Genomic DNA, 72,089 nt, shown 5'->3' on the forward strand with positions numbered 1-72,089 from the left:
AAATTTTTAGCTCTGCACAAATACTTGTGAAAATCCTTACAATTCATTGCTTTGAAGTTGTATTGAACAAGTACTGAACAAGTATTCTTAACGGTCTCAAGTGAGAGGCGGTTACGCTCGTTTCTCCACTGTGTATTGATTAAGGAAAAAATACGCTCGCAATTTGGGTTTGACCAGGGGATAGATAACAAATACTGAACTATTATCAAGATTTCGGAATACGACTCAGCGTTCTTATTAGCTTTGAAAAATTGACACAGCTGTTCTGATATTTCTCGGCCCTCTTTTTTCGATTTCAAGAACGCATTCAAATTTGCCAACTGATCGATCACTTGTTGTCGTCAATATGAACATTTTTTGATTCTAAAAACTGTATCGTCTCAACAACTTGTTCATATTTCACTTTTGATTCGGGTTCAGATGAAAACTGCAACCAACGAAATGTTTCGAATTATAATTTATATGATTACTAGCTGACCCCGCAGCCGTTGTCCTGCGTGAAATTATGTGTTTTGAAATGAAAAGAAACTTTAATTTATCATCTAATTTTTGTTTTTCAATATAACACAGCTTGATAAACAACGTTTTTTGGTTTCTGTTCCGGTGTACAGAAAAGATGGTTTTCCAACTCGTGAGCACGCCATGTATATCTGACCGTGTGAAAAACAAAGCATTTCCAAATTTATGCCACACACTATGCGACTATCTTTATGTCCTGTTGATTGTCATCTCAAATGCAATTTTCACTGGAAACGGAATACGTTTGAACTGAAATGGCAAATCGTTAGAACTCAAAGGAAGTTCTAAAATCAAGCATTCTGCCCCCTTGTTTTCGATAGGTGCTTCACAATCAGTCGGGTTCCATTACACAGTTTCGGCGTATGAAGATTGCGAAACATAATAACGACAGATCCAACTATGAGACACAAATGATGCTGTGGCATACCAAGCCTCTCCAAATAATTTAGAAATTCCACTGGATAATTCACGGCGTCGTCTTCATTGCCAAGACGATCGATTGATTTGTATGAGCGCAAGTTTCAAGAATTTGACTTTGAATCTTCCAGTTTAAGTCAACAACAACGGTATTTTTGGGAGCTAACATTGCGCATGCACTTAAGGAATCGTAGTTACGATAATTTGGCCACTGTCCTAACATTCGTGATGAGTTCATCTTTCGTGAGTTAATAAACGGCAGATGGAATTGATATCAAACCACCGGAAGTATCAACCGAAATTGACCCATTTCCAATTCTTAGCGAAAACGATGTAAAATGTCTTCGGCAAAGTAATTTTTGTTCGTATCCCATAATTGACGCGGATTTGAAGGCTGATATGTCGGAATGATCATCGCGAAAAGTGTGCGAACTTCATTTGCATTTGAAGAAGCTACCGAATCGTCCATTGTTTGATTCCAGTGATTATCATGTAGAAGCAGTCGTCGTTTTTCGGGTAGATTGTGTAAATTCATGCTAATGCATTAGTTGAGAACACACCTGGATGTCCATCTACTGTTTGGCCTTGCTTTCTGCGTAACTATTTCTTCGACGATGCAAACGGATCACTGACTAAAGTTGAGAAAAAACTCGTCAATGTTAATTTTGTTGCTGGCGGTATTTCCACCGGCTGTACTGTATTCTCTGTGTTGAAATACAATCTGTGGCCATTCTCCAAACTAACTTCAATACTCAACATTGATATGAGTTTTGAATGTGAATTAGGCAATAGTGGTGAATATAGTACGTTCCATGTGTTGTCAACTTCGATATTTACTCTTCTAAATTGAATGTTGAATGTTCTGTCATTGTTGTCTGGTGAGCAACACCGATAGAGTGGATATCCATCATTTCCAGTTTGTGTTTCCGAAAGAAACGTGCATTTATTGTCAGACATACAAACCGAAGTGTCCGCAAGGTCTATGAACCATATTGATTTTCATCACTTCGTTTAATACTGAATCTTTCTCTGCATCAGAAATTTTCGCAGAAATGATTTTTATCAATTTGATCTGGTGTAACCACAATCCACCATCTAAAGAAGAATGTGTACGTGCGGCAATCATCTTTTTTGCAACTCAACAGAGTATATCCAGAATCTAACAGCACAATATATACCATACGTTGCTTCAAGATAAAGTCCATCAAATATCGTACCTGTTGTTTGAAAAGTCGTGCTGTGACATCGTGACGATCGCTAGCTGATTAACCGCGATCCATAATTCCGCACGTATGTTATCGCATCCTGGGAGTACTCGTTCATGTGTCTTGGGCTGCCATACGTTGATGTCAAAAAGAACGGCGACCGATATTAGGGCGACCTCTTCGTGGTATCGTAACACATTTCAATCTGTAATTGATTACTTTGTGTGAAACATATGTACATAACGTTTTCACTGAATAATTTTCAATATTTTGTTCTGAAAGCCGGAATAAAGAAACAAACTACAAATTTGAACGATTCAAACAATTGAAAAACAAAGCAAAAAAATTGAAAAAAATGTTTGTATGAAAAAAACTTACTTTCTGGAATTGTCCAATTTTCGGACTTTTCCTCACGAAAAGCATACGCATTTTTTTCTTTTCTTCCCCGATTCACAGCCAATAACCTCCGCCGTTCACAAGCATTAGCGTTACTAACAAACAAACATTTATTCGTTTGTAAGGGAAAAAGAATAGGGCTGTTTTTAGGGGGTTTCCGGCAATTATTCGATTTTTTCTTGCCGTAAAAACCATCTTTGAACCTCAATGAACATTTAGAAAAAAGAATTGGCCAAATTGGTAACATAAATAAAAGCATTTGTCTCTGATTTTGAGTTACGTTGTGAGAGAGCAATCAGCTGACTCGTTTCTACGGGAAAAATCCAAAATCTACGGGAAAGAGGAAGGGACCCTGCAAGACGGGTAGCTATTAGCAAACGTGTCAGCGGCTTGTTATTGTTCACTTTTGCATTCGTTAAAATATTTGTTACTTTTGTTCAGAGAGTGGGAAAAAAATAACACATAGCTATTTGATGTTCAATGGTTATCTCGCTCTAACCAATGGCAAATATCGCATGCTGCCTTGTTCTAACAGAATACATGCATTTGTTAGCAAATCTCTTCACAGTATGTTACGGGTAACAAATTCTTTTGTTAGCGCTTAGCTTACCTGTGTGTTATGGATAACAAAAAGTATTTGTTACCCGAATATCTGTTAGTGTTATTATTTTCGTTATCAGTTTGTTACCTATAACATATAAGCATGTTAGCAAGAACAAGCAGTAACAAGATTATCTGTTACCCATTTGTTACTTCTAGGAAATTCAATTATTTTAAATAAAATTCAGTTTTTTTTATTATTTTGCTTTATTTAATAATAAAATCAAAATCAGATATTTAGTTAAATTAATAATATGCCTATTATTATTGCATAAAACTAGAAACTTCAACTTAGAACTAATATATACAACTTAAAACTAATTTATATATATAACTTAAAAGTAATATTTACAACATAAAACTAATATGTACAACTTAGAACTAATATTTACAACTTAAAACTAATACGTGCCCTTCCGATGACATAGGCAGTTTCGAAGCGAGCTCCACGTAATGTTCGTCCTCCAAGTTACGGGTGATGCGGATAATCGAATGATGCATCTTTGTCGCTATGACGCGGCATTCGCGCAATAATTTGCTTTGTGCCTGCACCTCGGCCTTTTCTGACATCTAGAAAATTAAATTATAAAAATTAGCTTCTGTTTTAATTTGGTAATGTAATACTGCGTTACTTACTCTGTCTGTTAGGGACTTTTTAATGGCAGTGAGTCGGGTCTCAATGGCATCCAGCTTCTGGATTATATGTAAAAAAAAATATAAATGTATTTTTATAAAGCAAATACTAATACATACATTTATATAATAATACATTATACCTGCATGGCCGCCAGAAGATGGTGACGGTACCACAATTTGTGATGGTTCTACTCGAGGAGCGCAAACGAGGTTGTAAGATATTTTTTTAAACACTTTATCTGTAAAAAAATATTATTAAAAAATTAAAAATATTTATGTTTAATACAACCTCTATGCGGGCTCAACGGTTGTGAGCATTCAACTTCGGAATCCATTTCTTCCACGAGGTCATCGAAATTCATTCTATGAAAAATCATAAAAAAGGTGATGATTAATGATATTTTAATTTTAATTTAATTTTTAAAATCATGCTTCGGAGCAGAAATGCGTATATGCATATTCGAACTATGTTCACTTTTATTCATTATGAAACACTAATGTTGTTTTCATTTTAAACAAATTTAGATATTCTGCATACGAACAGATATCTTAAACGAACAAGTGAACATTTTTAGTTATAGAGGAGGTTCTTCAGTTCAAGAGTATATACAGCTATGGACAGAGAAATAGCGCATCTTTCGTAAGCATTATATTAATTGTTATCCCATAAAAAATTAAGAGATAGTCGTACATATTCTTATGCCATTCTTGTGGTGTTATTCTCTGTTTTTACAACTCCACTAAAAAATTCCGTTATCCCTTGTGTTTATTTGTTTTCGCTTTATTTTACTCAATCTGCATACTATTCTGTTGGACACCAAAATAGCGCAGTTTTGTTTTCACCGTCAACTAAGACAGTTACTGTTTAATGCTTTCAATAAATTATTTTTAATTGCATTTAAAAATATAATTTCTTTCGTTAAAATCGTTATTGTGGAAGAAAATGGGTAGAGGACCTCACTGCTCACTTGAAAAAAAAAAATTATTTTGGACCTTTATCGAAAAGGAAAAAAACAAACCAAAATTGCAGAAATTCTAGCTTGTTCTAGAAAGATGGTGTATAACGTCATCAAATGTATTAGTGCAGACCCAAATATCCTAATTAGGAAGAAAATGCGAAAGATGCCCCCACGAAAAACAACAGCCCCACTCAATATTTAATGGACTGAATACTTTTGTTTGCACGGAATTGTGATTTTTTTATGTTTTCTTGTTAATATTAAAATGAAATAAAAGACCCATGCAAAAATAACGTTTTCACTATGCTTACACATAAAAATATTAGCTTTTTATATCATTCTTGGAAAGCGCGCTGTTTCTCTGTCCATAGCTGTATACTTATACTCGCGGGAATATTCGAGATATTTGCGTTTACCACTATTCGAAGAACGTATTTTTCGATTTAAAATTAATTTTACACTTATATTTCGCATTTTTATGTCCACTAACACTTCACTAATTCGTGTGGTTTTTTTTTTAATATTAACTTATTGTTCAATTATATTTATTTAAGATCAATGAAAGGATTACACTATTGATCTGCAGAACCTCCTCTGTCCGACTATACCTATTTTATTCCCGAAATCCTGGGTATTCTAAATTCTACACAATTATAATTGTAACCGGACAATTCGTTTCAATTTAGATTTTAAATTTTTACATTTACATACATATATGTAGATATAACGCACAAATTACATATTTCACAAAAATTCACTATCCATAACAACTATTTGAATTAAATATGCACTATTTAACTTTAATAATTTAAAACTTACTCTCTTATTTGTTTGTTATACGTAATAGATTTGAATTTTCCAAATGGTCCAAATGATTTCTGTAATATTAAAATTTTTAATTATACACACAACATTCAATTCACAATGCTTACGTTTTTCTCCTTCTTAATCTTTTTCCTTTTCTCTATAATATACTTATAAAAGAAATTAATAATATACATATGAGAAATTAATTATAAAATATCAAATTATCAAATAACAAACTTACCTCTTTAAAACCCAAAATAAACTGCGCTTTTCGTTTTCTTCTTCTTGAAAAATTGGGTATTCGTCTATCCTATTCTAGCAAATTAACATTACAATATGTTTGGAATGTCGATAGTTTTTCTCTATCTTACTTACGTAATCTCCCATTCAATTGAAAATTCCAGAATATGTAACAGTGTTAGTGAACAGCTGAACATGTTTCAATGTGTTTGTGCAATCTGTTACCTCCGTCTTGCAGGGGAGTAGCGTTTTTCGCTGATCACTTAAATTGCGCTCCCATAAGACAGGTTATTAAACGTAAAAAGTTGTCCATTCGGAATCAATTTATGAAATATAATAGTTGTGAACACACCGGTAATTAGTAAATTATATAAGTAAATTTCGCAAATTCGAGTCGATATGATGGCGATATCATATGGTGTCCGTTCCAAAACTCAACCTCATGCATTCGCTCGAAAAAAATAATAATAAAAAAAAATCGAATTCAGGAGGAAACCAAAGAATCAGTGCGTTTTTCACGAAAATCAGGGAATCAGTGCCGAAGGTCAAAATCAGGGAATATGGTAACCCTAGTTATACTGGATGACCACTATTTATATACATATACCTAAGTATATACTAGCAGATCCGCCCACGCGTTGCTGTGCCTATAGTATATATTTAAATATATTGTAACGGTTTTCTCGATAAATCGTTTACCTTGTAACTCACTCTTGCGATCGATCCCTGGATTGTTAAATCAGAGTCACAATTTAATGCTTATACACTTATCTTTATTTCTTATTCAAACAACTTAACGCTTATTGCTCGTTATTCGAGTATAGAACTTTTTACTTCAAGCTCTTTACTAAGCAATACTCTAATTAGAGCTGTGTCTGCTGCACAAGTCAGCAGCCTCTATATAGTATATGAACTCATTAGTTGTTTGTCCCATATTGTCCATCTATTTCTGCCCAAATAACTACTGGTTTTCTGTTATTATCCCTCGTCTAACTTTGTATTTGTTATCATATCCGAACATAAATGAAACTTCTATATTTGCATAAGTAATAATCCCGTTCTCCATGTCAATTTTTATTATTTTCTGGAAAGGCTTCTCCAATTATGATTTCATCGACGATATCTGTTACTATAAAATTCTGTATCACAGCTGCCTTTCTAATTACGATCTTACGTTACTTCACTTCCAGTTGCAGTACGCAACTTTGGCTGGCTACACTTTTTTTGCAGTTGAGGCATTTGACCACATCATAATTTTTCTTACGCGCTTCTGTAGATTATTCCAGAACATTCTACTTCTTTTTTTCAAATTTTTTAAGTAATTGGTACATATAAATCTAATATTTTATTTCTACTTGATGATCTTTAAATATTCGATTATTAAGCAGGAGCAGTTTCCTGTGTTAAAGCAATCGAAACGGTTTTCGCAAACGTCAATTTTGAACACGCACCGAAGCGTGTAGTGTTACCTCGTCTCCCATTAACGAAGGTCTGAATTTTCATGTCCTCGATAAACTCCACGAATTTATGTGCATAAGCTAAGTGAGTTAACCTCTCAATATCTGTAGAAAACTCCGGCAGAGACTCATATGCTATCTGGCGGCGAGATTTGGAACTCAGTTTCCCTTTGGAATATTTTGTAATATCTCGCTGTCTTTTCGAATTGAAGCTTAAAAATATGGAGCGAACATGTGGACATTTTATTTTGGCAGAGGCTGTTGACGTATTTAACCGAATTAATTGTTGCTCGCAGAGACGATCTTTCAATTCATCCACTTCAGTTTTCTTTTTATCCCGCTCTTCTGAAATCTGTAAGGTCACCTCTGTTATTTGTGAGGTAACATGCGATAGACGTGCAGCTTGCGCTGCGAACTGCAGCTTTAATTGCGTTGGCAGCCGTTCATCCAACTAAGTCAATATTTTTGATGACACATCTACCGTTTGCGTGATCACCTGCGTCGAAATTTGGGTTGATATACACGACATTGTAGGTAAAATATATCCATAGTGTTTGAAAAGCATTGGGATTCCTTTTCTTCTATCTTCGTTGTCTCTTCCTCTAATTCCAATTGAAAGACGTATTCTTCGACATTAATGTTTTTAATGTCCAAATCCTCTCACAACCGTGACTCACTCCTGAGTTAGATCACTGGATTGTTAAATGAAAGGGGTCGGCTTTAGTATACCGTCACAGGATTTCGGGAAGAAAATGGGTATGGTCGGATAGAGGAGATTCTCCAGATCAAAAATATATATAGTTTTCGAGATATTCGCGTTGAAAGTTGAATATTACCAATATTTTAATTACATATTTTCTCGATATAAAATTAATTTTGCACTTATATTTCTCACTTTTATATTCACAAGCATATCACTAATTCGTTTGTACACATTTATTTTATATAATATAGTGCAAAAATAGTTTTTTTATTATACATTTAACTTATTGTTGAATTCTGACTATTTACAAACTATCAAATAATCAGTGGAGGATGGGGTCATGTGTAGAAGTTCACGCAAGTGAGGAAAGTTCTCTGATCGCCATTCACTTGGGAGTGGCCAGAAACGATTCTTTTACATATGACTCAAGCAGCTCACGACTTTTGGTCTTTGACCAAGTATCCTCTGGGTAGCCTAAGAACATCCGTTCGAAGGTGAGCTAAAGTGAGAAGGCGAAACACCCCTGCATAGGGTTGTGCGCTGGGTTTGGGACCCGCCACGTAAAAAGCTCACCCCAATGAAAAACCAACAGCAGCCTCGGATGAGAGACCCCCCTTTTGATGACGACCATGGCAAACGAAAGAAGGACTACGAATTAAGGGCATGCACCTGGAATGTCCGGTCCCTTAATTGGGAAGGTGCCGCTGCCCAGCTGGTTGATGTCCTCGTAAAAACAAAGGCTGACATCACCGCCGTCCAAGAAATGCGATGGACGGGACAAGGACAGAGACGAGTAGGTCCTTGTGACATTTACTACAGTGGCCATATAAAGGAGCGCAAGTTTGGTGTGGGATTCGTGGTGGGAGAGAGACTCCGTCGCCGAGTACTATCATTCACTCCGGTGAATGAACGTCTAGCCACAATCCGCATCAAAGCGAGGTTCTTCAACATATCGCTGATCTGCGCCCACGCTCCGACGGATGAGAAGGACGATGTGACCAAAGATGCCTTTTATGAGTGCTTGGAACGCACTTATGAGAGATGCCCCCGCCACGATGTCAAAATCGTGCTTGGCGACTTCAACGCCAGGGTGGGCAAAGAAGGTATCTTTGGCACTACGGTCGGTAAATTCAGCCTCCACGAGGAAACATCCCCAAATGGGTTGAGGCTGATCGACTTCGCCGGGGCCCGAAATATGGTTATCTGTAGTACTAGATTCCAGCACAAAAAAATTCATCAAGCTACCTGGCTGTCTCCGGATCGAAAAACTACCAACCAGATCGATCATGTTGTGATAGACGGAAGACACGTCTCCAGTGTTTTAGATGTGCGTGCGCTCCGAGGCCCTAACATCGACTCGGACCACTATCTTGTTGCAGCCAAGATTCGCACCCGCCTCTGTGCAGCAAAAAACGCACGCCAACAAACACAAGGAAGGTTCGACGTCGAAAAGCTGCAATCACAACAGACTGCCGAACGATTTTCTACTCGGCTTGCACTCCTGCTCTCTGAGAGCACTCATCAACAACTCGGTATAAGGGAACTGTGGGACGGCATTTCAAACTCCTTACGTACAGCTGCATCCGAAACCCTTGGTTTTCGGAAAGTGCAAAAGAACAACTGGTACGACGAGGAGTGCCGCGCCGCAGCGGAGAGAAAACGGGCTGCCTACCTCGCAACGTTACGATCGACCACAACACGTGCGGGATGGGATAGATACCGAGAATTGAAGAAGGAAGCGAGACGCATCTGCAGACAGAAAAAGAAAGAGGCCGAAATGCGTGAGGATGAAGAGCTTGATAAGCTGGCCTACAGGGGTAATGCTCGAAAATTCTACGAAAAAATGCGGCGGCTTACAGAAGGTTTCAAGACCGGAGCATACTCTTGTAGAACCCCCAAAGGTGATCTAGTCACTGATGCCCAGAGCATAGTTAAATTATGGAGGGAACACTTCTCCAGCCTGCTGAATGGCAGTGAACGCACAACACCAGGAGAAGGAGAACCCGATTCCCCAATCGATGACGATGGAGCAGACGTTCCATTACCCGACCATGAAGAAGTTCGAATAGCAATTGCCCGCCTCAAGAACAACAAAGCGGCAGGGGCCGACGGACTACCGGCCGAGCTATTCAAACACGGCGGCGAAGAACTAATAGGGAGCATGCATCAGCTTCTTTGTAAAATATGGTCGGACGAGAGCATGCCCAACGATTGGAATTTAAGTGTGCTATGCCCAATCCATAAAAAAGGAGACCCCACAATCTGCGCCAACTACCGTGGGATTAGCCTCCTCAACATCGCATACAAGGTTCTATCGAGCGTATTGTGTGAAAGATTAAAGCCCACCGTCAACAAACTGATTGGACCTTATCAGTGTGGCTTCAGACCTGGAAAATCAACAACCGACCAGATATTCACCATGCGCCAAATCTTGGAAAAGACCCGTGAAAGGAGAATCGACACACACCACCTCTTCGTCGATTTCAAAGCTGCTTTCGACAGCACGAAAAGGAGCTGCCTTTATGCCGCGATGTCTGAATTTGGTATCCCCGCAAAACTAATACGGCTGTGTAAACTGACGTTGAACAACACGAAAAGCTCCGTCAGGATCGGGAAGGACCTCTCCGAGCCGTTCGATACCAAACGAGGTTTCAGACAAGGCGACTCCCTATCGTGCGACTTCTTCAACCTGCTCCTGGAGAAAATAGTTCGAGCTGCAGAACTAAACAGAGAAGGTACCATCTTCTATAAGAGTGTACAGCTGCTGGCGTATGCCGACGATATTGATATCATCGGCCTCAACACCCGCGCCGTTAGTTCTGCTTTCTCTAGGCTGGACAAGGAAGCACAGAAAATGGGTCTGGTAGTGAACGAGGGAAAAACGAAATATCTCCTGTCATCAAACAAACAGTCGTCGCACTCGCGACTTGGCTCTCACGTCACTGTTGACAGTCATAACTTTGAAGTCGTAGATAATTTCGTCTATCTTGGAACCAGCGTAAACACCACCAACAATGTCAGCCTAGAAATCCAACGCAGGATAACTCTTGCCAACAGGTGCTACTTCGGACTGAGTAGGCAATTGAAAAGTAAAGTCCTCTCTCGACGAACAAAAGCCAAACTCTATAAGTCGCTCATAATTCCCGTCCTGCTATATGGTGCAGAGGCTTGGACGTTGTCAACAACTGATGAGTCGACGTTGCGAGTTTTCGAGAGAAAAGTTCTGCGAAAGATTTATGGTCCTTTGCGCGTTGGCCACGGCGAATATCGCATTCGATGGAACGATGAGCTGTACGAGATATACGACGACATTGACATAGTTCAGCGAATTAAAAGACAGCGGCTACGCTGGCTAGGTCATGTTGTCCGAATGGACGAAAACACTCCAGCTCTGAAAGTATTCGACGCTGTACCCGCCGGGGGAAGCAGAGGAAGAGGAAGACCTCCACTCCGTTGGAAGGACCAAGTGGAGAAGGACCTGGCTACGCTTGGAATATCCAATTGGCGCCACGTAGCGAAAAGGAGAAACGACTGGCGCGCTGTTGTTAACTCGGCTATAATCGCGTAAGCGGTGTCTACGCCAATTAAGAAGAAGAAGAAATAATCAGTGTTACCAAACTAATATATTTTACAAACTAACAAAAAAATAGAAAGAAAGATTATACCCTAAATACAGGAAACATAATCGTTGATAAACAATAAAAAATATATAAAAAAATTTAAGCGACCTGAAGGCCGCCCACGCAAAAAGGGGTTCAACGCGAAAAAAATCTGGTACACCCCGGTGTTTGTTCGACCAGAGTTATTTTTTCTGTAGCGCGGCCGAAGGCTGCCCACGTAAAAAGGAGTTCAACGTGAAAAAAATTTGATACACCCCGGTGTTTGACCTATTTTATTTTTATAGGTTGTTGATTCTCGTATTTGGGGTATAATCTGTTTACTTTATTTCTTTTAGTTATTTTAAAAATGATGTCCACAAGGTAACACTGATTATTTGACAGTTTGTAGCTCTTTTGTTATTGTTAAGTAAATAAATTTTAACAAAAAGTTAAATATTGAATTAAAACTGTTTTTGTACTATGTAATGTAAAATAAATGTGTACAAACGAATTAGTGAAGTACTAGTGGATATAAAAGTGAAAAATATAAGTTCAAAATTAGTTTTATGCCGAGAAAATGCGTAATTAAAATAGTGGTAATTTTAAACTTTAAACGCGAATATCTCGAAAACTATAAGCTTCCTGCTGCTATAACTATATATATTCTTGATCTGGAGAATCTCCTCTATCCGACGATTGGACGATTTTATTTCCGAAATCCTGGGACGGTATACTAAAGTCTTCCCTCTGGCAGCCCTGATATAGTACATTGTTACCAAAATAATGCCACTCGAACATTCCGGCAACTACGAATTTCGCTGCCTAGTTAATTCTGGCAAATTATCGTCGATTTTATTTTTCATAATTCGTGTTCGCAACTCTATTATAATAAACTATTTTATACAGTTAAACTATTATTTACGAATAAAGGCGAAAACGTTATTATCCATTTGTCATTTTACTCTAAATGATTTTATTATTATTTTATTTTGGATTTTTATGTTTCAACATTAATTTTTTTTCTGAAATGTTTTTCTTTTAACATATTGAAATATTTAATATCTTATTTTTGAGTTCGATTAAAGTAGGCACAGTGTGGTGAATTTTACTAAAACCGATTCAGTAGCTTAGGAGTGTACCCCTGAAAAAACATTGCATGTAATTTTTATATATACTATATACCATATGTGGAGGATGGAGTCATGTGTAGAAGTTCACGCAAGTGAGGAAAGTTCTCTGATCGCCATTCAATTGGGAGTGGCCAGAAACGATTCTTTTACACATGGCTCAAGCAGCTCACTACTTCCGGTCTTTGACCAAGTATCCTCTGGGTAGCCTAAGAACATCCGTTCGAAGGCGAGCTAATGTGAGAAGGCGAAACATTCCCTACATAGGGTTGTGCGCTGGGCTTGGGACCCGCCACGTAAAAAACAATACCAATGAAAAATAAAACACAGCCTCGGATGAGAGACCTCCGTTTCGATGACGACCATGGCAAACGGAATAAGGACTACGATTTGAGGGCATGCACCTGGAATGTCCGGACCCTTAATTGGGAAGGTACCGCTGCCCAGCTGGTTGATGTCCTCGCAAAAATAAAGGCTGACATCACCGCCGTCCAAGAAATGCGATGGACGGGACAAGGACAGAGACGAGTAGGTCCTTGTGACATTTACTACAGTGGCCATATAAAGGAGCGCAAGTTTGGTGTTGGTTCGACTCCGTCGCCGAGTACTATCATTCACTCCGGTGAATGAACATCTAGCCACAATCCGCATCAAAGCGAGGTTCTTCAACATATCGCCGATTTGCGCCCACGCCCCGACGGAAGAGAAGGACGATGTGACCAAAGATGCCTTCTATGAGCGCTTGGAGCGCGCTTATGAGAGCTGCCCCCGCCACGATGTCAAAATCGTGCTCGGCGACTTTAACGCCAGGGTGGGCAAAGAAGGTATATTTGGCACTACGGTCGGTAAATTCAGCCTCCACGACGAAACATCCCCAAATGGGTTGAGGCTGATTGACTTCGCCGGGGCCCGAAATATGGTTATCTGTAGTACTAGATTCCAGCATAAGAAGATTCATCAAGCTACCTGGCTGTCTCCGGATCGAAAAACTACCAACCAGATCGATCATGTTGTGATAGATGGAAGACACGTCTCCAGTGTTTTAGATGTGCGTGCGCTCCGAGGTCCTAGCATCGACTCGGACCACTATCTTATTGCAGCTAAGATTCGCACTCGCCTCTGTGCAGCAAAAAACGCACGCCAACAAACACAAGGAAGGTTCGACGTCGAGAAGCTGCAATCACAACAGACAGCCGAACGATTTTCTACTCGGCTTGCACTCCTGCTCTCTGAGAGCACTAGTCAACAACTCAGTATAAGGGAACTGTGGGACGGCATTTCAAATTCCTTACGTACAGCTGCAACCGAAACCATTGGTTTTCGGAAAGAGCAAAAGAACAGCTGGTACGACGAGGAGTGCCGTGTCGCAGCGGAGAGAAAACAGGCTGCCTACCTCGCAACGTTACGATCGACCACTACACGTGCGGGATGGGATAGATACCGAGAGTTGAAGAGGGAAGCGAGACGCATTTGCAGACAGAAGAAGAAAGAGGCCGAAATGCGTGAGTACGAAGAACTTGATAAGCTGGCCGACAGGGGTAATGCTCGAAAATTCTACGAAAAAATGCGGCGGCTTACAGAAGGTTTCAAGACCGGAGCATACTCTTGTAGAACCCCCAAAGGTGATCTAGTCACTGATGCCCAGAACATAGTTAAATTATGGAGGGAACACTTCTCCAGCCTGCTGAATGGCAGTGAACGCACAACACCAGGAGAAGGAGAACCCGATTCCCCAATCGATGACGATGGAGCAGACGTTCCATTACCCGACCATGAAGAAGTTCGAATAGCAATTGCCCGCCTCAAGAACAACAAAGCGGCAGGGGCCAACGGACTACCGGCCGAGCTATTCAAACACGGCGGCGAAGAACTAATAGGGAGCATGCATCAGCTTCTTTGTAAAATATGGTGGGACGAGAGTTAGCCCAACGATTGGAATTTAAGTGTGCTATGCCCAATCCATAAAAAAGGAGACCCCACAATCTGCGCCAACTACCGTGGGATTAGCCTCCTCAACATCGCATATAAGGTTCTATCGAGCGTATTGTGTGAAAGATTAAAGCCCACCGTCAACAAACTGATTGGACCTTATCAGTGTGGCTTCAGACCTGGAAAATCAACAACCGACCAGATATTCACCATGCGCCAAATCTTGGAAAAGATCCGTGAATGCCGCGATGTCTGAATTTGGTATCCCCGCAAAACTAATACGGCTGTGTAAACTGACGTTGAACAACACGAAAAGCTCCGTCAGGATCGGGAAGGACCTCTCCGAGCCGTTCGATACCAAACGAGGTTTCAGACAAGGCGACTCCCTATCGTGCGACTTCTTCAACCTGCTCCTGGAGAAAATAGTTCGAGCTGCAGAACTAAACAGAGAAGGTACCATCTTCTATAAGAGTGTACAGCTGCTGGCGTATGCCGACGATATTGATATCATCGGCCTCAACACCCGCGCCGTTAGTTCTGCTTTCTCTAGGCTGGACAAGAAAGCACAGAAATGGGTCTGGTAGTGAACGAGGGCAAAACGAAATATCTCCTGTCATCAAACAAACAGTCGTCGCATTCGCGACTTGGCTCTCACGTCACTGTTGACAGTCATAACTTTGAAGTTGTAGATAATTTCGTCTATTTAGGAACCAGCATTAACACCACTAATAATGTCAGCCTGGAAATCCAACGCAGGATTGCTCTTGCCAACAGGTGCTACTTCGGACTGAGTAGGCAATTGAAAAGTAAAGTCCTCTCTCGACGAACAAAAGCTAAACTCTATAAGTCGCTCATAATTCCTGCTATATGGTGCAGAGGCTTGGGCGATGACAGCAACCGATGAGTCGACGTTACGAGTTTTCGAGAGAAAAATTCTGCGAAAGATTTATGGTCCTTTGCGCATTGGCCACGGTGAATATCGCATCCGATGGAACGATGAGCTGTACGAGATATATGACGACATTGACATAGTTCAGCGAATTAAAAGACAGCGGCTACGCTGGCTAGGTCATGTTGTCCGGATGGATGAAAACACTCCAGCTCTGAAAGTATTCGACGCAGTACCCGCCGGGGGAAGCAGAGGAAGAGGAAGACCTCCACTCCGTTGGAAGGACCAAGTGGAGAAGGACCTGGCTTCGCTTGGAATATCCAATTGGCGCAACGCAGCGAAAAGAAGAAACGACTAGCGCGGTGTTGTTAACTCGGCTATAATCGCGTAAGCGGTGTCTACGCCAATTAAGAAGAAGAAGATATACCATATGTACATACATACATATATTAGACAGTCGTGTTAAATTTTATTTCTAATTTAATATAACCGGAAATGAGTACGATTCATTGACTGGACAAGGACACTATTTTGGTAATATATCGTTAAACTTATCTCTGATAAACAGACAAGATTTCATAAAGTATGTCTAAAAAATTATGTACAGTTTATAGTTGCCGATTTTTTATAGTCTTATTAATTCCTGATGTTTTGAAACAGTTTTTTTACGAACAATACGCAAAATGATCACAGCAAAAAAATATATCTGCGCTGCCGTGGTCTGGTTTGCGGTGGCTCTACGGAAACGCATTTATTAGTTCAGTAGAGTTATAGTTCTAAGTTGCAGTTTTTGACCTTAAGAAACATTTTAAACACACGCTTTTGCCACGGTCCCATATATGAACAGTTCCTTTACTCAGACAAAAATTCTGGGACGGTGGTTGTCCGGTTATGAGAAACACTGCTACAATTTCTGCCTCCAAAATCTACAAAACGACTGATTAGAAGTGGTGTTAAATCAGCCCAAAATATAGAAAACTTTTAAATTGACTAGACTATCAATTCAGTTTTATTTACGGTACATACACAAAAATAATAGTAAATATGGGATTTATATAGTATTTGCATTTTATTGACGAATTCCGATTGGAGATCTAACAGAATCCATGTACGTAAAAATTTTATAAATATACTTATGTTTGTATGTAAATTAGTATACGTGTTTTGAGTATATGTACTTATATATATATGTATATCTAAGTATTATTTTATTATAAACTTACAGCCAATAATTCATTCCTACACTACTAGAATTCTTGTACTTATTTTTAATAATACAATAAAATTAACATTTCTACATACAAAATATTTTATTTATGTAACTATTAGTTACCTTATTCAAACTAAAGCACTATAAATAAAAATATATTTTTTAATTCAATTAAGTATAAATGTTATGCATTTTCCTTAAAGTCTTTAAGTTAAAAATATTTCAAATTGCGAAATAAAACTAGAGTTAAAAACTAGATACGTATAAAAAATCAATCTCCAACAATTTAAAACAGTCCAGGCAATATGCCTTATATTGAAATATACGATGCACATGCCGTACAGTAAGCAGTCGTATATGTATGTATGTATGTGTATACATACCAGAGAGCTCTAACGAGTATGATAAAATCAGAACAAACAGTCGTGCCAAAAACACAATCAAATCAATTCAGTTCAGCATAGACGACATTGTTAATCAATTCGAGTAGCCGGCAGCATCAACTGACCTGATGCAACTCGATCGTGTAAGCGGTATGGCTGGCTTCGGTTGCAATCGTATCATGTCAGTTCATAGCGTTGCGACGATTGTTTGAATTGAAGTGAAACTTTGCGTAAACTATAAGTAAATCTACGAGTTAATCTATGAGTAAATCTATGAATACAGCAAACAACAATTTTCTGCTGGACTGATTTGAATCATGTATGGCAAAAAATGTATCAGCTTTGAAAATGTGCGCATGTTACAAATTTTCGAAACGTAAACAATGGAAAATCCATCGAGAATGTACATACATATATATATACATACATTTGTTTCGTATGTACGTTCTCGATGGAATTTCCATTAGACATATAATATATGTACATATGTATATACATACATACATGTATATACAAGTATGTGTATTTGAAATAGAACAAAAGTGCACTAGTAAATCAGTGTTTAGGGGATGATATACAAACCGAACTTTGTCGATCATTTCAATTATTGAAGCATGAGTTTGCATCACTTCGGGTATTTTCTGCTGATACGAACGGTCATAAACAAATCAGGTATAAGCTGATCGCTAGTGATTCAAAGTTGTTCTCTATCGCTGATTTGAAGACAAACAGTGCGCTTCCTGTACATGAACTGAACTGACAGAATCAGACAGAGTAACGGATCAGTACTTAAGTATAAACGAAAATTTATTACTCGTTGCAGTTCTCTGATACATACACACATATACAAGTATAGCGAATTTTTATACATACAAGAATACAAGATTATGTCAACCGCCATCTTGTGACGTACTTATGTATGTATGTACATATGTAATCCTTTAAGTCGAGAAGAAGATGCAACAGAATATAAATTGTAAACAAAAATGAAAACGCTTTTGTTAATTCGAGAAATATACTTAATTTATTAGGTTATAGTGAAACAAAATTTACTGTAATGAATAGAATAACGTTACGGAAAAATAATGTGATCTTTTTTTTATCTACATATATTGTCAAAAGTGTGCTCAATAATGTACAAAAGGTCCGAATAAAATTATTCAATGCATACATATGTATGTACATACATATATAAAAAATAAAATCGCAAATTCTTTTTTACCTTAAACTTTTTCACGATAAACTGATAAATTAAGCATATTTCACGAATTAATCAAAGTGCTTACGTTTTTGCTTACAATTTACATGCTGTTCTGTTCTCTTCTCAACTCAAAAGAAATTCGTCACAATATGACGGCATAGTCCAATTTGTTTTTGTAACAATTGTCACAGCCTAAACCGAAAAAATTAACGTTAAATTCTTGTCGTAATCATTATTTACATATGTATAAGTCTCGAGCATTTACCCTATACACTTCCAATTTGATAACTCTTGGCGTTGCCAACGCTCAAGCGCCTATTTCAATTGGTCCGCATTGGTAATACTCCATAATGTTGTTGTTGGGAAGATTGGTGTTGCTGAATGAGGATTTGTTGTTGTTGCGATTGTTGCTGTTGCTGGGGTGGTGGTTGCTGCTGAGGTTGTTGTTGCGATGTCTGTTGAGGTGGTGGCATACCTTGACCGGAACTCGCAGTATATGTAACTACACCAGTTGTTATTTGCGGTGGCTGAGACACGACAATTGGTGCTGTTACTTTGCGCTCCGATTGCGTACGAATGGGTGGTGGCGCAACGACTTGGGAATGACTCGATGGCATCGGTGGCGGTGGAGCATACATGAGAATCGCTTCGCCAGAATTCGGATTACGTGCTGGTGGGGTTACTGCTGAGCCATGATATGATCCATAGGAACTGTCATCCGATTGTGCCGATTGGCCACGGTTCCGATGTAGGGCCATGCCGTACGCCGACTCAGGCCGACGATCGTATTTAAGATTACCATCGAGTGGATTGGGGTTATGACGTGTACCATATACAGGCTGAAAGCCCTGTTGACCATCTTGATTTGTGGGTTGGGGTTGGTGAAGTTGTGATTGTTGTGCTGGTTGATGGTGCTGTTGATGTTGCTGTTGATGTTGCTGTTGTTGTTGTTGATGATGTTGTTGTTGTTGCTGATGATGTTGGTGCTGTTGTTGTGACTGTTGCTGATGAGATTGTTGATGTTGCTGTTGTTGATGCTGTTGCTGTTGCTGCTGCTGCTGTTGGGATTGCCTTGTTGATCCCCTTATACCGTATATGCTCTCTGAACGTTGCTGCAATTGATTTTGTACATTCTGATTTTGTAAATGTGATGACTGAGCCTGGGTTTGTGGCTGTGTCATACGCATACCGTACAAGCTTTGTGCTGGTACTAACGGGCCCGGACGAGGTACAATCTCCCGATTAATAGCTGTGTTACTCTTGGTGTATACAGACTGTGAACGGTTCAGATTTGTACGTGTGAGTGTGGGAGAGCGGCAATATAGGGAACGTGTGCCACCATATAGTGGTTCTGGCTGATCAAATTTATTAAGGGGAGGTGCCGTGTACAAATTCTGACAATAGTTAACTCCACCTGGAATAGTGCCAGTATTACTTGCGACCGCCGTTTTTGTGCTTGCTTGTCCACGTGGATATGTACTCTGAGGGTATTTAGCAGGCATATGTGGTTTTTCAACGTCTAAATCGTAGTTGAGTTCATCTTCGGAATGTATAGAGGAAGACTCGTTATCAGCATTTGGTTTGTGTGTACGTGAGTTTCGGCGTGTACTGAATACATATTCGAATAGCAAGCCGGATGCAATGCCGCCGACAAGTGGTCCAAACCAATAGACCCAATGATTATCCCATTTATTAAGTACAAAAGACGGGCCTAGCGAACGAGCTGGATTCAAATAAGGCATCTGCAAAAACAAAGGATACAAATGTGATTAGAAGCTTTCCATAGGTAAATTTTTTCATACTACAAATAACACAAATGAAGACGTACATAAGTATATTCTCTCTCTCTCTATATACTTATATATACTATATATATATACTTATATTTATACGCATATGTATGTATGCATGTGTGTATAATATATAATAACACTTATATGAGTATATACATTGACGTGAACTATCAAGATTTCTTAATAGTCATTTATTTTCTACCTCTTCTTTGTATCGACTGCATTCGCATTAAAAATTCCGAAACGCAGGTGCTTCCTCCAATGTCCTCAACATACTTACCACATACACAAACATACGGACGAGTAAATGTACATACCTAAATACGAGCATAAACCAAGTGTGTTCATGGGTACGTAGAGCTAATCGGGTTTCATTGCTACTTTAATTTAAGAGTAAATTCCAAAGATGCCGCAATTATCACAGATATTTTTATTATCGTTGTGGAACAGCGAATTTGATTTTTAACTTTGGACTGTAAAATTAATAGTTTTCGAAACTCTTTTTAAGAAATCGCAATGACCTAAGCCATAAATTGTCAAATGTTTGTATACCTCGTTATATCTATGTATATAGTACTACTGGGCATATAAAATCCACTTACAGAAACAAAACTACACGCACTATACGCAGACCCCACTGTAATGGCCGAGTTGCCCATAAAACGCTTCATGGAGTCGGTTGAAACGAAATATGTGAGTACAACGACAAAAGTCAGACTAAATTCCACTCCAAATCGTTCCCAGGCGGCCAATGACGCGCTGTGAGATATTGCTGCTTGTAGATTTCCCTGATAACCAGGCACGGTAACACTAAAAGTAGAAGGAAATGAAAATAGAATTAACTTAGAATTGTGCTTTAACGAAATATTGTTATTAAAACTAAATCTTAGTATTTGCCAGTAAATATACATACATATGTATGTCACGGAACTCCTCCTAAACGGCAGGATCGATTTTAATGGAATTTGTTATGTATAACCAGATGGATTCGAAAATGGTTTAGAATCACAATTTTTAAATTAAAATATCAATTTAATTTTAAATTTAAGTAATTTTAAACTTATAAATTGTTGTTGATCTAGAAATGTTTTATATTTATTCCATCAGACTGCGCTTGTTGCGATCAATTTCAGGAAAAACATTTCAAGTATCGTGTCATCATTGAAATATTACATTAGGATAAAAGTTGTGTTTGAAGAGTTTTGAAACTTTGAAAGGGTGCTTGAACAGTTGTAGTCCGATTATGAAAATTTTTTGTCATAAGCTGACACACCTTAAACGTTCTATTCGTGCAAAGATCTATTCCGATACATTTACTGGTAATTAATTTGTGCACTGGAAAGTGATGGAATCAGATAGAATTTAAAATGAAGTTATAAGAAAAGTAGGCGTGGTTGTGCTCGATTTTACCAACTTTTACACTGTAATACAGGAATGTCTTTGTAATCTAATGTACCGAATTTGGTTGAAATCATTGGAGTCGCTCTGGAGATATGTATGTATATGATTTCACCAAAAGGTAAAAGAAGGTCACGCCCATCATCCAATTTTAACACCGTACTATCTTAAAATTTAATGTTTATGACGAATATTTTCCGATTTCTTTAATTTTCACACTGTCGAAAGGGATACAAAATTTGGTTGATTTGGCTGCAGTGGTTTGGGAGATATGTATGATAATAATTAGCAATACAGTCAATTCAATTACAATTCAATCAATTTTTTCTCAAGCTATCGCTTGCACGGACGGTACAGACGGACGGACAAACAGACAGTCATTCGGATTTCAGCACCGTATATCTATCTCGATTAGGTTTAGGTGATACAAACAACCGTTAGGTTAACAAAACTTGCAATAAACAATAATAATGATATGTTGGTAAAAAATATTGGAGAAGGATTATTATTTTCATCATTTATGCAGCGTCAGTGTTTCCTAATAAGCTCACTAGTTTCTTTGTTGTTATGTTTTATCCGATCAGCATCTCAGCCATCATCCTTAATTTTAAAGGTTTGTAATTATTAACACCAAATTTTATTAAGTTTTAATATTAGTAAGAATATGGACGTTTTTAAAAAAATGTTGTCCCTATTTGAATTTGTGAGAAAATTTGTTGAATAAGTGTCTCAAAAATCATTTACCTATCTAAAAATATAAAATAACCAAATATACTCATATGTTACGTTCGTAAATACAAGAATACCCTCAAAAATGTGTCCGCATAAAGTGTGGCACACACAAACAAGAAGTATGTAAATATGTATATAAATTTAAGCTGAACCATTTTAATGCAAAAACAGAAGATCACAAGGTAATCGTTACTGAGCCCCACGCTGTCCGCTGGCTCTGGCGACCTACGACACATCGTTGATATTTTTCTCACGGTCAAGCAGATTTACAACAGAGGTCTGAGAACTTTTTAGGTGTCTGTCCAGATTGTTGATAGCAAGAAAGCTGCGAATGAAGCTCAAGCAAGCCAAAGAACACACAACGCAACACAACCACAAATATTGCAAGGATGGTGCGGAAACGTTTCAAAAGGTAAAAGCTGTGCAGTTGTTCTCCCATAAAAGATTGATTCTTAAATTTCATTTTTATTTTTTATGATTTTTTTTTTTGTTAATTTTTCACATTTTTGATTTTCGGTATTACTTTGAGAAGCTCAAGTTCTAGCTGTATTGGTTAATTATAATTTTTTACCGAACACTATGCTATTTTTGTTGTTGTTGTTTCTTTTTTTGACAAGGTATCAAGTGTACGCTAATTATAGTGCAAACTTATCTTCGTCGAATTCATCAGCACCATGCCTTTTGAACTTCCAGGCATAGCAAAAGTTTGCAATGTGTATGAGTGTAAGATTCTCTGTGAATTCGTTAAGTCATGAATACTTTCACTATTTGTACATGCGGATGGTCATCATATGATATACAAGAATAAACCTTACATATGTATATAACCTAGGCTTTCATACATATTTACTGCTATGATCTGTAGGTTGAAATAGAGCAGACTTTACTTTCTGAATCAATTTTCTCTGGGAGTCAAAAATAAATCACATTTTTCTTTCATTTCCCGAACTGAACACAATTCGAATACTGTTTTTAGAACAATAAAGACTACTTTATCACCTTAAAAAGTGATTCATAGCATATAAATTTCAAACATTCGTATCATTTTAGATCGATATAATTAATTTCACATCTAAGTATTAAGAATGCCTAATTAAGAAACGAGGTCTCTGTATATAGATTTCGGCATAAACGCGTTTAGAGAGGGAAATGAAATAATTTGAAAAGTAATAATTGGTAAGTACTGTGAGGTTTTAGAGTTTTTTCTTCTTTACTGGCGTAGACACCGTTTACGCGATTATAGCCGAGTTAACAACAGCGCGCTAGTCGTTTCTTCTTTTCGCAACGTGGCGCCAATTCGAGATTCCAAGCGAAGCCAGGTTCTTTTCCACCTGGTCTTTCCAACAGAGTGGAGGTCTTCCTCTTCCTCCGTTCCCCCGGCGGGTACTTGGTCGAATACTTTCAGAGCTGAAGTGTTTTCAACCATACGTACGACATGACCTAGCCAGCGTAGCCGCTGTCTTTTAATTCGCTGAACTATGTCAATGTCGTCGTATATCTCATACAGCTCATCGTTCCATCAAATGCGATATTCCCCGTAGCCAACGCGCAAAGGACCATAAATCTTTCGCAGATTCTTTCTCTCGAAAACCCGCAACGTCGACGTTGTCATCGTTCATGCCTCTGCACCATATAGCAGGACGGAAATAATGAGTGAATTTTTAAAGCTTGAAAAGTCAACTTTCTGAATATGTAATATGTATTTTTGAGAAACGAAAATTAATTGGTGAAATTTTAGTTTGAATGAAAAAACAAATTTCCTATGTTAAATGAATGGGAACCTAAAAAAAAATAGCGGCCCCTTAGAGTTAAGCTACAGCGTCTGGTTTGAGGGAGGGGTTTTGTTTTGTCAATCACTAACATTTGAGGGTTAAGAGTTGAAAAAAAATCAAAATTTCGTTGTATTTAAAATAATTGTTTTCGTTCAAGTTAGAAACGCAATCAAATATTTTATGGCGGAATTGCAACTATGGAAGGAAATTTGAAATGAACAAGCAAATCATGTCTCCCGAACAGTAGCGATACGGTCCCTTGGCCTACAAAAAAACGGTTTGGGGGACAAAAGAGTCCGTGTGTGAACACAGACTAAGTAAGCAAAAGGTAGTGGTGTAAACGCCATGCCGAAAAAAAAACGATTTTAAGTACTTATACACTAAGTGTATATGCACTTATACATATAACAAGTTGTCCTAACCACACATTTTATAACTACATATCCCAATTAGTAAAAAAGTAGAGCCACAAAAACATAATGGAATAATGCTATGAAAAACATTGACCTAGAAATCTGCAATTTGTGTTGTAAAAGCAACACTTCAATCCTTTCGTGGTTTTAGGTCGCTTATAATAATGGTGTTTTCAATGATTTTTATCAAAAAGTTTTAGTAATTTGTTGTATTTGCAATTGGAGTTGGTCTTCGAGTGCGATCCCTTTTCAAAATGCAGCACTTCGAATCCTTCGCTTCCTTACAATTCTTGCGGTCACATTGTTAGTTACATTGGGTGTGAATTATGCCTGTGTATAGTATATGTATATATACCTGTATGTGTGAAAACGATGCTATCGCACGCTGGCATACCAAATAAGAATTATCCTGTTATGTACATATATTTTTACATTTGATAATGTTTTCCTATGTTGCTTTTTGGCAGGTCATGAAAGTTTTCCTAAACCATGCGCACACGCGTTCAATTGAATGCAACAAAGAGTGCAAAAAAGTGTGCAAAAATATAAGCTAAAGTGAAGTTGCATAAACATATACAAGTAAGTAAAAACTCAACATGTTGTTTTAGTAGGGAAGACTTCACATAAAGCAACCACCTAAGGGGTGAAAGCGGTAAAACCTTCTTTCTTTGTGGTTATGGTATTGTCAAGAGCATTTCACAAACTGCCAGGGCGCACTCATCCTATTCGATGCACGCTCCCTCAGTGGCAAGTGTTTATTATCTTAAGTTGGCTGGTTCTTAACAGATTGGGACGAAATAGAAAAACAGCAGCAAAGTTTACTCAATTGTTGATGGCAATGTCGAAAATGAATGAAGAAAGTGTATTCATATTTATTTACTTACATACTTATGTACATATATGCGAAGTATAAACTTACAGAGATGCTTCATTTGTAGCTAATCTCAAATGGGTTATTGAATAAGGTTGTCTATAACAGAAATGCACTGTTAAACTCAAAGTTCATTCAAAGAGCAGTTTTTGTGACTTTATTCAACATGATTAGTGAGGTTAAGTGATATGTTCGTAAGATAATTTTATGGTCGTTCGGAATCGGCTTAAAACTTAAACAAACCTCGCTGAAAATAGTATATTAGCTACACTATATGCATACAAATCAAATTGTGAATTGTTATTTGTCAATTATATCCCTTAAATTAATGCATTTAATAAAAAATATAAACGCTTTTGTATCATTTTGCGAACGAAAAACTAGCATTGGGCCACCATTTAATTTAGGGATATTGTGGTACAAAAACACACACTCGAAAACTTTATCAGTAAAAGTTTTAATGACTTACGAAGTACATACTATATACAAATGTTTGTACGTGCGGGCTATGTGCACATGAATGTGCCAGTTTGAAAATAATTTCTATCTGCCGAAAAACGGAATAGTGCAATAACCAATTATAAAACTGATATACATACATACATATCTGAAAGCGACGGTACACATATTATAATAATATTTTGGTTCACATGTAAATATACGAGCTCTCTAGATACTACAAAGACTAAGGAAATTTAAATTTCATTCATAAATGCCCTCTTACGTATTTTATGTAAATGTGTAATTTGTACACATACATACATATGTATGTAAATACAAGAAACTTCTTTAGTAAAACTCAGACTTATCCCAAAAACATTCATGAAAAATTTCTTGTAGGTCATAACTATTCATGCACCTTTAGTCGATGGGTAAATATTTGCATAGCAGCAATATCTGCATCATTATTTTATGTGTATATGTATGCACAGACTTTTGTATCTTAAGTATGTTCATTCATATTCACTACTCAATAACACGGCTTTTTATTTTACATTACACTATGTAAGTACATATGTATGTACACATGTAGATAAGTTTCCGTTTTCTTTACGAACTTTTGGCAATAAGGTATGTGAAATGCAAATATACAGTGTCCGAATATACTAATCAGATCGAATCACTATAGCAAGTAGCTGCCATACAAACTAACCGATCAAATTTAAAGATATATGTACATACTACAAATATTTTTTCACCCTTTAAAGCTATAAGAAATGCACATGTGGAAGGTATTATATTTTCATATAGACATAAGATCGGGTTTGGATATATTTCTACCCACAGTTCATGAAACTATCAATAGTTTTTTAAGATTTTCTGATAGAACAGAAACAGAAAACTTGAAACAAAATAACATATATACATACATACTTATGTATGGTATACCAACAGTTTAGCTTTAAAAAAATTAGAATGCATTGAAGTAAACAGAGAGACCAAAGTCGTAAACAAACATGGTATAATATCTTTATTAAACGTATTTTAAGAGCTCTTTTAAGATCCTTTATAATTTTATAGTTAACAATTTAATTTTAAGGATCAGCGGTAAATAAACAGCCTTAATATCTTTCTACCATCATTTTTAGATCCTAGTGAAACAGCTCTCTCTGTTTTTCATTATAATTATACATCCAAATGAAGTCGAATATGGTACATATATATAGTATTTAACTTGATACATATAAGAGTATTTGCTTTTAAAATCATAAAGTATGTTAGCATATTTTGTCCAATTTCTTCATAATTTGCACTTAGAGGTTTGGAAATTTTCAACGGAAATTTTTTCCACACTTCATTTTCCGGAACATTTATAACCTTGATATAATCTGTATCTTTTTGCCATATTTGAGAACCATCGTTCAGCTTTTCCATTCTATATTAGGGAGTTTTCTGCAAATGTCACTAAAACAATATCCTTCCACATCCAACGCTTTGATAAATTGTTTTATCATTACTAATTTAATCACGTATTAAATCACAGAATTAATTTGGATAAAATAACTTTTATGTAGATGTATCACCCTCTTATTCACATCTGTCCGCAAACTGTACCGATATCTGGGTATTTGACGGCATGGTTGTTTCAGAGTAGTCCATACAAATTACTTTTAGAACGAAAGCTAAATTTCCTTTGAGTAAAATATGTTGACCTTAAAACCTTAACACTTTTCGCATATTTTCAAAATGGAACCTGAGAATAAGGATCATGACTGGAAAACTAAATCTGTATTACTAGCAAGCCGTTATATTGATCACATCTAATATTTTCATGGATAAAGTCATAATCTGAAAACTTGAAAACATCAAAATTTGCTAAGATATCCAGGGCAACAAAAAAAAATATGTACGACTCTGTAATCATTATCACAATTTACAATGTAATTTATGGATTTAAAACAAAAAAATTTAATATATGTATCTCACATGCTTTCAAATACATACATATGTATGTATGTATATATGCAAACATATATGCAAACAGTCCTAAATTGGAACAACATGAAATTAAATATACGCCTTCAGAATGATGTACCAACCACATAATACACGCATAGTTATGTATATATATGTACGTAAGTATGTATACTTGTACATATAGGGGTTGCAGAAAAAATAATTATTACATAGCAAATGTTAACATTTTTTAGAAGTAAGGCGTCAATTAAACGATGTGTAAAAACCTGAAAGTATGTAACTTTTGCACATATGTATGTATGCATGTATTCTACTTCATTTATTTGAATACTGAAAGTTTTGGATTCATTCTGCATAATTTATGACATTTTCACTGCTTACTCTTCGCTTGTTATGCTCCTGCAACAATATCATAACTGTGTATCATTTGTTGTTGTTAAGTGAATATTGAGGCTTCTAGGAAATGCTTAATGAATTATATAATTTTTTGGATATGAAGGTTTGGAAAGCGAAAAATGTTATAAAGTGGGGATCATTCCAGATGTCAACAATCCTTTCAATACATACATATGTATGTATGTATGTATATTTTTACAATAGGGCCGGTCAAATTGTAGCGAAAATTCATTTGTAGCATAAATTTTTAAGACTTTTAGTGTCAGTTCTATTTAACATACATACATATGTACATTAGTGTGGTCCACTTTACTTTTGAGCTACTTCTCTTCTACTTCACGTTTTCTAATTATCGTTTAGTAGGTGCTAAAAAACTCATTTAGATTTGTAAACGTTAGTTACGAAAATCCCTGAGGTAGCTAAAGTTACGCAACCTGTTAACGTAAAACACTCTAAACAACGATATAACAAAACACAGGAATATAGTAAGTACGCCTACGTTAATGTGTTGCTTGGCGAGTAAACAAAACATCGTTTGAATGGTTTATTTGTAAACACAGAAATGCGGAATAAAGTGGTCTCACACGACGAGAAGTACTCAAGTTAGGGGTTAGAAGATAGAAACAAGATGGATGCGCATGGTAGGTAAGTTTTCTTAATAAAAGAATTCACCGCTAAAGGGTATGCGTCACATGGTAGCTGGCTAAAAGCTTGAAAATGTAGTTCACTTTAAAAGGATTTTACTCTTTAAGCATATGATTTTTGCCCGCTAAGTCTTACTCCCGCCCTCTCTTGTTCTAGATGTAACTTTCCTTCAGTGAAATAATGGCATTTGTGTTGTTTACTCTAAATGCCGGTTAACTAATAATTAACTGTGAACTTCTCAAGGCGATTGACTTTAATTCAGCTCTTATCACTTATTATATACATAAAACTAAAACCCCATATAATGGTATGTTTTAAAAATACTATAAGCGCAATAATTCAATAACTGATTACACCAGAGACTTTAAATATTACCTCATAGATGGTGTGAGAAGGCTTTATGGGAGCCGGTGTGAAAATTGGACGATGGGCGAGATCGGACTACAGCCACGCCTACTTCCCATATAACATAATATTAAATTCCATTTGATTCTTTCGCCTTCCTGTACACAAAGCAAGAAGTAATTATTAACGAAATAAATTTTCACATAAGGTGGTATAATTTAAAGGATACCAGCTTATCACCAAAAATTGCCCAATTCAAGTAAAACTGTTCAAGGCCCTTGCTACCAAATATATGGACCCCAGTATCTATAATTGACTTTTGATCGAAAATACCAATCAATGAGGGAGTTATGCAATTGAAATTCAGAGAGAATCGTTCTTGACAATAGTAATTCTGTGTATCAAAAATGTGTTGAAGCGGGTCAATACTTACCTGATATCTACTATATTATAAAGATTTTCGAACTTCCAGGTGTCTTTATACTGGACATATCAACCAATATTTGAGTTATCTCAGTATATCTTTGTGCCTAAAATAAATACAATTGAGCGAGAACTTAACTTAGCCCACATATACGTACTATTATCAGTATTTTCGAACATTCGATTAGTGATTGTATGTGCGGTAACTTAGTGAAACCCTGGGAACATTGGTTTAGTTTGTGACATGATAATAGTTCATAGAAAAAATCTGTTCGATATTACCAACTCCCATATACTACATATATAGCGGGATTCTGTAACCAGTCTCTAGTCTCTATTTGAGACATTTTGAGGTAAAATCTCAATTTGTGACTAGTTACTATTCACTAAACAGTCTCTAGCGTTAGTCTCAAAATATTGACTCAAACTTGAGACCTGGTAATTAGCAGGTCACAAAACCAAAAAGAACTCTTGTCTGTCATTTTGAATATACTGAATAGAGATCATCACAGATATTAATCGATTGTAGTTATTTTTTATTTTGTAAGCAACTCAAACACGAAAAGGTTAAAAATAAATCAATTTTACATAAATTTCGTAAATATTATGAAACAAAGTCAACATATATTTTTACTTTTATTGATAATTATGTTTTTTGACTGTGTTATAGAAAATTTAATATTTTTTATCGACATATTTATTTTCATTCAAGTTTAAAAGCATCTCTGAATATTGAAATGTAATAGATTTTGTGACTGTCACTTACGGAATAGCAAAATCGTCTCAAGTCTCAAAAATTGTCTCTAACTCAAAATCTCAAATTTAGAGATTTGAGACAGTATCACGGTACAGAACCGCACGGATAATGTAATATATTTTCGTTTTTCTAAAAAACCGTATGCCTTATAATGAAGTTGCAAGATTATAAAATGTTCAGTCGCACCCGAACGTAGCCCTTTATTACTTGTATTTCTTGTATTTTTAAACATTAAGACTTAAAATCAATTATAGTAGTTTATAGAAAACAAAAATGAAGGGTTACGGCAACGTTTTTTAACGCGAGAAAAATAATTTCTCCATTAAGAAAAAATCGAGACACTATCGCGCACGCTCAAGAAGACATAATAGCGCAGGGTTGCAGCATAAGTGCTGTATTTTATGAATATTGATCATGAGTACAAATAGGGAATTCTGGTCAAAAATTAGTATTTACACGCATACATACATATAGTCACATAATATCTAGCTGGACACTTAAGCTAATGTTGCAATTTTCGATGAGATAAATATGAAAAGGCACATAAGTATGTGTAAACATTTTAGGGTGAGTTTGTGATTTTACATATGCACACATACAGACGTACGTACATATGCTCTAACAATCCATACGGATATATGTTTGCCCTGATAGCAAGCTTTGTGATAGAGGAAGTACAAACAGCAACACAAGACACATCACTGGTTTATTTTGATTAATTGTGAAGACCACACTCGGTAGTCGGTTTTATGGTTGAAGTGGTAACAATCAAAGCAACAAAAAAACAGAATGTCTGCGAATGGTTATGCATAAAAAGCGTAAAACCTTTAATGCATTTTTTATTGAACTAAAATTCAATTGTATAAATTGGTGGGATGAGTGTTTGTCGATCATGAGAGGGGTGTTTTATAAGTATATCTAAGAAATTATTTAAAGATCATTTGGACTTCGGACTGTTAAATTGTTCGATAACAATGACACAGGATGTGCATGTAACAATTAATGTAGTGGTAGTTTAAAAGATCAAAAGTTAATAGTTTGATAATTTACATACATATGTATGTATGTACCTATTAAAGTACATATAAATATATTTCACATGGAAAATTTGGATGTATACATATTCAATGGTGGTCAAAACATTTGCAACCATAATGACTATTTTATTTAAAAACCTTTTTTTTAACATTTGATAAAGTATTCAGGGGTGTTGTGGAATCTGATAGTTGTCGGAATCAGAATTGAAACCGATCAAAAAAAGCAGTAGGTGTCATGAATTCAGACATTATTGGTTTGATATTCGAAACAGAATTTGTTTCGGTTTTGGGTGGCACAGAAACCAATTTTATCGGTTTTGCTGTCAGAAACAAAGCAAGAAGATAGTCGCACACAGATTTCAAATGTAAGTTAAGAAATCGAGTTATTTTATTGTTACGAATTGTTTTATCTTTATTTCTATAGGAGAAAACATAAGAATAAAATATAAAATGTCTTAATTTCAAGTTTTGGAAAAAAATGCGGATATTAGAGGGGGGAGCCGCTTTAGAGGTTTGATGTTTTTTTTTTGGGAGGGAAAGAAATAATTGATTAAAGCGAAATTTGTAGGGTTTATAGTTATATATTTAAACATCACGCGAAAATTTTTTGGATACGATTTCTTTGATATTCTGCCTTAGGGAAGCAATTGCCCAATGCATCTCGCGTGTGCATTTGTCGGACGGCGGAAAGTATGCATAAAAACAGAAACATTCATTTGCTTATAGTGGTAAAAAGGCATTAAATAAACCAAAGTCAAAATTTATGTGTTCAAAACATTTGTAACTTTTAAGTATTTTAAAAATATTCCAAAATTGTTTCAATATTTAGTTGCATAGACATTATTTTTAATAACTTCAGCACATCTTCTAAGCTTTGAAGCTACTACTATACTTTCAATGTAACTGTAAGAGATCGCTCTCCATTCCGTTTCCAATCTGGCGAAAAGTTCATCACCATTCCTGAATATTTCACTGCCTATTTTGCGTTTAACCATCATCCACATATTCTCAATCGGGTTGAGATCGGGAGACTGTGCTGGCCATATCAATGGTTTTTTCATTCGTCTGTAACTACGCAGACCAAACTTCAAAGCCCGTCTTTTGGTAGTGAGCAGACTGATGTCGAGGTGAATTTCGGTTTTAGCTTCTCTTCGAACTACTTTCGGGTATTTTGTAAAGAAATTTTTTTATTTGCCGGTCTTCTTTTACGATTGTAGCACGAGGCTTACCTCCTCTGTGAACTGTGTGGATGTTCTCAAGTCCGAATAAGACGGCAAATCGTTCATTTATGTATGGCATATTTTAACGATATTTATTTTTGCGAAAGTCCATTTCTAAAATCTTCTTTTATTTTTTCTTTAAAGCCAGAACTGTATATATTACCTCCCATTTTCAACCGAAAATATTACAAAGGTCACAAAATACGAAAAAATATGTTAATTCTAGAAACGCGAAAAACTAAATGCAAACTCTTCGTAAAATAAAAACGCATAAAGTTCCATTAATTATGTGGAATGCGATTACCGAGAAAAACAAAGATCACTAAAATTACTTTAACAACAAAAAAAATGGTAGAAACAAATATTTCATTTTGGTTGCAAATGTTTTGACCACCACTGTATATATGTTTTCAAAAACTCTAATATCATATATTACTATTATTATTATTACCGTTTTTACAAATGTTATGATGTTATGAGTTTAATTAATCAACCTCTATATGGGTAAGTCAAAAATAGATTTGAAATAAGTAAAAATATATGTATATTATATATATAAAAAAATAAATATAATGTTATATTTAATTTGGATTTCATCTAAATCCATAAAATTTTTGAAAGTAACTAAAACGTATCCCCGAATTCACTTTACTCTCTTGTATACCAATTTTTCGGTACAGCCGAGGTTAACATTTTTTGGTTTCACGTAATTTCCCTTTTGTACCGAAGGAAGTACTAACATACCTTATATCTTCGGCTCATCTTTGCACGCATCGCATTCATTTTTGAGCATTGCTCATTTATATACTGTATACACCAACTTATTTGGTATTCGCATATAAAATCAAGCACACAAATATATACATACATATGTATATATATGTATATGTCACAGACATGCACGCATATAATTTTAAGTGTTTAAGAGGGTACGAACCACTTTCAGTTGTGTATACATACATACATATATATGTATGTACATATTAAGATGACTTTCAGGAGCAGGTGGTATTTTTAAAAAACCAAAATTCGGTTTCCTCACTTAATTGTATGGTTTGCTTTTAACACTGTCCGCTGCTTTAGATTTCGAATTCACATCTGCTTACGACAAAGGATGGCTACAGAAGGCATTAAAAATATAACATATCAGCTCCACTTTTATGGTTAACGCGAATGTATTGTACATTTGCTGACTTTTTGATTTTCACTGTTGTTGTTGGGGTATATAGTATTTTTTATTTACACTCATTCGGGACATTGCCTCTTCCTTACCGTAAGTCGCACTGATGCAAGGCTAATGTTGAACTAGTCCCTTTCGAACAAGTTGCAGTCCGTAACCTTATCAATAAAAAATCAAATCAATCATTTATATGTACATACATAAGTATGTATGTACGTTCGCATGCATAGCAAGCAGGAACAGCTATGTATATACATACTCTTATAAATGTACGTATCACCCGTTTAATTTCCATTTCAACTTCACGTAAGTTAGTAAACACAATTTTCATATCTTGTGACCATGATACTTCCACTGCGGGGTTTAGGTGACCAGACATTTGCAGCTGCCCATTGGAGTGCCGCATCAAGTGCTGAACATATAGAACGCGACACGACAGTGAACTGTACATGGTGTCGTGAATCCTTCTACATGAACATTTGTACGAAGACAGCGACATAACAATGGCCGGCAGACAAGACAACACAGCTGTCCATTTTGCATGTACATAATTTCGTTGTGGTCATACTAATAACTTTTACTTCAATGAAATTTTATTATTTTGTTCAAAGCGAAATTTTTCATGCAAAAAATAAGAAAATAGGTAAATTTATTTGTTTTTAAGTATCAATTGTTATTACAAATGATATAACAGAGCTATTTTATGCTTTTATTTGTAAAAATAACGTCAAGTTTGTTAGAGCTTTGAAGAATTTTACATTTTACATATGTATGTATTAGTGGCATCACTCCTCTCTACTGTCAACTCTACTGTCGTTGGCATATATGTATAAGAATATTTTGAAGTTAACGATAGCGACAACTGTCGGCCTGCAGTCGTGAAGTCGTGCAGCTGTCTAAATAACTGTGTCCATTAGAATGTGTGTATTTTAATATTTGACAGATGTCGCTTGCAGTCTGTCGCGCTCTATGTGTTTAGCACTTCAATGTCATGCCATCACGATGTGCACGTTTTCAAAGTAAATTTGTGCATTCTTCTTCATCTATTGCCGCTAAGCAATCACCGGTTGGATGCATACGAATATATTATACAAGAAAACGTTAAAAATTATATGGGGAAATAAGCCACGCTAATTTTACAAATTTGTACATACATACATATGTATATCGGAAATGAGGGGTCACGACACGCATTTTAATTTCATTAACTTACCCACTCATCAATCCATAACATACATAAATACATACATACATATGTTTGTGCGTAGATACTTTTGTTTTGTTAAAAAACAGTCAATAGGACTATTCGTTAATTATTTCATTTTTTATTAAAAAAATTAATTTGTCATTTAAAAGCAATCAATCGAAACGTATATGGATACAACCTAAAGCTCCCGGACGTGTACAAAGACCATACATTTTTTTAAGTTGAAACGAATATGTGGTTTATTTGTTCCAATCGTATTATTTTCGCAGATTCCTTTTACTTTCAAAAATAATGCGTATATATTTGCAACTTTACAAGAAGGTCACTTAAAAATTTCGGAACAACTTGACGTACATACATACATATGTATAAAATTAGCATTTAGTGTGTTATTTAATTCTGAAATATATGCATATACATATGTATTTATGCATATACTTATATCCTTACTTGTTTAATTTTATAAACATATCACATATTATTAACAGAAAAATACCATACACCGTCACCAATATACATACAAGTATAACGACTAAAGTCAACCGATTGTTTAAAAACTGATATAATATTAGTTATGTGGGGGAAACGGCAAGTTTTCACAAGATTTTATTCTTTTTAAGCACAAATATATATTGTTATTAGAAAAAACACGTTATTATGGTTAGGTATAGTCAACCGGAAGTTAGATAATTTATCTATTAGGAATGTCAATTTAATGCTACCTTCCAAATTTGGTTGGAATCGATCGAGTGGGTCCGTCATATGGATTTTTACCTATATATGGGCGGTACCACGCTCATTTTTCAATTTTGACACCAACTCCTATAAGGCTCTCGTGTGCCACTTTGTCTCTGACGAATTTATCTATTGATTTAGCGTGCTTTTAGTAGTTTTTAACAAAACCCATTATATGGAGAAAGGGTGGAGTTGTAACTCGATGAAGGGATGATTTTCACACTGTCGATAAGAATTTTTATAGATATTTGCCTAAGTAGATATGTATCTACTTATTTATATAAAGTGTATTCAGACCAGCTTTGTTAATTCCTTAGTCGTTACTCGGTTGTTATTTACATGAGTTTTGTTTTTGTAAAATTAACAGATTACCGTTGTATCAGACTGGCAGCAGCATAGTTTTTTCCTTACTTGGTAACATAACTCCACTGTTTGGTTTGCGTTGTTGCCTCAATGTTGTCCACTACAAAATAGCTTTTGATAAATTTTTCAAAAGTAAGTATTTAATAAAATGTAATCAGCTGTTTTGGAACAAAATTTACACCCACTATTGAGGTAGAGCAAAAAGTATGTTCACAGTTAAGTGTTTTAACAAAGTACCTACTAACGAATTACCAGATTAACAAGTTCGGTCTGAATACCCCTACATGTTCATACTTATGTACATTTTACACAACTTTTCCACGAAACCGAAGCATCGATATGTTTTATTACGGTTCTCAAATAAAACGATTTTACCATTTCCTTGTGTATTTTACCTTTATGTGTATTGTAATATTTAAGACATTTATTTTTACGGACAGCAGGCTACACCAAAAAATAAGGAATCTAGTGAGACATGTGCAGAGTCTCCAGATACATTTTTATATAATATACATAAGTATGTATGTATGTAGGCCAATAATTTGAGTAATTCCTTTTCGCGTCCACTTGGGTTTGCCACATGCTTACGAATCATTAATCCGCCGTCTTTAAGAGTTGACGCGCAGACGCAAACGCAAAAAAGACAAAGGCCCCCAATTGCAGCTGCTGAAGATGAACGCGCAAAGTGTGTTCTTTGATAGAACGTGTCTCTTAAAAAGGAAAGACGCACACCGAAGTGTGCTGTTGTGAATAACAACAAAAAAACACGCTGTGTTGGTCTAAGTGTGTATATGTTTTTGAAACATGATTTTTTAATGCACAACTCAAAATGAAACAGATGTTGAACATACTATACATTCGATACCATCGCGTAGCACCACAATACCATACATACATACATACGTACATAGACATCTCTCCAGTAACAACAATGCCTTAAAGTGTAAGCAGCCCTACATACATACTACATATGTATGTATAAAGAGCGAAGATAAATTTTTACAAAAAAATGTCCAAAACGTTAAAAATTTCCCTGATTTTACGAAATTTCAAACACGTGTTCGTTACCAAGCGGAATTTTATAAAAAAAAAAAACCCTGTTATCCCTGCAAGAGTACCGCACATCGATTCGAGTGTATCGATCGCACACCTACGCGAATGGAAATGCCACATGTACGCACATAAGTATGCATACTTTTACATCTTAACATACATATGTATGCTTATATATTTGAAAGTCTACGGTTGATGTGCCTTTCCAGAGATTTATCCTTGAAATTAGTATGCCCAACGATCATCAGCTATGACAATGTAGGAAATACTGTACCTATCGGCATCACTCTGTGTTTATATGTATGTACATATGTATGTGCGTACGTGAATAAATACATAGGGTCTTTAGAAAACTATCACCATTGTCCATTATATTTTCTTTTCTCTTTCCAGTTTTATAGCATCGATCCGTAGAGGGTGAAAAACCTCAGCAACTTGTTCGCTGCAGTTAAATCTCTGAAGCAGATGTTTTCTTTCGGATACACGTTTCTCTATGATTGTATGTATATAGGTACATACATACATACCTAATTCCATGCAGATGCGTTTTTGTAATAGAAAAATGTGTTGGAATTTCAAATAGGCAAACAGGATGTCAATATGTGCATGCGTAGCACATTCTCATTTAAAAGGATACGTTTCGTGCAAAGTAAATATCAGATAACTATTAAACAGGTAGGTAACATGAACACAGAAAATAATTTCAGATTTCAGGGGGAAAACATGGTACATACCTGAGATCACTAACACATCTACATACATACATATGTATGTATGTGTATCCTGTTTATACTTTATTATAGGCTATTTATAGGCAGAATCTATTTATTTCTTTATAAAGTAGTGAACCAACAAAATTTTACAAGCATTTTGATAACATCATAAAACTGTTGTATATCGGAAAATGATCAACTAATTGTAAATAAAAGTAAACTTTTAGCCAAATGTTTTTAAAAAGCAGCAAAATTGTTGCAGTGTAATTATGGATCTTTAATGACGTTAACATAATTGATCCACCATTTCTCATTAAAATGATTGAAGCGCTATGTACCACACTTTCGCAATCTACCCAAAGTTCTATCAAAGTATTCATTCTATCTCTCAGATCGTAATTAGATCCACCACATAGTCATGTGGGCTTTCATGAGGAAAAAATTGTTGTATTTTGATATAAATTTTAAACAAAAGAAGTTTTTACATACTAACCATGCAATGATATGTTGTTTATGTGAACAAATATTCTATGGACATGCATTTTTATATGTGTATTTATGCATGTTTGACTCAATTAGCAGTTACATGGGTTTCACGGCTTCCAAAAACCAAAAATATTTGTTCGTGAACTACTCAATCGATTGTAATGAAATTTTACACAGGTCATCGAGATATACAAGGTCTGTCGCAAAAGAAACAGGACTGTTAAAAAAAACAACAAAAAATTAATATTTTTCAAAAGTTATATTTTTTTATTCCAATTAGTTTCCTTGTGCTTCTATACAGCGTTTAGCCCGGTCAATTAGCATTTCAAATGAGTGTTTAAGGTCATTTTTCGGAATGCTCTTGAGAATATCGGTCGTGGCCTTTTGGATAGCTGAAATGTCCTGAAACCAGTGTCCTTTCATGGGCAAATGAAGTTTTCCAAATAGGTAAAAATCACAGGGTGCCAGACCAGGTGAGTAGGGTGAGTGATTAATGGTTAATATGGAGTTTTTTGTCAAAAAATCAGTCGACCGATGACACGGCGCATTATCGTGCAACAGGCGCCAGGACCCTGCCTCACGGTATTGTGGTCGAGCACGACGAATGCGTGATAAAATACGCTTCATAACACCAAGGTAAAACACAACTTTAATCGTTTGGCCAGGTGTACAATACCCTCGGAATCGTAAAAACAAATCAGCATTGTCTTTCTTTTTGACTTCTGAAGACGACTTTTTTTCGGCTTCTTCTGATCGTCACAGAGGTCCTCACGACCTTCTTGGAATCGCTTAAATCACTCATGCACATTACTACGGGATAGGCACTGATCACCATAAACTTTTTTAATAATTTGAAATGTTTCAGTAAACGTTTTCCCAAGTTTAAAACAAAATTTAATATTTGCTCTTTGTTCAAAATGCATTTTACGACCGATGACCAAAATCTGCTGTCACTTTTTGATCGATAACATCGATTGTAGTTATCCAATTGTCTTAAAATTTTTACGAAATGTCAACAAGAGATCAAACTTTTTATTTCATATACCCACCAAAATTTGGCGCCACCCGAAACAGTTATATTTAAAAAGTTCTGTTTTTTTGCGACAGACCTTGTACATAATATACAAGGTCTTGAACGAACAATTTAGAAAAACAAAAACGTCGAGAAGCTGTCTCTAAAATTTGTATTGTTTTGTAAAAGCGTCAGCAAAAAATACAATGTATTTTTACTTTTTTGTTTTTCTTTGCTCCAATACCTAGATTAGAGTCTTACTTTTTTTATATGTATATCCATACATATGTTGGTACATGATTTAAAGCTTCTGCTATTAGATATAACAAAGTTACAAACAAAAATCAAATTTCATTTGAATATGAGTTGCTTTTACCGTATATATTATATCGTTTTTCCATCTATTGAAAACTACTAGAAAAGTGATATTACGTGTTATGGGATCACGACTCACTTTTAGGTAAAAACACCTATGTATTTCGAGACCTGCCCAACCGATTTCAACCAAATTCGGTAGGCGATATTCTACTAACCTTCCAAGTTACAGTCTGAAAATAAGTGAAATCGCACGCCTAGCAATTAATATAACGCGATAAACTTTACGCAAATAACATTGAAGTATGCCATCTTATAACCAAAAATTGTACACCGAATATGTAGACCCCAGAGCCTATAGTTGACATTTTACCGAAAATATCGGCCAATGTGTGAAACATATAATTCAAATTTGTAGGAAATCCTTTCCTGATAATAGTATTTCTGTGTATCAAAAATGGGTTGAATCGTATTAATGCTTCCCTTAGCCCCCATGTACCTAATATAAAGATTTTCGAACTTCCAGCGAGGTTTATACCACATTTATCGGCCAATATGGGAGTTATTTTAATAAAATTGAATTATACCGGATGAAAACTTGCCCTAGACCCCAAATAACTAACAAGCCTTATGTATCTGAAAGTATTACCCCCCTCTTTAATCCTGGCAAGTTGCAAAAGTATGAAATGTTCGGTTATACCCCAACTTAGCCCTTCCTTACTGGGTTAAATTCGTTTTGTCACATAGTACTCATGTGAACATTTCATGCTCTGTGGCTAAGTGTGTTATTGCACTTTTGCTGTTAGCGAACTTCAACTTTTATGCCTTTTTGGCCATTTACACTTTACTTTGGTCTCATTTACATATATTTGAAAACATGCTCTACTTACCCATAAAGCAATGCTGCTCCTGCAATGCCGCCACCACATTGTGCCGTTATATACATGGCAGCACGAATTGGTGATATGGCGCGTATGATGCATGCTGCCAACGTAACGGCAGGATTTATATGGGCACCTGTTAATGATTAAATATAATTTAAAGAACATAAAAACGATGTACATATGTACATATGTGTGATGATTCGAGTTATTTATGAATGGATATGTAAGAAATTGTAGATATTTAGGAAATAAATAAATATAATAAGGAAGTGCTGGTTCAGATGTAGCCGATACTCTTGTAATGTTAAGCTTTTTTTCATTTAAAGGATTTAATCGCGAATGTAATATATAAATTAAATATTAATAATGATGTATATATAATTATTAGAAATAGGCGTTGGGCGTGGTTTTCCCCGATTCATTAGCTCAGCCAAATTTTGTTAAAATCGCTCAAATAATTTATGGAATCCTTGTATTAAACTTGCGAAGACACGGAAAACCATTTATTAGTGCAAAATGAATGCTATAAAATTCGATATGATTTGAATAAATTTATGTATAATATATTTTACATCTAACAAACAAATGTTAACTGGCCAAAACAATTTTGCTCTACTGAATCACGTCGCAAGAGAATAATGTACTTGAAGTTCAGTTTCGGAATACAGTCGGCAATTGCATAGACTCAAAACTGTACCATAGCAAAGTGTGAAAATAGTCTAAAGAGTATTTTATCAATTTGTGGAAAATACATTTTCGAAAAACACTACAGTTACAAACCATATACAATCTTACTCCCTTACAATCGGATACAGATGCAAAATGACATATCACTTCTTTAATATACTTAAGTAGTTTAGTGTGAATAATATGAGTAATATTATTGGTCTACCACATACATACCTGATATGTGAATAAAGCACTGAGTTAATGCTGCCATTGCCAATCCAGAAGCCAAAGCGGTTGCCAGCAGCACCGATGAAACGCTGGCACCTACCCCCGCACCGGCTGCCGCCCCACAAACGATAAAAACGTAGAAAAATGATGCCAGACATTCACTGATGATCGATCTGTAAAGGGGAAATGAACAATAAGCTCATGTTAAAGACAATTTCAAACAAATTTGCTTAAACAATAAAAAAAAACTGCAGTTATTGATACTTATCTGCATAAACATAAACGTCTAGATATGTACATATGTATGATTCAATATAAAATCAACTTTATTAAAAATGTATTACACACATTAGGTATTGTACAATAAATAAAAACCTTTGTAACCGAACATTTTATACTCTTGTAACTTGACATCTTCACAGCCGTCTAAATACCTTCAGGTGATGGCAATATTGGAAAATTTTGCGAAACAATTCGACTTAATTTTTCGATTAATGATTAAAACCAAAGTGAAAAATGTACTAAATCATCATCAATCGATTTTATGTATTTATTAGTAAGCCAATACAACATACTATTAACATGCCACATGCTAAATAATGCTCTCTGGGTTTCAATAAGGCACCTCATCAATCTACATACATACATACATATGTAGAGTAAAGTCAGCCGGATGTTCGAAAATTTTATTATTTTATTGGTTATTTAAGGTATGTCAAGTTTCACTCAAAGATACATAGTTACCTATTAGTAAAATCCGCTATCTAATTTTCAGGAAAACATTCTCTCCAAATTTGAATTTTTTATATATGTATGTATGTATGTACACATCTCACACAATGAACGATATTTTCGATAAAAAGTCAACTATAGGGGCCCACATATTTAGTACCTAGAGGCTTGAACAGTTTCTGTTCAATTTTTGGTCATAAGATGGCAGACTTCAAACGCATTATTCATGCAAAGTTTTAGCCTTAAGTATTAATTGGTCCTTTATTTGTATACTGGAATGTGAAAGAATCCAATCCAATTTTTCATTGTAATATAGGAATATTAGAAGAATACTATGCACCGAATTTGGTTGATATCCATCAAGTAGATCCCGAGATGTGCCTTTCCCATTGTCAAAATTTGACACCGGCCTTTTTTAATGTCTCTGAGGCATTTAGTTATTGGGGAGTGGGCTACAATTCGATTTCGCTTATTTTTACAAAGGGATATAATTATTTGCCATTTTAAATTTGGGTGATATAGCTCTATTGTTTTGGAAGATATGTACATAAGTACATATGTACTTACTTATGTACATATCGTCACCTGAAATACAAAATAACGCATGACTAAAACACGTAATAAAATGGAACATGAATGAAAAAAATTTTAATATTGGTTAAAACTGGTTTATATATGAGCGCAGACCCTGAAAATGTTGAACATATGTAATATTATGTATGTAATTTGAAGTAGTGAAGCGTAATCAATAAGACACTCAATTTCGCATTTTTTGATGATACGTTGTTTTGCATTTCATGTGACGATATATATACATTAAACTCATCAAAAGATGGAGACTTTTCCACCTTTTTAATATTTTCAAAACTCAGGTTTCGATTAATGGCTTTTTGCGGGCATGGCAATGGCAGTTTTTCTCGAGTTATAGCTTGCACTGACGAACAGACGTAGTCATCTGGATTTCAGTTCCTCATGCCCATAGATTTGGTATGTAGCATACCTCAATAAACGCGGCGGCAACGGTGAGGGTTGAAAAATACGATTTTGATAACGAGTTAAGGAGTATTTTTTTTTGACACGCAAAAATGAATTCGTTTTGCATTTCATTTCTTTTGTACTAATCTTAGAATTTAAATGAGAATTGATGTCAAGTTGGCGCTTTATTTAAAGATGCCGCGTCGGCGTTAACGCGACGCTCAACGCTTTTATTTAGGTATGCCAGTAAGTGTGTCCGCTTAAGTGCACACATTCTCGTATACGCACATGTGCTTATGTTAAGTAAATACAAAGATGCAGCTGCTTCAAACAGAGTTGGTGAATCAGTACTTTTTTTGTTGTTGTCAGTATCAAAATGCTCGCCCCACAAGAAGTCTTAACGGGTTCAAGTCTTTAGTGCGAAAAAACGATTACACCAACAACTACGACAAAGTAAACAAAAATATGTTCGGCTTCGCTTCGCTCCTGCTGAATGGTATTTTTGCTGGAAAATTGGGTGCAACAGCTGCAAATGATAGTGACATTCAACTCTGCTATAAGTGAAGCCTCAGTAACAAGTCGGTCAGTTAAGCAAATACACTCACACATGTACATTCATATCAATGTACATGCATTTGTATAAACATACATATATGTATGTATGTATATGGATATGTGAGACTTATTGACATATTTATATTTTGGCCGACACTTAAAACATCTTCAATAGTATTACAAACAACTTGCTCTTGTTAATAACTATAAAACAATTTCTAGAAAAAATCGTCTAAGTCTCAAATATCTTATCTATATACCTACATAAGTACATATGTATGTACATAAATATGTAGCCGAAGAAAATTAAATAGTGTTAGATTTTAGCATGCCCAAATGTAACTTAAATTACTGTTATTTGTTAAATTATATTTTTGTTTTTAAAAAAATTTAAATAAATAGAAATTTAATTAAATAGAAAATATTATATAAATAAGACCTTTAATAATTACGCCTAATATATCAAACAATCAAGTGATATATGTATGTACATACATATGTATGTTATATACATACATACATACATATGTACCTGCTTTTAAAGCCATCGAGATTTACATACTATGTATTTTTTGTGCTAAGTGCGAAATCTGCAATATAATTTGCTGTTCTTTGTTTTTATATAAAACGTACCTCCAGAATTCCAAAGTCCGTATTTCTCCCTGCATATTGCGTTTCGGTTGCAGGGTGCTTGAGAGCCGGTTGTTGATCGCATTACCATGCGTGTCTTTTCGCATCGCTTCCAAACGTTCGAAAAGTGACATAATGTGATAGTCAATGTTGTGCTCCAGCGGTATTGTGTGTAAACTTTCATCAGTCATTGTGAAAGCTTATTTGAAAAAAACTGTTTTATATAAATTTTGAAACAAACAATATGTACTATTCATTTATTTCGAATATTCTGCTAACAGTAAAAAAGTTGCTCGTGCACAATATTATAGTTTAATTTTGTACATAAATGCACTCATTTGTTAGTATGTATTTATGTTCATATGCGTTGTGAGAACTGTGCGCATTAAGATTTACATACATATGTATATGTGCAAATTGAATCGAATTGATTCTAATTGATCTTTTTTCTGTAGCCCACTTTCACTGCTAGTTTCTTATATCAATAAGAGACACAAAGTTGAAAATGAAGAAATTGAATTATCAAAATAAAAGGCATTTATATGGTGTTATTATTTCACTTTGTTTCTTCACGGCATTATATTCTTATCCGTTAAGTAAACGACTTCCACTGCAGCACAATTTATATTAAGGATACACAGATAGCACAACTGCACTGAACCACTGCCGCGTTACTACAAACATTACTTCGTGAAACTTGATTTCGTTGAACCATAATGCAATGCTACGTGAAGTTAAAAAATTCAACAAACTCACCACCTACGATGCATACGCCACCGCTACACTCAAAAACCACCATCAAACACCACCAACAATTTGTCACAGGAACATGTGTTTGGAATTGAAACGCCGTAAACATATGGTGGAAACGACATTTTCCCCCGCTTTGTGGCAAGTGGAATTCAACCCTATTTTACTTCCGTTTCATTTCATAAGCCGTTAAATTTCTTCTAGTTAAGGTGGTATCACCGTGCGATTCTGTACTGTGATACAGTCATAAGTCTCTAAAATTGAGATTTTAAATTAGGAACAATTTTTGTGATTAATCTAATCAGCTATTTCATTTCACCATTTAGAGATCTATTTACACTTGAATGAAACTAAATATGTTCATAACAAATATTAAATTTTCTATAACATAGTCAAAAAGCATAACTACCAATAAAATTTAAAAATATATGTTGACTTTGTTTCAGAATATTTACGAAACTTATGTAAAATTTAATTTATTTTTAAATTTTTCGTGTTCGAGTTGCTTACAAAATATAAAAAAACGACAATCGAGTAATATCTATGATGATCTCTATTCAGTATATTCAAAATGGCAACCAAGAGCTCTCTTTACTTTAGTGACGTGCTAACCGTCAGCTCACAAATTTGAGACGATATTTTGTGATTAAAGACTAGAGACTGTGCCGTGAATAGTAACTAGTCACAAATTGAGACTTTACCTCAAAATGTCTCAAATGAATTGCGCTATTAGTTTCGGCATATGAATTTGTTAAGAGCGAATTCTTAGTAAAATTACTTTGAAACTCCTTTTGTATAAATGAATTAAACAATTACTCAACATGTTGGAAAGGGTTTAGTTCGGGTGGAACCGAGCTTTTTATATTCACTTAGTTTTGAAAGTATAAGAACCTTGTTCACCTAACGGTTATTTGTAACTCCTAAAGCTTAAGGGCCCCTTCCAAGTCAAAAACATACATAGTACATCGATGTTTAAATAGATCGATATTTTGAATGCATCGAATAAAATTACCACAGATTCTTTCAATAAAAAAAAAATACAATAAGAAAATTACACAAAAAAATTATACAATAAAGTATTTTATTTATTTATTTACAAGTAATAAAACACAGCTTTTTTACAAAGCTTTGTAGAAATAAAATTTAGTTTTCACGTTTTGCCTGTTTTCACACTTGAGAAACCTTCGAAAAAGTCTTTCGGAAGGTACTGAAGTCATGACAGTCGTTATACGCTATGTTGAACTGTTTTGGAAATTTCTGTATAAAATCTGCCCAAATTGGCTTTTAAGTGGATTGATAGTTAATCGGAAACGCTTTCCCCGCTTTTTTTTGGATTTCCAATTCTTGTGCACTTATTTGTGGTGGTCTCTCCAAAGACTGAAAGTCCCGGATCGGATTCGATATGGTTTTCGCCATTACTAATATTTATAAGAACTTTAACTTTTAGGATGACTTTGCGCAAGCTAGCGGATCGTTGAAAAAAGTTTTTTTTGAAACGTGTGTCCAATAGCATGGAAATAGCTAAAACTGGAACATTTTCAATGACATCCATTCGTTTGTTGATTTCTTTTGGTGTGAGTTTTGTACCTCCAATAAAACCGGTTCATCAAACACAAGAGCCTTGATTTTTGAAACCATGCTGCGCACTAAAGGAATCACTTTACTACTTGTGCAGCATTTCTCCTCTGGTATTTATTTTGTCGCGAGTTCAAGAGGACGCAAAATGTTAAGCAGTGATGACACAATGTTAAGTTTTAGGTCAAATTAGTATTTCATTGACAGTGTGTTAAGCCCAAAAATGGCTGAACCATATAGTAGGTGCGTTGCCACCGTGTGGGCACGTCCTCTATTAATTTCATTTCACCATGTACTGATTTGCGCAAATCATCACAGAACTATTACCAAAAATGTGAAACGTCTAAGGTTTTAAAATTTATTTATTTATTTTTTTTTTAAACGACCAATATGTCGAGAATATTGTGTACAAATTTTGAGTCAATTATAGTCAAACTAACGGAGTTACAGCGTTTTAAACAACTGGCCGTGATACCTGACTTTGAAACTTCAAATCGATTTTCCCGAAAACGTTATTTTTGAAGTTCGTGAACATTAGAACTCAAAATCTACTGAAACGATTCTTTTGAAAATTTGAACATTACTTCTTCACATAAATCAACAGGTAATCAGATGGAGATTTTTTCTATTTTTTATTAACAAATTAACCGCGATTTTTTGAACTAAAATCGCGCGTTTTACTTCCAACTGATGCAAAAAATAGAAAAAAAAACTCTTTCTGATTGCCTCGAGAAATACATCATCTTTAAAACGCATATCAATTTTTTTGTTTCAGATGATCCGCTAAACTACTTTTTTTTATTAATATTTTTTATTGAAAATTTCTAATATACAGTAGAAATTCGATAATCCGACTACTCTATAATCCGGAAATCCAGTAATCCGAAGGGTTATATTCTTACTACTGGCTATTCTGCAGTCCGAATTAATTGCAACTCTATAATCCGAATTGTATGATGTGCTCATATAATCAATGGAATGAAATGATTAACGGGAATTTAACATTTTTTAACAGCATAGCTTTCATAAATGAAAGAGGGATTGCATATTTTGTCATTGTGTATCAGTTTTGCAAGTGATCAGTCGCAAAATGAATAATAAAAAACGTGCCCATAAAACTTTGTGTTTATTAGAAAAAATAAAAATAATCGATGAAATAAAAAAAGGCAAATATAATAAAGAATTAGCCAACAAATACGGAGTAGGACGTTCGACTATTTCTGATATAAAAAGGAAAGGTTATAAGCTTAAGAGGTCTGTATGCATAACTGTTACAATTAGTTTGCAAGTTTTAATTTTTTATCCATTTGTTTTAAAGAGTATAGGAAAATGCAAGCGCTAAAAATCTAAAACTGCGTCAAACTTTAAGAGAAGTTAAATTTCCATAGTTTGAAGAACGCCTATACTCTTGGTTTTTAAGGCAGCGGGAACTTCAAAAGATACTTTCACGTGAAATTTTATGCAAAAAGGCCAAACAAATGTTTAAAGATAGGTATGGCAGTGGCAAAATATTTAATGCGTCATATGGATGGTATCAAAAATTTAAGAAGAGGTATAATATCCGTTGTTTAAAGATTTGTGGCGAAAAACTATCCGCACAAGATGATTTAGTACCTGCATATATACGGCAGTTGAAAGAACTTCAATCATCAGAAGACTTATGCGACACACAAATTTATAACGTAGATGAGTCGGCCCTTTTTTGGAAATTACTTCCTAGTCAAACTTTGGTACATGCTAAGGAAAGATCTGCGCCAGGAAGAAAAATGTCTAAAGAACGGATTACTTTTCTTTGCTGTGCAAATAAGACTGGAGATCACAAATTGCGGATTATGGTCGTAGGAAAATCAAAAAAGCCGCGTTCTTTCAAAAATCTTCCTCCAGTAGAGTACTACGCATCTAAGAATGGTTGGATGACTTCATAAGTATATTTTTTCGCAATGGTGTCAGAATTCTTTTGTTCCACAAGTTAAACAATACCAAACTGAAAACAATCTGGACCAAAGAGCGTTACTAATAATAGATAACACTCCATGTCATCCTACTGAACTTGCTTATGAAAATTACAAATGTTTATTTTTACCCCCTAATTGCACCAGTTTAATTCAACCTATGGACCAGAACGCCATTAGAATAACCAAACTGTACTATAAGAAATCGCTTTTATGTCATATAATGGGAGGAGGTGGAGATTATGATAAGTCTTTGAAGTCTTTTACGTTAAAGGATGCATGTATTTTCCTCAAACATGCATGGAACAAAGTTCGAGAGGAAGTTTTAAAAAAGTGCTGGTCAAAAATTTCTCATGAAAATACCATCCCTGAAGATGATATTCCTTTGGCTACTCTTCGACAAAATATGATGTCTTCTATAATACAAGGTGAAACTGAAACAACGAATTTTATGAGAGATCTTGTTGAAATTTGTATGAATATAAATGTAAGTAATGATAATTTGAATGAATGGATCGAAGAAAACTACGAAAGTGATATTGCAGACGATATTCTAACATTGTCAGATCCTGATGAACCGGAAGTAAATGTTGAAAAAGACGAGCAAATCTCAAATGCTGAAGCAGTTGAAAATTTAAAAAATATTATTCTATGGGCACAGCAAAAAGATATTGAGCAAGAGAAAATATTATTTTTAACGGATTTGCGAGATGAAGCGCTGGAGCTTTGCACAAATTTCTTTAAATCGTAAAAAAAACTTAATTTTTTGTAACTTCTCAAAGTAAATCTATGCATATAATTAAGAGTTAAATGTTTGTTTTATTATTAATAAATTAATTCATGTTTGGTTTTTTATTGAAATTTAGCATTTTTCTTACATACCTTCACATATAAAAAATAATCCAATAATCCGAATAATTCAGTAATTCGAATCGGGTCTGCAATCAATTATTATTATATATTATTATTATTATTATTATCGAATTTCTACTGTACTTCAAAAGTTGTGCAATAATATGTCATTAAATTTAATAAAATTATATTACTCATGTAAATGCCGCAAAAATCACAAATATATCCTTTTTTGCCTTTTAGGAAAGAAAACTTTATTGGATTAATATCGTTATTCTTGTTCATAATTATTAGTTCGGGTATCCTTGTTATTGCTTTCCACAAAAATATAGAAATGTTGGACATTTCCTTTCTAAAATGGTCTAAATCCAAATTCGAAATTAATTAACATTTGTAAAATTAAAAAAGTTATGAAGAGTTCCATACTTAACAGGAATTTGAATTAGTTATCGTTAATTTTATCATTCGATTTGCCTTCAGTGGAAAAAAGAAGGTATTGTAATTAAGAACAAGAAAAAACGTTAACTTCGGCCGCACCGAAGCTAATATACCCTTCACAGGTGCATTTCTTTTAGTAACTATGTGTCCAGTTTGTATGGAAGCTATATGCTACAGTAATCCGATCTGAATAATTTCTTCGGAGATTACATTGTTGCTTTAGAAAATAATCTATACCAAATTTCGTGAAGGTACCAAGTCAAATGTGAAAGTTTTCTAAACAAGAACTTGATTCCGATCGTTCGGTTTGTATGGCAGACATATGCTATAGTGAGCCGATCTGAATAATTTCTTCGGAGATTACATTGTTGCCTTAGAAAATAATCTATGCCAAATTTCGTGAAGATACCAAGTCAAATGTAAAAGTGTTTCCAAACAAGAACTTGATTCCGATCGTTCTGTTTGTATGACAGCTATATGTTATAGTGGTCCGATATCGACAGTTCCGACAAATTAGCAGCTTCTTGAAGAGAAAATTATATTTACAAAACGATATCTTAAAAACTTCGTATATACATTTTTATACAGTCAGACGGACAGGCAGACAGACGGACAGACAGACAGACGGACATGGCTAAATCGACTCAGCTCAGCATACTGATCTTTTATATATACACTTTATAAGGTCTCCGACGCTTCCTTCTGGGTGTTACAAACTTCGTGACAAACTTAATACGAGTATACCCTGTTCAGGGTATAAAAATAGGAAATATAATTAAGGAGATCCATGAAAACAAAGGATGGCAAATGCCTTAAGTTATCGAAATAAAAATGAACGAAAGTGCCAAACACCCAATACAGCAAAATTAAACCCTTTGCGTCAGCCAGGATCATCAACAATGAACTAAATATGTCAGTTAAAACCGAATTAAAAAAGGAACAAGTTGATGCCCGTATATATTTTGGTGTTAAAACACACCCTAAACTCAGAGAAAAATGTGATGCTATTGAAACAGGCAATGACACCAATATGCGTAAAATCTTGAAAACATTCCCAAAAGACGTTTTGTTCACTGCTTCTAAAGCTTCGAGAGCATCTTCATCTTGTAAAATGTCTGATTCCATTATAACTCGACCGTCGTCTCTGTTCCCACGAAGTGCGATTCCTTGCTTGCCACACAAAATAATAGCTTTGACAATAGGTGTTAATTTCAGAACTGCATCGTGTTTTGATTTTTTTTTTGTGTATCCAGTTGAATATCGATTGGTTTTTGCTTTCCGCGTGCGATGTCACGCAAATTTTCAATATCAAGCAAGCATTTTTTATGATAATCAACATGTTCTTTTTTAGTAATATATCATGCACATTATTATGCACCCATGCGCACTATAACCTGCCCCTGCACACCATTTTACGTAGTACATGGTCAACTTTACAAGCTCCTCATTATCACGTGCATAATTATTTGTCAAGTTGCATAATTAACTCATTCTTTTTAACAGTATAATATGATTTTTCGCAATTCAACTATCCTTATACCCATTTTTGTGCACAAGACAAAACGTGTCCTATAATAACTGAATTTTCGCGAGGAAACTGCTATGTTAAAATTACGTCCGCCACTGCTCAGGACCAATATAAAAAAGTGTTTAGAACGAAATCCAACCCAAATTTTGGCAGATAGTACAAAAGGTTTGGGAAGGATTATCATTTGAACGTCGCCAGGATCTCATAGACTCTACATATGTCCAGGAAGAGTAACACTATGTTAAAAGACGAGAAGCTTTGCAATGAAATATTTTATTATTCCGTAAAGGTTTGAAACCATTTTAATTTAAATGTGCTTTATTATAACGAATTTAAATATATTCTTAACCACTTAACTGAATATGAATGAACCCCTAATATAAAGGTATCCACGCCTACAATTACTTTTATTTATTTATATAATTTAAACTTATTCCCTTTGATTAAATTTATATCTCAATTAAATTAAGCTTCCGAGTCAAAATTTTTAAAGATCATATAAGGGATGAATCCAAAAAAGTCATCACGACTCTATAACAATGCTCCAAAGATGGTATTAGAGCTACCAAATATTGCTGTAGGACCACCATCCTCGGATATTAAACAAATTCATATCATCTTGATAGATAAACCCAGACTTAAGACTTAAAACAGCCGTCTTCTTACACACCAATAAGCCTCCTACCCTGCCTGTTCAAAATATTTGAAAAAATTTTACTCTCGCAAATGCCACTTTGCTCTATAGTGTATACGCAAATAAGACTGCTAACGAAATCAGATAGGCATTCGAGCGAAATCAGCATATTCAGCAATATTCCTTGACTTAGCTCACACATTTGATAAAGTGCGACGTAAATGCCAACGATAAACAACAATATTCTCTTTCTTTATTTAAAAACAAGGAAAAACGTTAACTTCGGTTGCACCGAAGCTAAATACCCTTCACAGGTGCATTTCTGTTAGTAACTATGTGTTCAGTTTGTATGGAAGCTATATGCTATAGTTAACCGATCTGATCAATTTCTTCGGAGATTACATTGTTTCTTTAGAAAATAATATATACCAAATTTCGTGAATATATCTTGTAAAATGTGAAAGTTGTCCATACAATAACTTGATTCCGATCGTTCGGTTTGTATGGCAGCTATATGCTATAGTTAACCGATCTGAACAATTTCTTCGGAGATTACATTGTTGTCTTAGAAAATAATCTATACCAAATTTGGTGAAGATACATTGTCAAATGTGAAAGTTGATTCCGATCGTTCAGTTTATATGGCAGCTATATGTTATAATAGTCCGATATCGGCTGTTCCGACAAATGAGCAGCTTCTTGAAGAGAAAATGATGTAGGCAAAATTTCAAAAGGATATCTTAAAAACTAAGGGACTAGTTCGTATACATATATACAGACAGATATATACTGTATAGGGTCTCCGACGATTCCTTCTGGGTGTTACAAACTTCGTGACAAACTTAATATACCCTGTTCAGGGTATAATAAGACCCCTACTGTTAAAGTTGCTAATTTCAAATCAGATTAACCAAAAAAGACTGGTTTACCTCAGGACAGTATAATGGCCCAACTCTATATATCTTATACACATCAGATATTTCAACGGGTAATAATATGTTTACATCCACTTTTGGGATGATACTGCCGGGGGACACTATAACAAATGTCCGATCATAGAGTCAAAGATACCAGGGGAGCACCTATCTTTTGTCGGAAATTGGTTAGCTAACTGGCGAATAAATGTAAATTAATAAAAGTGCAAGCACTTGTCACTAAGAACAGAAAGATGCCAACCGTTTAACCATAAAAAACATTAAAGTCTCTCGCGAAGAGAAACCGTATAAATAAAAATAAGAGCAGCAAATTTAAACTGGCTTTCAAAAAAATTCTAAACTTGGCATTGACAACAAAGTTATTATTAATGTCGATTTAGGTGTATGGTAAATAACTATAGAGTACGACCTGGGCAACTAACATTGCCATAAGATAAAGGGGTCCATAAAGATCTATGTATTCTTGTAGTAAAGAAAGAAGTAGAGAACAGCAGAACAATTCTGTAATTCAGCCTCCAAAGAAGAGAACGACTAACGTTCTAAAGATCGACGTATTATCAAACAGGCTAAAACAAAATTGTGACCTTTTCTACAAGTTTTAAATATACATATTTAAAATTTATTACTTATTGTTAGGCTTTAAACGTGCAGATTCAATAGATAGAGTAATTAAGAACACATTAAATTAAGCGAAAATAAATTAACTAGCATAACGTCATTCGGTAACAAAAATTATGAATATAACACAGAGATTTGTGTTAGTTAGATAGATTTTAATATACTACTATGAGCAGAAAATTGTAAGATTTTGTTTATAATTTTAAAATTCTTAATTTATTCTTCAAAATCTATGTCGTCTCCTCAAAGTGATTCCCCTTGGCACCAATACACTTGTACCAATGTTTTTTTTAATCCTCGTTATTAAAGTCGATATTGGTTGAAAATTTGACGAAGAACTCACAAAGAATCAATGCAGTATACCACGGTGCAATATCAGGGTGCAAAACCCAAGTGTTGTCGGCCCATAAATCCGTCCTCTTTTTAGGAATCGCTTTGCGCAAAAGACGCATAACACTCAAATAGTATTCCTCGTTGACAGTTTGGCCGGTCGAAAGGAATTAGGAGTGCACCACACCACAATAATTGAAGTAAACTGTCAAAACAATCTTGATTTTTGACCTGCTTTGACGTGGTTTCAGTTTTCGGTTCCGACTCACCTTTGCCACGCTATTGGTGTAATTGATTAAATATTTCCAAGTCGTAAGCATAAATCCAAGACTCACCGCCAGTGTTGTCCGAAAAAAAGAGTGATTTTAGAACCAATCGGGCTTTCACTTTTGTTTAGGCCAAATGATCTTTCAAATTATTTCCCAACGATGCCAGTAAGATCTCTGACTATTAATCGTCGATTCTGAGGCACCAAAAATTTGATTCCGCACACAAAATTTAATTGAATTTAATGAACATTTGGGTTAGCGAAAATTCGAATTGAAGATCTGAGCAGTTTTGGGGTTTCTCAACCGCAATGAACTGGAGTTTTACGTGGACAATTGTTGAAACATTGAGGGCTATTGGAACGATTGCTATCGTTGAAACGGCCGCATTTTAATAGGAACGAAGTATTGTTTCATCAAAACAGTGCACCACATAACAAATAAATTAAATCGATTTCAAAATTTAGCAAGAAACTGATTGCTGAAATAAATTTGTAATTAAATTATAAAATACAATTTTTCAAAAATATAATCTTTAAAGCAATGGAACTTTTACAGGCTATCACACTAAAATATATTTAACCATATTAGTCTCAATTTCTTTATACATTCGCTTATAAATTTAAATTTTAACATCAAAAATTCTTTACATGATAAAGTGATCTGAATGCGAATTCGCGTATTTTTTATAAACATATTTATGAATCTTACTGTTGAACTTACAAAATGCTCGTTTGTAATCCTATAGCGGGCTCCTAGTCACACATCAAGTTATTGTCACTAGTGCTTATATTTTAACGATCGTAATATCGTAAATTAACCATTCATAAAAGTCATGTTCAAAAGGGGAATTTGTTTGTAAAGTGCAAGACCAGGAGAAGTGTTCTTGCAAATCGGAAACACAAAGCAAATTGGACCACATTCTTTATTTACATTAAAGTTAATATTGTCCAATTCTCTGACCTATGTGAACTACACTTTGCATGAGTACTTCTTTTTACAAGATTATCCTAATTTTAAATTCATAAGGGATGACGCTCCGCGTAAATATCAATTTATTTTTGGTTTTGTTCCGATTGTCAAATGTGTGATGCCCATGCTATATTAATTCAGTGTAAAACACTTTAAATTAAAGTGATACGGTAAATCTCATGTTCAACCCTTTCACTCATAAATCCTTTTGTTAGCGTTAAGCTTCCAAGTGACACTATTGCATTAAAAAAACATATTTATATATACAGATGTAGATGGAATAATTATTAGGGTAGATAATTTAATGATGTGGGTATCAAAAAAAAAAGATAAAATAGCACACAAAATACCAAAGAAGAATTATCACAGAACGAAAAATTGAATAATGTTAAATTGGAACACCTTAATGTATTAAAAATTGTGAATAAATGATAAAACCCAGTTTCTTTGTTTAACCCTTTCGTCGGCGATTTCAACGTAATGCTACGTCATTAGATCAATATTCAGATGCAATGAACAGCAAAAATATTAAACAAAAAAAAATTGTATGTACATATGTTTTAAGCATATAAATACACTGCATGAATATGCAAATTTCATTTATGGATCGTACAAATAATACTTACTATAGTGAATGTGTGTATACACATACCGAGCTTTCATTCGTAATTGTATTACATATGCTAAGTTCACATCTCACGGCGTATCCTACAAATCGCGGGACTTTTTTTCGTTCAATAATATTTTGCATGCATTTTTTATGACTTTCAACACATTTTGCGACAGAATTATACTCTGTACATAGTTTTGTTAACTGTAAGTAGTAATACCAGAAAATTCACCTAGCCCGCGAAAAATCAAAATTCGCAATACTTTTATGACAAACCTCGTGTATATGTTTTAACCCGGCGTCATTGTTGCCGGGTATCTGATACCCGAGCGATTTTAAAATCGTAATCATTTTAAAACAAAATACCCGCGGTTATAGCCACTCACAGTAGCTGCGGTCGTTGACTTCTTTGAGCGTTTTAATTAATCGGTTGAGTATTGCTTCGGCTACGACCATTGTAGAAATATACAAGTAACAAAAGAATCATATGGTCGTCAACAGCTGAGATCACCTGATCGAAATAATTGATTTTTCGGCACAGAGATTTAAATAAAAGGACTTAAAAATAATAAAGAGGTTGCAGTATAGGCGCGTTACCGATATTTTTTGGGTATTAGGTTCCCCCGGAGGCCTATTTTCAATACTAAACAAAACTATTTGTATTAATTTAAACAAAAATAGATATATTCTTCAAATATTTTTAATAAAATAAAAAGGATTGACCAATATTTTGATACAATAAATAAATTTTTAATCAAAACTAGGTAAATTTAATCTTTATGAATTTTAATAATCGAAATACATTTGAAAATTTAACAAAAACGTACTTAAAATAATAAATTGGATAGCATAACACAGAAACACACTCGTGCATTTTCTAAGGTATTTGGCCGTTTTAGTAGTAGAATATTTAGGAAACCCTAACGAACTTCCTGGGCTTTTGCCCTGAGTCTTCCCTCATTCTATTGCATTCTTAATGTAATTTCTGTCATTCTATAAGCTTTCGCCTGCGTATGTATGGGTGAAAATTATAGGATTTGTTACTTATAGGTTTATACAATGGCTACGACTGAGTATAGACGTCTGCAAAAAGTGCGCGGGTAAGTTATACCCGGCCACAATGGCTACGTAATATATACATATGTAGTATATATGCAGTTTGATATTTTTTTTTATTGTTTGTTAACGAATTGCATATCGTTTTATACAGTTTTACGAACCATGTCTTACAAAAGCGAACAAAGACGACTCCAGGCCCCGTTTGAACAAGTTAGCAGTGACAATGAAGAATGCAGTTCAGAGGAGGAAGATGAAGTCGACCACATATCAGAGCGAAGTCAAGGCAGTGATACGGAACAAGAATGTAGCGATAATGAGCAAGAAGCAATTGTTTCAACCAGTAACCAGCAGTTTTATATTGGTAAAGACAATTCTACTAAATGGTTTTCGCAGCCACCTAAGACTAATGTTCGCACAAGGGCAGAAAATGGCGAACCGATGGTACTGGTGTAGAAATTTTTAGTACTACTATGTCTTTGCAGCGCTTTTATTTTTTACAGAGCTGTTTACGTTTCGATAATGTGTCAACACACAAAGAACGAAAAAAACTAGATAATCTGGCTCCGATTGGATCTATTTTTGATGAGTTTGTGTCAAACTGTAAGAATACTTAAGTATACTCCCAACGAATATGTTACAATTGACGAAAAGCTGGAAGTATTTCGCGATAGGTGTTCGTTTCGACAATATATTCCGAATAAACCTGCAAAATATGGGATACAAATTTATGCTTTGGTTGATGCAAAAAACTTTTATACGCTCAACCTTGAAATTTATCCCGGTAAATAGCCTAATGGGCAATTTTTGCAAAGGACGTTGTAGACGGATTAGTGCAGCCTATTTCTAAAGGTAAGAGAAACATTACATTCGAAAAATAGTTTACGAGTATTCCACTGATAACACATTTACAGAAAAATCATAAACTAACAACTACAGGTACTTTACGTAAAAGCAAAAAAGAAATTCCACCAAACTTTATAATTACGCGAGGAAAAGAAGTTTACAGCACTCAGTTTGCATTCCAGAAAGATATGACGCTTATTTCCTACATGCCTAAACGGTCTAAAGTAGTGCTGGTACTGTCTTCTCTTCATCATGACCCAAACATTGATCCATAGTGGTAATAAACGGAAACCAGAGATCATCACGTTTTATAATTCTACGAAAGCTGGCGTCGATGTAGTTGATGAACTCTGTGCTACCTACGATGTATCCCGAAACTCTAAACGTTGGCCAATGACAGTATTCTATGCAGTCACGAATGTAGCTGCAATAAATAGTGTAATTATTTTTCGTGAAAATAATGACTCTAAAACAAACCGACGTGATTTCCTTAGAAAACTAGGTCTTTCAATGCTTGAAGGGCATCTTCGCGTGAGGAAAAATATGGAAAACTTACCGAGAGGCTTACGTAAACGTATTCACGACCAAGTTGGTGAAACCATGACTTACCCTCCGAATAAAAGTTCGAAAACATATACTAGACGTAGAGACTGTCCTTCTGTTAAAGATAAAAAAAAACTAAGCACACCTGTAATAATTGTAACAAGCCTATTTGTATGCAACATATTGTCTCATTGTGCCAAAGTTGTGTTGATCACAATAGCGAATAACAATGTAAGTTATAAATTAGCTTTGTTTTCTATAGTTAATAATAACATAATATAATAATTGTATGTTTAGTACCAAAGTGGTAAATATTTTTGTTTTTGAGTTTAATTTTTAAGTTATGCTCTCACGATTGATCTCAGAATAAAAAATGTTGTTTTTTTATTTGTTTGATTGTATTGTTCATTTTTAATAAATAATAGAACCTTTGCTACAGATTATAATAGTTTTGTTCACCTAACTCCTGTACGTATCACCTAAAACTAATCGAGTTAGATATAGGGTTATATACATATGTATGTATGTAAGTATATATAAATGATCAATATAAAGAGACGAGTTGAAATTCGAGTGAAAACAATATGAGTTTGTAAGTGGGTGTAGCGTATAAAGTGCTATAACTAAGCACTAATAAAGGTATAGAACTGTAATTTGGCACAGGATATCGCAGAAGCAAAAGGCACCTGTTGGCAAAAAATTTTGAAAAAGTGGTATTGGCTCCGCTTTTTAATAAGTTTAACGTATGTATGTATGTATGTATCTCTTAAACAGTATGTAAATGAATGATATCGGAAACCCCATGAACGGTACTGTAAAAAGCTACTTAAAGCGATAATCAATAACTGAATACGCCGGAATCGTTAAATTTTACCCACGAGATGGTATGGTAAGGAGTTAATGGACCGGGGGGAAAATTGGACAATGAGCGTGGTACCTCCCCCTTTTAGGTAAAAATACATATCTCGAGACTTACCAGACCGATTTCAACTATGGTACTTGTTATTTTTATGACATTCTTATATTACATCCACGCCTATTTCCCCATATAACACATTTTTAAATTCCCTCTGATTGTTTCTTTTCGAGTGTACAAATCAATAAGCAAATAATATAACGGGATAAAACTTTGCACGAATAATGCCTTTAGGGTATGCCACCCTATGGTCAAAAATTGTTCAATTCGAACCAAAACTATTCAAGCCACTAGGTACCGAATATGTAGACCTCAGTGCTTATAGTTGCCTTTTTACCAAAATTGGGAGAAAAACCTATCATTATAATAGTGTAGCTGTGTGTTACAATAGGTATGAAAGATCGGTTATACCGGAACTTACTTGTTTTTAATTGATTTTTGCAGATCGCTGGACAAATTTTCAACTTTAATTCTTACAGTTTCTAAGACTATCACCCTCCGGACTTATTAAAATAGCGTTTCATAAATACACGACATTAATTTTCAGCCAGCCTTTCAAAATATAAAATCTTAAATGCATAAGTATATAATGGATCCCGTTTGGAATATACCGCTTGATATTTGGTCTGTTTTCTGCCACATGCAAAAAAAAAAATAATCTCTTGATTTTGACCGCTAAATCACAAATATATTATGCGAACTTTCAATTTTTACATAATTAAAACGTTCATAGGCTGGTTTAACAAAGAGGGGGACAAATTGTAATTCTAAGTTAAAGACACTTAAGGGGTTATACGCAGTTAGAATTTTCAAAAAATCATTTTTTTTTTCATTTTCGGAGTACATATATTTGAGTATATTCTCTGAAAATTTGAAGTCAATCCGATAAATACTTTCGGAGATATACCTGAATTTGTAAGGCCACGTCACAAAATTTACATACATACATATGTATGTGTAAACTACTTCTGAAACTTTAAACGCGTTTATCTCAATACTGTCAATTCAGAGTCGGTGAGCAAGATTTCTCAGAGATGGCTTAACTAATCGGGCTGAAATTTTAACACAATCTTTTTAGATACATTCTTCAGGTATTGAACGAAGGAATAAGATGTAAAAATATTTTTACTATTTTTTTTTTGACAATTTAGAGCGAAAATTTTTGTCAAAAATGAAAATTTTGTTTATTCCTTCGTTCAATACCTGCATTTATCTATCCCTTAAAAGAATACACCTTTTTTTATTTCTGATATTCCAACTCGAGGAAATCGTGCTCACCGCCGAGCGCCTTTTTTTGGAGGACGTTCGGGACATCATCTTGAGAGGCGGTGCACATCAATATTTTGACACGTGTAATACACAATTATATTGTTCAAAGTGTGCTCTTTCAGAATTACTATCACTTGTACTTAATAAATAAAAGCTGTTTCCACAAAAATATCGTAAAAAACGTTATTTTGAGCCTCGCAACTGCGTATAACCCCTTAAAACAAACAAAAAATTTTTCGGAAACCGAGTTAATTAGCACAATTACATTCTGAATACTAGGCGGGCAGTAAATTAAACTTTGACTTAATCATATATGTACTGTTTAAATTAGTTAAGCATCCACCCCCTCTACCCGGTAAAACTGGCGCATCCTAATAAAACAGCGCAATTCACCACATGATGCCACTGCAACACAACACCAATACAACACACCACACTCGCACCAACCCAACCAACAAATGGAATGGACAACGGGGAAGCTAACACAATTCGTCAAACACCATCGGCACATCAACTTTCATCTGCAAGACATTCGATTATATACATATATACATCCTGCGCCGCGTCAACATATGTACATATGTTCCGATTATTCACCGATCCTGAGTGCTACGTTAATTCGAGTCACCAGAGCTACGTCAAGTAATCGATCCATCTGTAACCACCGGGCTACTTTTGCAAAAAAAAAAACATTATTTCACGGTTCTGAAACTGGACACCGTCTCTTTTATTGCTAATCTAGTGCATACACATATGTATGTATAATGTATTCGGCATTTATATACGTATTATACCTTTCATATTTGTTACCTGTTAAATTAAAAGGAACTTAAACATAAATTGCACTTGCAGTCTTTTATTAACAAAGTGGTAGTGAGTGAATAATTTAAAATCAACTAATTTAAATACATATGTACATACAAATAATAATTGGAGATCAATTAAATTTAGTTCATATAGGCACCAACGTATTTAGACATGTATTAAACATTTTATATTTTAAAAATAAAAATAATACATAACATTGAGGTTCAAGCAGACATTATTAAAATAATTTTGTTAATAAAACGCATATAGGTACAAATTTTATGTCCTTCATGATATTTATATCTTTTTATATCCTGAACAGAGTATATAATATTAAGTATGCCACCAAGTTTATAACACCCAGCAGGAAACGTCGGAAACTCTATAAAATATATACATATATAATAATATATATACATATATACATAAATGATCAGCATGATAATCTGAGTCGATTTGGCCATGCTCTGTCTGTATTTATGCGAACTTGTTCATCAGTTTTTTAAATATCGATCTGTCATCTTGCATAGTCCTTCTTGCCCAAGAAACTGCTGATGTTTTTTTTTTTTGCTTTAAATTAGTATTACTCAATGTAATATTATTTTATGGAGATCGTAGTCCCCTAAGTTTTGACATTTTTAAGTTCATGAGTGCAAAATATAATTCAATATTGTTTCTTGTTATCTTACTTATTACATTGTCGCTGAAATTAATTTTAATAAAGTCTTCACAGTTAAATAATATATTTCGTATCTGTAGCTTTACAGGTACATATGTATGTACATATATCGATTGGGCCAAAACTGCGTTTACTCCATTTACTGTGGGATGATACCTTAAAATTAATTCCAAACAAAAACAAGTAAGGAAGGGCTAAGTTCGGGTGTCACCGAACATTTTATACTCTCGCACGATAAAGTGATAATCGAGATTTCATTATACGTCATTTACATATTTTTCAAATACCGTATTTGTGTAAAGTTTTATTCCGCTATCATCATTGGTTCCTAATGTACATATATATTATAAAGAGAAGGCATCAGATGGAATTCAAAATAGCGTTATATTGGAAGAAGGCGTGCTTGTGAACCGATTTCATATTTCGTATATGTCATAAGGGTGTTAAGAAAATATTTTATACCGAATTTCATTGAAATCGGCAGAGTAGTTCCTGAGATATGGTTTTTGGTCCATAAGTGGGCGACGCCACGCCCATTTTCAATTTTAAAAAAAAGCCTGGGTGCAGCTTCCTTCTGCCATTTCTTCCGTAAAATTTAGTGTTTATGACGTTTTTTGTTAGTCGGTTAACGCACTTTTAGTGATTTTCAACATAACCTTTGTATGGGAGGTGGGCGTGGTTATTATCCGATTTCTTCCATTTTTGAACTGTATATGGAAATGCCTGAAGGAAACGACCCTATAGAATTTGGTTGACATAGCTATAGTAGTTTCCGAGATATGTACAAAAAACTTAGCAGGGGGCGGGGCCACGCCCACTTTTCCAAAAAAATTACGTCCAAATATGCCCCTCTCTAATGCGATCCTTTGTGCCAAATTTCACTTTAATATCTTTTTTATATGGCTTAGTTATGACACTTTATAGGTTTTCGGTTTCCGCCATTTTGTGGGCGTGGCAGTGGGCCGATTTTGCCCATCTTCGAACTTAACCTTCTTATGGAGCCAAGGAATACGTGTACCAAGTTTCATCATGATATCTCAATTTTTACTCAAGTTACAGCTTGCACGGACGGACGGACGGACAGACAGACATCCGGATTTCGACTCTACTCGTCACCCTGATCACTTTGGTATATATAACCCTATATCTGACTCTTTTAGTTTTAGGACTTACAAACAACCGTTATGTTAACAAAACTATAATACTCTCCTTAGCAACTTTGTTGCGAGAGTATAATTATACTATCAACAACAAACTATACTTGAGATAGTATTTCGTTAATGATTTGCGAATAGTATTCTACTTAGACATCAAGTAAGAAAGACTAAGTTCGTGTGTAATTGAACATTTCATACTCTTGCAACTCGCAAGAAACAAAGCCAGGGAAATGTGTACCTTACGATGTAAAACGTCAACTACATTCGATCCAAGCAATTGTATATATACTTACATATACATACATATGTGACCTGGTCTACGGAAAGGGGGCTTAGGTGTCAAAAAAGGAGAACAATTAATGAGATAACGAGAAACTGACGATTATTTTTAACAGCTTTTCCCAGAAAACTAGTTTTCGCACGTTAGCTCCCTTTTCGTAGGCCAGGTCACATATGTATATACTATAAATAACTCATACACTGACTGATATGTATATTCGACATAAGGATTGTTAGCAAAACGAAAACCATTATACATACAAATGTAGTTTGTTGGAGCTGGGGTAGTATCGACCCGATTTTACACATATTAATTAAAGGTTGCACGGACAGACAGACAGACGGACGGACGAGCAGATTTACAGTTACCCGGATTTCAATTCGTCTCTTCATCCTAATCATTTATATATGTATATATGTAACACAATACAGTGAAACTTCGATAACTCGTATTTGCAAGGGACCACAATTTAAATACGAGTTATGATGGAGTTTTTCAAGTTATCAAGTTATACAACTTATAGAGGCAACATACAGAATATACGAATTATAGAGTTTTTTTAATTTATTTTTTCAATTTTACATAAAAAACAAGAAATGATTGTACATATTTAAATTTTAAAATATAAAGTACATATGTTATTCAATCAATATATGTATGTATGTATTTTGAAAAATTGTACAAAAAAATTAAGAAAAGTGTTCATTTTAAAAGATATCGGTAATATGTTTTTGACGGACATTATTTTGGCGTATTTGATCTATGGCATTATCAATGTTTACAATGTCATTAAAAATAGTGTTTTCAACATTTGATGCCGTGAAAAAAAGACGCAAATTTTCAATTGAAGCTTTCGCAACCTTTGTGGAAACTGAGGGAATTTCAATTTTCATCGTCGATGTTTTCGAAACCCAGAATTTCAACATCATTGAGGCTTCCAGTAATCACCAACTCATCATCAACATGAATGTAGTCATCAAACTTTACACGTGTTTCTGCATTTTGTAGAACACGAGCCCACTCTGCTATGTGAAGTACATCTTCGCTGATTACGACTACATTTTGATCCTTAACAAAACCGCAAGCTCGAAAACAGTTTTTTATAGTCGATTTACTGAAATTTGTCCAGGCTTTATGAGCAATATTCATTGCATCATAAATCGAAATGAAATAATCCTTTTTTCCTCGATGCTTTCAAGCAGTTTAACAACAACTTCTTTACGGTACAATGTTTTGAAACTTTTGATTATGCCTTTGTCGAGTGGTTGCAAAACTGAAGTGGTGTTAGGTGGGAGAAATTCAGTCTGCACATTGCTCAAAGGTTCCATTGCAGTGTGGGCGGTGCAATTATCAATAAATAATAAAATCTTTCTATTTTGTTTTATCATTTGTTGGTTCACCAGTTGTAGCCATTCAAGAAATAAATTACGTGTCATCCATGACTTTGAATTTGCACGATAAAGCATAGGGAACGTCTTGATGTTTTTAAAGCATCTGGGTTTCATGGATTTACCAATCATTAATGGTTTAAATTTTTCTGAACCATCCATATTTGCAGCAAGCAACAGAGTAAGACGATCCTTGCTCAATTTGCCACCATGACAACTTTGGCCATTTAAACACAAAGTGCGATCAGGAAGACACTTGTAAAAAAGACCCGTTTCATCCGCGTTGAAAATATTCTTGGGCTCATAATCTCTATTAACTTTTGAATGTTTTCTCTCCATTGAACGCACACTTCATCATCAACGGCCGCGCTTTCACCGCAAACTTTTTTGAAACTTACATTATTTCTCTTCTTGAAATTGTCCAACCAGCCTTTACTTGTGTTGAATTGTGTTAAGCCCAATTTTGCGGCATACACCTTTGCTTTTTCTTTTAGTAAATGTCCTCCAACTGGAATAATATTAGATTCTCGGCATTGCAAAAACCAAGTGAGTACTCTCTTTTCTAATTCCGGGTATTCTGGTAATTTTTGGCGCTTACGTTTGGTGTTTGAGGGCAAACCCAAATACAGATCACTTTTTTTCAAAATTGATGTGATGTGTGTAGATGTGTGTAGATGGCGCAATACCGAACCTTTTCGCAATTTCTACTTGTTTTTCACCATTTCTTACGGCAAGAATAATTATTTTTTTTTTTTTAATTGGCAATATTTTGCACTTACGAGAACTTGACATCTTGCGTCCTAATTGATACTAATCTACGCTAGTTGTAGAAAACAAAGCAAAACTTATGAATAAGCGTAACTGTAAAATAGTAACTGTTAAAAAACGTACTATATTTTCGTCACGTACGGTTTTTTGTGAAAAAATACGAGTTGTAGAGGCTTTTGATACACATTTTTCAATTTTTGTCTCAAGAAAAATACGAGTTATCAAAGGGACCGAAATACATGCATTTTTCGCGAATTTTTCTAGGGACCGAAGAAATACTATGAAATATCAAGGTTTTTCGCTTATCGAGGTTACGACTTATCGAAGTTTCACTGTATATACCACGTTTAGTTTTGGGTGATACAAACAACCGTTAGGTAAACAAAATAATTAACTTTGTAGAATCATATTGCAGCAGTGTAGAAATTATATACCTGGTCAAAGTAGTTTTACGGACATTCAAAATTTATAAATTAATTGTTTTGCTATAAATTAATGTGAACAGATGGGAGTATGTCTGAAGGTTTAGCTTGCGTCTACTATCAAGTTCAGCGGTGCGCCACTAATTGAGGACCTGCACTTGTTTGCATGCGATTTTTGTAGTTCAAGTTGATACATATCTCCACTACTCACAGCCTTTGTAAAAAATTGTTACCCTTTTTTGGTGGTGGTTTTCGAGGACACGACGTCAAAGTTAATGATTGCGTATGTGTACTCGGACAAGTGTCTACATCTGGCCACCTTGCACCACGTCCCAGTATTATAACCGGCTGCTACACTTATCACGCCAAAAAGCTACAATTGAAATTTAATTCTAAATAATCCCTCGTCGTCCTGTTTTTTATTGTCACAATGTGATATGTACAGCACTACATAGTATCGACCCACCCCGTTTAAGTTTTCGCGAATAATCTAACAAAGAGATACAATTAATCAAATTAACACACTGACAAGAAGTGTTTCCTTTGCGGTTAGTGTTGATAGTTTCCCAAAGACAGTTGATGCGCGGCGGAGATTGAACCTGCGATTATCGATAAAATTTATATTGTAAAACAAATTTGTTTGTTTTTTAATTCAGAGTTTCCGAAAAAATGTAAATGTCAAAGTCGAAATTAGGGCATCTGTCGAATTACAGAAGTGATAAATTTAAGGTGGTGGTATCTTAAATGCATACAAACTTAAATTTGTATTAAAAAAAATCAGACATGTTTATCAATACATACATATTCAACCACCAATCGCCTGGAGCTGCAAAAATATATATACATATGTATGTATGTGTATTTGAGTGCATACATATGTACATATGAATGAGATTTAATTAGCTTTGGACATCACTGTCAGACAAAAGGTCAATTTTGGGGTCATACGAGAGGGTTTGCGGTACTACAAGTATGTATGTGATTAAGAGAGCTGTGTTTTAAGCCCCCGCCAATGTATCTGTGTATGCCTGTTCATCACCCCATAAATGTGCAATAGGTGTATTTTTGAAGAAGCAAACATCATCAAACATCATTAATGGATTATCAAAAATGGCAAACGTTAAATTGTTAAAGTCTAAGTTACATATGAACATATACTTATATTATATATCCTTATAATATTTTACATGATTTCGCCATATAGTAGTAGAGTATTATAGTTTTGTTGTACGTATCACCTAAAACTAAGCGAGATAGATATAGGGTTATACACATATATGTATAGAAATGATCAGGATGACGAGAAAAGTTGAAAGCCGGTTGACTGTCCTTCCGTCCGTCTGTGCAAGCTGTAACTTCAGTAAAAATTGAGATATCTCGAGGAAACTTGGTATGTGGGTTGCTTAGTACAAACAAATTTTGAGTTCGTAGATGGGCGCAATCGAACTACTGCCACGCCTACTAATCATTAACCGAAAACATGAAAAGTGCCATAACTAAGCATTAAATTAAGATATAAAACTATAATTTGTTACAGAAGATCGCAGTAGCAAGGGGCACCTGTGGGCAAAATTTTTTTGAAAAAATGGGTGTGTCCCCGGCCCTCTAACAAGTTTAATGTAAATATCTACTAAACCACTTATGCTACAATAACCAAATTTGCTGAATACAAATCTTATAAAAACTTCTAAAATGGATGGAATAAATGGATGAAATCGGAGGATAACCCAGCTCACTCCTATACAACGGTACTGTTAAAAACTACAAAAAGCGCGATAAATCAATTACTAAATATACCAGAGACATTAAATTTTACCACCGAGATGGTATGAGAGAGCTTTATGAGAGCTGCTATGAAAATTGGACGATGAGCGTGGCACCGCCCACTTTTTGGAAAAATCCCATACCTCGGGGCCCGACATATGTCAAACTGTGAAAATGAACGAAATCGGACAACAATCACTCCTACTTCTCATATAGCACAATTTTAAATTCACTTGATTTTTATTAACGGTATAAAACTTTGGACGAATAATGTCTTTAGTTACCAAAAATTTCTTAAATCCAATAATAACAGTTCAGCCCCCTGGGAACCGAACCTGACTTTTGATCGAAAATGTCGGTCGATGTGATATACAGAACTGAAATTGAGAGATAATGGTATGTCTGTATTTCAAAAATGGGTTAAAGCGGACCAATACTTCCCTTATCCCCCATATACGATACTTAATATAAAGATTTTCGAACTTTGGGGGTAAGTTGTACCGCATATATCGGCCAATATGGGGCTTATCTAGATTAAAATAAGAGATTTTCTAACATCCGGCTGACTTTACTCTACTTCCCTGGCTGTGATTTTTGCAAGTTGCAAAAGTATAAAATGTTCGATTGCACCCGAACTTAGCCCTTCCTTACTTGTTTAAATATAATTTGACATATTTGACATTTATTGATGTATCATTGATTAGATTGGGTTTGCTTAGAATAAGAGGTTGATCCTAAGGAGAATCTCACTTGGACTCCTTAGAATGTTGTAGTACCTAAAAATTCTCAAAAGCTGGATCATAAGACCCTTAGAGATCAACAAAGCGCTTTGAGCCTATCACAAATGCTAATATCAGTTTCGGTTTGTCTTCTGGTCAGCCGAAGGTAAGATTATGGAGATGTTTCGGTCGTAGTCATGCAAAAGTTGGAAAATGGAGGAGAAGGTGAATTGATGTTTGGGCCAAGTAGTTTAGTAGATATCTTGCATTCTACTCGAGGCAATATTGGCTTGATTGCGGCTTCGTAGAGCCAAACCATTTTTTTTAGAGAGTTCCCAACTGATGCCTTCCTTACTCTCTCAGCAATATCTATCCTCCATCAAAGCTTTATATCAAGGATAAGTGGAAGACACGAATCTCCGAAGGTGGGGAAAGGCACGCTTGGAATCGTTTAAGCCGCTCTTACGCGCATAGTTGGTGCTATCTATTCAGATACCCTTCGGTTAGCTCGTAGGCATTGCTTGAAAATTTTCCTTTAACTGTAAGAACGACGACGTCACCGTAGATCCGATAGCCACGTTCTGCGAGTTATTTAAGTAAGTCGTTAGCTACCAAGATCCAAAGCAGTGTCTTTGTACTACTCTATTCCGCTTATTATAACTCCGGTTCTTATTCGTTTGGCCTCTTTCAGAGCTCTCCTCGGCAGGTCTGGAGGTAACTCCACCTCATCTATAAAACAGAGTTCTTTGTATTGCTTGTCGTCAGGAGCTTGTGGATTTTTGTGCCTAAACCAGAGATGCCTTTCACGATCTGCTTACCACGTCAGAGAGTCGATGTCCACTTTCGAGTGGACTTCCTCCCCTTTCTCTACCGTCTCCTCTTCCACTTAAGTTCAGAATTATATTTTGCCGAAGGTTAGATATTTTTATATTAGAATTAGTTTGTTTTTACAAAATATACGCGTTTATAACCGCCGTATTTAAAAGAACTTCAAAAGCAACTTTATGAAACCAGATAATTGTTTTACGGAGAGGGCTCAAGTAATTTGCTATTTGTCAGCCAAATCAATTCCTAAAGTGAAAAAGAAGTAAAAAATTAATAAATATTTGCGTATTTAAGTACAAAATTTTTTAAAGGGCTTTACAAACATTGTTTGCATTTTTTGTACTCTAAGTAATATTATACTCGGTTTTAAGACATCTGGGACAAGTCTATTATTTTTTCCTGAGGGTACAAGTGATCCGTTACTTACACTGGATAAGAAACGAACTTCTGTTTAGTCCCTCCAATATTCGACTACCATTCCAGTTTTTTCGAAAGTAACATATTACCCTCTTTTAAGCAACCTTGTCAATTTAGGTAAGTCTCTTCGATTTTTTCTAAAAGTTTTCTGTATATGCGTTTTTCTATTTAGGAGAGCATTGCCCAAGCCGATAGAAGTCTTCAAAATAACCTTCCATTAGTTGAAGACAAATATCCGTTTCAAGAGAAACCCCTATAGTTGTAACTTATTTTCCAGTATACAGTTTCAAATTATAAATGTTACCATTCGTATCTGCCAATTTAAACACCTTCAGGCCATATTTATGCGCTTTACCAGGAAGATATTGCCGAAATCCTAAACGACCAGGAAAGGTATCAAAATTTCATCAATTACCAGGACCTATAATCGGTTGCGAGACATAACGTACGGGCGAATGTATTTTGAAGATTGGTGGATACCCACATGACTATGGCGAGAAACTCCATGATCTCTTTGCGATCAGTATCATTCAAATTCATTCTACTTCTGCTGCGAGTACTGACCCTACATATTCTATTTGTCTTTTCAAAATCAATTACGTCGGAAGCATGACTTTTATTCCTGGTAAAAAAAAACCGTCACAATTCAAAGCCCAATATGTATTTTTTTGGTGGGCACCTGGGATACACTGGCAGCCAACATGTTAATTACCCTCCAATATTGAGTGGGAAGAGATGGATTGCAATAACGTAACATTTTTTTCAATTTCAACCGTGTGGAGAGTTTGGCTGGAAACCAGACATGAGCACGAGGTCGTAATTAGAGATCCGATTTGTCCACCGCCTCATGTCTTGATTCCTTCCGTTCGCCGGCACACATTACTAGGTTGGGCCTGCCGAGCTGCCACCCGGCACTCTCGCACTGGTGGTCACGCAGTTCCGCACATGGTCCTTAGCGTTTTTGGGCAATTCCCTTCCATCCATGAACTAAGCAGAGATCCCTCTACTAGAGCTGGCGATTACGCCACGCTTTCACCCTACCTATGGCTTCTTTTGGCAGAGTCCCACCGGCTCCCCCTTACTAATTGCCTCTAGTGAGGGTAAGCCATGCTTTCCCGGTATTTCCCTTATCCTTTTCGGAGAACGATTTTCCCTAAGTGATGGTATCCCTCTTGGAGGATGGAGTCATGGTATCCCTCCCGAGAGACCGTCCAGCTTAACCGAAGTCGGTCCCGACCTGCTTTCTCCTTCGTCATTATTTAAATTTTTGTCATTTTTGTTACTATTAATGATTTTGAGTTCCCACTCACAGCCGCTATCTAACTCGCTGAATGTTGCTTTATATGATACCAAAGTTATCTCAGATATGAGGCCAAGGCGAGGGTTGAGACTTGCCTTATGAGGCAATGCGTTCTAAGCCCACCAACTTTATGATGACGGCAGGGGAACGTACATACCCGGGTAGCAGAATACCTCGACCACGAGTTCAGGGTTCAAACTGATCCATCTAAAAGTCATGGGAATCTAAAGGCCGTAAGGTCCGCGGGTCCTTCAGCGTTATCAGGCAAACAAGATAAATTGAAAAAGTTAATTTTTATTTACTTTACCTTTTTTACTTTACCTCTACATAGTATGAACCGCAAGCACATTAGTTAAACGTTTGTCTTTTTCACAAGTCCAGTTATACTTACAAGTACATACATATATAGATTTTGTATGGAAATTAACTGCTCAAAAATATATAGAATACATTTTATTTAGAAATATACCTCAGTCTCTGCAATTATCTTTTCATTAATGCGAATTTTCCATCGTTTTCTTTAATTTGTGTCTGATCAAATAGCTAATTCTACTTCTTCAAAAGTATAATTTCCGCAATTTTGATGCTCAAACGTTCCAAACAATTATATAATAATTGTTGTTGATTGTTTTTTTCTGATGGTGATAGAAACCTTTTGACTAGTTCTGCTCTTACACTCTAAACTTATTTGACATGTTGCTTCTGTCGTTCTTAATTTTGGATACATTTCAGTTTTTTCGTCTAATGTGCAACTTAAAACCATTGAGCTTTATACCAGTTTATACGAAAATTCAACAAAATCAGCAACCACTGTCTGTAGAAAAAGTTTTTCCAGGACTAAGTTTTTTTGATTAGTTGAAATACCGACTGAACATAACTAAAGCCATTAGTCGGATAGTAGACAGGATTCCTGGCATTATGTGATCGACGCTGCGATCTCGTGGTCAAACTTAGGCAGTAAATTATTTTCTGCAACTTTCTGCAATTTTATACTAGTATTCTAATACGCAAAATATGCACATATGTATGTACACTTAAGCAGATATACAAGTACAATATATATTTATTTGTGCATATGCATATTTGTGCTTTGCTTTAGCAATATGTGTATTCAATTTTCCTTTCCTTAACTCGTTTAATTGTAATTTATGTGCTAGTTTTGTTTATGTCGGAAAAAAGTGAAATCGTTTCATGGCTGAATTGAGTGCAATTTGAAGGGAATGTGTGCAGAAAAAGGTC

The 72,089-nt window shown here is 35.1% G+C and overlaps 1 protein-coding gene and 1 long non-coding RNA gene across 4 annotated transcripts; one reads left to right on the top strand and one right to left on the bottom strand.

Moving 5' to 3' along the window:
- Positions 1 to 16,469: 16,469 nt before the first annotated feature.
- LOC126753440 (neurogenic protein big brain) lies at positions 16,470 to 44,935 on the bottom strand. 2 transcript variants are annotated; one of them, XR_007666138.1, is made up of 6 exons: positions 44,238 to 44,935; positions 41,349 to 41,515; positions 40,452 to 40,578; positions 20,673 to 20,880; positions 18,543 to 20,019; positions 16,470 to 18,469 (listed from the first exon to the last, which is right to left on the bottom strand). XR_007666138.1 is itself a non-coding variant. In XM_050464911.1 (5 exons), the coding sequence occupies exons 1-5, from the start codon at positions 44,423 to 44,425 to the stop codon at positions 18,598 to 18,600; spliced, it is 2,112 nt and encodes a 703-aa protein (XP_050320868.1). In that variant the 5' UTR covers positions 44,426 to 44,935; the 3' UTR covers positions 16,470 to 18,597. The 2 variants fall into 2 exon arrangements, 1 of the variants encoding a protein (XP_050320868.1); XM_050464911.1 differs by having other exon boundaries at positions 16,470 to 20,019.
- Positions 37,434 to 58,530, top strand: LOC126753495 (uncharacterized). Of its 2 annotated transcripts, none has more exons than XR_007666152.1 (4): positions 37,434 to 37,710; positions 56,905 to 57,194; positions 57,254 to 57,602; positions 57,665 to 58,530. It is a non-coding gene; the product is annotated as an uncharacterized LOC126753495 (long non-coding RNA). The 2 variants fall into 2 exon arrangements; XR_007666153.1 differs by lacking the exon at positions 37,434 to 37,710 and adding an exon at positions 56,488 to 56,794.
- Positions 58,531 to 72,089: the final 13,559 nt, after the last annotated feature.

Source organism: Bactrocera neohumeralis, chromosome 3 (assembly GCF_024586455.1).
Source record: "Bactrocera neohumeralis isolate Rockhampton chromosome 3, APGP_CSIRO_Bneo_wtdbg2-racon-allhic-juicebox.fasta_v2, whole genome shotgun sequence".
NCBI classification, from domain to species: Eukaryota; Metazoa; Arthropoda; class Insecta; order Diptera; family Tephritidae; genus Bactrocera; species Bactrocera neohumeralis.

What these genes read in the sequence shown, in the direction of transcription:
- LOC126753440 (XM_050464911.1), bottom strand. Translation starts at nt 44,425, where the DNA reads ATGACTGATGAAAGTTTACACACAATACCGCTGGAGCACAACATTGAC. An exon ending in CGGACTTTGGAATTCTGGAG is followed by an intron (nt 41,516 to 44,237) that starts GTACGTTTTATA and finishes TCCCCTTTACAG; the next exon opens with ATCGATCATCAGTGAATGTC. An exon ending in GTGCGTGTAGTTTTGTTTCT is followed by an intron (nt 20,020 to 20,672) that starts GTAAGTGGATTT and finishes TTGTTTTTGCAG; the next exon opens with ATGCCTTATTTGAATCCAGC.